The 60,948-nt window shown below is 43.4% G+C and overlaps 1 protein-coding gene across 1 annotated transcript; it reads left to right on the top strand.

Moving 5' to 3' along the window:
- Positions 1–4,760: 4,760 nt before the first annotated feature.
- IL23R (interleukin 23 receptor) lies at positions 4,761–58,165 on the top strand. The gene is made up of 15 exons (XM_075002870.1): positions 4,761–4,835; positions 7,038–7,135; positions 11,286–11,585; positions 14,062–14,185; positions 17,974–18,134; positions 19,320–19,465; positions 23,157–23,316; positions 35,326–35,408; positions 38,480–38,696; positions 39,582–39,779; positions 43,882–43,983; positions 51,200–51,274; positions 53,956–54,052; positions 56,166–56,256; positions 56,963–58,165. The coding sequence occupies exons 2-15, from the start codon at positions 7,078–7,080 to the stop codon at positions 57,596–57,598; spliced, it is 2,448 nt and encodes an 815-aa protein (XP_074858971.1). The 5' UTR covers positions 4,761–4,835; positions 7,038–7,077; the 3' UTR covers positions 57,599–58,165.
- The last annotated feature ends 2,783 nt before the right edge of the window (positions 58,166–60,948 follow it).

Genomic DNA, 60,948 nt, shown 5'->3' on the forward strand with positions numbered 1-60,948 from the left:
ATCAGCCAGATATTAACTCCCCAGAGACAACAGCAAGGAAAGTAACCAACACCTGTGTGGGTGTCAAACAACCATTAATAGCCATTGTCCAGCAAGGAAGCTAAAATTCAGTGACTCACCTGCATAAGGCCACACCAGGAGAGTTGCTCAGTTTTGCCTGGGGACTCAGCATTGCTCACCAGACATGTCTAGACTTGTGCTCTTCAAGCACATGGAGGAAGTGCATAAAACAGGCAAAGCGTAGACCTTCTGTGTTCTTTCTCCTGCTCCCACCTATGCTGCAAGCAGCAAGGACACTGAGAAGACTAAAAACTCCAGTAGAGGAAACAGACCAAAGTTAAAGGGACAAAACTGTATATTGAAAAGACTGCATTATCTAGTGATGTGAGAAAAAACTGCTTAATCTAGTTGTCCATAATAACAGCATTGAGAGTTGAGACTGTGTGCTTATCGCTAATTCTTTTGCCCATTACTTATAATCATTTAAAATCTATCTTTTCTAGTCATTAAATTCATTTCACTGTTCATCTTTACAAGTGAGTTTGCTCAGGTTTTACAAAGGTTTGGGTATATCCACTTACCAGTGGTTAATAAATTTGCACAGCTCAGCCTGATCAGTACAAGACTGCATATTCCTGAAGAACCAGGCTAGGAACCGGGAGAGATTTGGCTGGTGCCTTTTTCAGCGTGATTCATGAGCAGTTCCGGACCCTTCCTGCAATCTGACTGGGTGTGTGGCTCTGCATGAGGTTGTGCTGTGTGCTAACAGTACCAGACGGGGTTTGCTGCTCGTCACTAGCAACGCATTGTGAGAGAGAGTCCAGACTGGAGAATGAAGGAGGCACGGTGATCCCGCACTCCCGGTCTGTACACTGTGGATCCTGTCACACACCTGCTAGGGCTACAGGGGGCAAGAGAGCTCTCCTAAGGAACTTCTTAATTTCTTCTAGAGAACAACACCTACAAAACAGCCCTCAAGAAAAACACTTTTCCTCCATGTGAGTAACTCTGAAAGATGAAACTTCTCCAGAAAGAAATCCCTTACTGCACTCTTCCTTCAAAAGGATTGTTCTTGCCATATACTTTGTATGGAACATTCCCTATAAAACTCTGGGCCTTATAATGAATGTGGTGGTCTCTGCCTCTGTGGTGTCAATTGGCTGTAGTAGTTCATAGGCTAGAGAAGGTGTTGTCAATGGGCTTGGCTGCATCCTTCCACTTGGTACCTCTTCTCTCCCACACTGCACTTCACCAGGCTCAAGACCAATTAAAACTGGGCTCTCTAGAGTGCAGTGTACTTCTCTCTGTTGTAGAGGAACAAATGTGCTTGTCACAATATTGAGTTCATTGTTCCATACTGACCTAAATGACAGACGATACGGGCAGTACTATGAACTCACTTGGCAAATGGAATAGTTGGAATCTCATGTTTTAATGGTAAAAAAATGGCAAGTGTGTACCCAACTGTCCATATGAACACCTGAAAGCAGGTTTGGTGCACAACATTAGGGTTACAATTACACTACAGTGCTCCAGAAGGCACTGTCGCAAGAGATTACCTGACAAAACTTCTGTCTACAGAGTGCAGCCACATGAAAAGCCACTCCGAAGACCACTTTGCTCTGTTGACAGAGCAGCCAGACTGCTCCGGTGCTCTGTCAACAAAACAGACATCCAGAAATACAGCAGACAGGGCTGCCTGTTGTTCTGGATGCCCTGTCTGTCAAGAAAAGTGTCCCCACCCCGAGAATCCACACAGCATTTTTGTTGACAGACTCTGTTGACAGCAGTGTTATATCTCATGGTTGAGGGGCAGAACGCTGCCAGTGAAAGTGCTGAGTTTTGTCGACAAAACGCATTTTGTGTGTAGACGTTCCACCAGTTTTGTCAATAAAAAGGGGGTTTTGGCAGCAAAACTCACTAGTGTAACTGTAGCCTACATATCCATATTTTAAAGTTGACCTCAGCATTGGGATATGGTGCTGGTGGCAGCCATTTAGGATGGAGGGATAGGACTGATGTAATGGTAAGGTAAGTATTAGGAACATTTCTGTTCATTTTTCACACAAATTGCCTGGAAAGAGGAATAGAGATAAAAAATGATTAAAATTGATGCAGCAGGAAACGGGTGCATTTCATGCAAGGGGAAAGATTTTTGTGGAACACACTGATGTTTGTATGATCAGAAACAATTTTTTTCTTAACATCTGAATTAAGCCTAACTCACTGCTCTCAAGCAGGAAATATAAAATAGGCCAGCTAGATTTCTTTTATATTTAACTGATAAACACTAGGAAATTGAGAAAAGCTGTTTTTTTTAAAAAAATTGACTAATAACAGTTTAAAAATAAACTTTTCCAGAGAGCCAGGAGAAAGAAAAATGAGGCTGTTTCTTTAAGGTGTGCTGGGTTTTCCCATAGAATGACTCAGAATCAGAGATACATGTCAAACTGGAAACTATACGTTTTTCTTGAGTGATCAGTAATGTAGGTCAGGGCTTTGCTGACAGTTTCTGTTATAGCAGTGAACTCTGAATTAGTCCCAGCCTCTTAAGAATTCTGTGAGGTAGCAGAGAGTGGAGAAATCAAGGAGCTGACTACAGAAGTGGAACAATGTCCTGATAGATGGCAAGGTAAAAAAAAAAAAATAACCAAACTCCTCAACCTTTTATAAGATTTTTTTTTTGTTTATAACTGAAACTGTTAGCAGCAGGCTTATGTATTTTACTGCTTTCTTGCGCATGCTTTCTGGAAACATGTTGCACAGCATGTGTTTGTACAGAGTGTACAAATACTTTGTCAATGTTTATTTGCTGTTAGTTACAATGCAGTGTTAGTACACTAAAATATTTAGCCATCGGCGCACTCTGCAGTGCAGCACTTATCTGGTTTAGGAGTGTAAGTCTCCTTTTCAAAAGGGATCCAGACACTTAGGAGCCAAAATCCTATTTATAGCCAATGGGGCTTAGGGTCTTACGTACTTTTGAAAATTAGACTTTGGCACCTAAGTCAGATAGATGTTGCAATGTTGAGTACCACAACACCTAAGACCTTCAAAAATCTGAGCCTAAGAGATTTTTAATACTCAGAGTTCTTAATAGAGGTGGGATCAAATCTCTAGCACCAGATCCTGCGAAATTATCAGGATGTTCAAATTCCAAACCTGTAGCTGGTTCCAAAGTTTGCAAATGGTGCCTATGAGTTTGCGTAAAACCGTAAATTTGAATAACTCCTAGATCAGTTAGTCTTTGACATCCGGATCTAAATGTTTCAGCTGGAGGCCAGAAAGTTCTTCTTAAGAACTTTTTCAAAGCATATGGAATTTTTTAGTTTGCTTGTTTTAACTTGCAGGAGCATAGTAGGATGTTGATAGGGTGTTGAACATTCTTCTACCAGATCAGATAATGAGAAAGTGCAAGACAGCATGTTTGCCATTGCCAACACAGAGGAAAATTCCATTATACTGTGGGAAAGGCAATACAAGGAGAAATACCAGTATTTTTGTTGTATATTAGACAGTCTAGGTATGCAATTAGCAGAGACTTCCAAAATGTACTCTAGACGATCATGTACAGCAGCTGAAGAATTACCATTTGCAAAGAATTTTTTTTCCTCAGATCATTGAGGGTTTTTTTTTTTTGGAAAATATTTGGAAATATCTGGTTTTACTCATTTTTCTATAGACTTAATTACCCATTTAAACAGAAGGCTAGAGCTACCAGTGGTCTGCAGTTAGTGGCAATCCTAAATCTCCTAGAGCTCAGTTTCATACTGAAATCCACACGTTCAGAACCTCACAAGACAGAATCACTGATGATTCCCCCAGAGAGTCAGCTGCAGCAGCATACTTTTCCATGTACCTCTTGTGCATGTGCAGATAGCCTGCAAAATGGATATGGTGTCCGAGGAAGAGGTTTCATCCCTATATGTATACCCATAAAAAATGGCTACGCTAGGTTTCATCAGCTCCAGATATTTCATACTTCAGCCCCTTTAGAGGCATCGTTCATCAAGAATTCTTTAATTTTATCCATGTATGTTAAATGTAGGGCTCAGTGTAAAAGTTGAGCACTGAGAAGTATCAAGTAGATTTCTGGCGTTTTCTAGAGGGCTGGGGGTATAGAAACAAAATGGTTAAAATGGTGTGGAGGGATTGAAACTAGGCATAATAGGATTGATTTCAGCAAGGGAAAATTTAGGCTGAATCTTTGAGAAGCCTTCCTGAGAGTGATAGCTGAAAAGAAGAGAGTCTCATAATGAGAGAAGTAGAAAACCCATTACCCAGGACTTTTAAAACTAGACTGGATGATGCATGAGGGCGGGGTGGCAGGGGAAACAGATGGATTAATCCTGCACAAATCAGGGGAAGGTAAAACCAATCCAATAGCATTAGAGGTGGAAGAGACCTATGAAAACAATGATAGCTCCCACCTTGCAAAGATGTACCAATAAGAGGCAGTCAATAGGACATTTGGGGAGGGCCCAATTTAGACCACCAGATGCCACTGAACAGACCACAAAAGCTGATTTACAGATTATCATTATTGTTACTGCAATGTGAAAAATGTTCCACTAGAGTATGGACATTGACAATAGCTTGGGCAAGAAATTTGAAACTTGACAAATCTAATTGACTACCCCTTGCATAATCGTACGCATATGCATAATCCCACTGAAGTCTTTAGCGCTGCTTATAATAAGGAAGGTTATTCATCTATAACTGAAGCTTTCCAAGTATATTGCCTCTGCAGATCTATGGTGGGAAGATGCACCCTGATTCAATGAGCTTGCATCTAGATGGAATGTGGTGATATTCGGGGCCATTTGTATTCCATTGTAAGTATCCAAATGCTTGATACAAGGCTAAATCTCAGTAGGCCCTTTTCCTACTGTCATAAGTGGTGTGGTCTAAGAACCATGCCCCATCCACTGACCTTTCTGACCTTCTAATCTTCTCCTGTTACTCATCAGTTAATTTTAGCATAATTGTCATTGAGCTTAGTGTTTACTGGGTTTTTTAAAATGTTTTAAAATGGTAAGCCATAGTGGTGGCAGGGGCAGTGAATTGTACTGCACATGGTGCCCGAGATCCAGGAATATTCCAGGCCTGGGGGCCCAGCTAATGTTCAGGGCTGAGCCTGCCTGGCAACTCTACATGCTGCTGTAACTGGTCCTGCTGAAGAGATTACAATGTATGCTTGCCATCACCAGTACAGAGGTCCTGGTCTCTCCCCACAACCCTGCCTGCACCCCTTCAGGCGTCCTCTGAGTGTTGCGTCCCCTAGCCCCACCTGCTGCCCCCATACGTCTTCCTTGAGTGTCACTGCTTGCCTTGGGCAGGGAGAAGCTGCACCCTCCCTTGCTCGTCACTGCCAGGGCTAGCTGCAAGGGAACAGTGCAGTGGTCATGTGGCGGGGGGGTGGGAGGGGCTGCTGTGCCTGTGGAGGGAGGAAAGGAAGCAGCTGGTGGCAGTCATTTCCTGGAGTTGTGTGGGGAGTAGGGGTTATCCTGGCTAGATTTCTGAGGTGGGGGTACAGGTGAGTGTTGTGCTGGAAAGGGGGTGATGTGAGAGGAAGGAGGGGGGACCCCACCCCAAGAGCTTGTGCTATTGGCCAAGAGAGGCCTGAGCAGAGTCATCATCTCTAGCCTCCTGGCACAGCCCGAGAGCAATCTGCCTGCTGCACCCCAACCTCCTCATCTCCACCCCAGCCCCAAGTCTCGCTTAACTACCCCTTGTCCCAGCCCACAGCCGGCATGCAAAACTCCCTCCCAGAGCCTGCACCCCTCCCACTCCCAAACTCCCTCCCAGAGGCTTAGGCACGTGTATGTGGGCACATGGGACTGGGACCTGTTCTGGGCACCACCAAAAGTTGTAGAAACCTGCTACACCTGCCGCACGCCTCGAGGAAGGCACAGCTTCAATTTCTGTAGTAATCGCATTGCGGTGAGCTTAAAGCCGAAATTTTCAAAAGTGACTAGTGAATTTGGGGTCTCAGCTTTGAGACTACCTGGAAGAGGCCTGATTTGGAGAAAGTGATGACAATTGCTCCTTTGGCCACCTTAAAGGTGTTTCGAGTTGGACTTTGAGAGACACCCACAGACACTAGGCGCCTCTGAGACATAATCTAAAACTTCGGAGAGTCTGATGGCACCTGTGCAATAGGGTGACAGAAGAAAGACTAAAATTCACTCTGTCTCCCTGCCAAAGGGAATGTAGTGTCTGAAGATTGCTGAGAGTAAAAATCCCCTTCATCATCAGAAAGTGTCACAGGAAAGTACTAACTAGAAAGTACTCAAGTGAATTTGTGGTAGATATGACATTTTTCTTAAGAAATCAAAGTTTATCTGAAAAACGAAACAGAAGACAGAAAAGAAACAGAAATAATGAGAAACGAAGTCATAACCAGTAGGCAAATTAACCAAATGCAATTTAAGTGCTCCACCTTGCAGCAAGTAATTTGCCTTTTTCTCTGATGGACAAGAGCCAGCTGAACACAGGGCCTGTGGGTATCAGCCACTCTGAAAATCAAACCATGCCTACCTTAGGAACTCACCAGTAAGACCTAAGATCCTATTTTATAGCTCGTATATATTTTCTTCTGTAGCAAATTCTGGCCCTGGAACCCAAATCCAGAATCTTGGCCTAATCCTATCTCAAATCTCTGGATATTGCCTCCTCTGCCCAGCTCTCAACAAACACCATGCCAAATTCACGCTGGGTACAACTCTAATGACTTCAGTGGAACTGCACCCGTCATGAGCTTGGTCCATTGCGTTGAGCAGCACCACAATTCATCCTGCTGTTGTCAAAATTTTGAATTTTTGCTGCTGCTGATCTGGAACGGAGGCCCAGTAGTGAAGTAAGACCAGCTACACCAATAGGTACAGACCCAGGTGATAGCAGGACCAGTCACAATTTTGTGTTTGGGTTCTGATACTGACCTCTTATGTTATTAGTTTTGTTTTGTTCTTAGAACCGGGTCTCTGCATTGCATTGTTTGTTATAAGAAAGTTTTAATATTAATTTCATTTTTTCAGGGGCCATGCTTTTCCTCTGACGACAGCCTTGAATCAGGCCATGATTAGATTTAAAGTGGCAGTGGCATGTCATATCCTCTTTGGCTGGATTTATGCAGGTATAGTCTGTCTTCCAGCTCTCCACTTCCCAGTGCTGAATTCTAGAACAATTATTAACAATGCATCGTTTGTAAGGTTTTTGTAAGGATCCTGGCCGGGGATCCACAGCTGGGGCTGCTGAAGTGCCTGTACTCTATACCAGCATGTACTGGCACAAAAAAGCACGGATTATTAGTATAGATTTATCTCTAAAGAAATCAGTATATCTCAGCTCACATTATGGAATACAGAGCTGAAGAACAGGCAAATGAATGTAGTTGAAATACGATGAACATACAAACTCTTCTGGGGCTCCTTATTAGCTGTTTGACACCCACAGCTGTATAGATATGCCTTGTTTTATTGCACATCTTAGAAGTCAGAGGTGTCAACGCAGTCACGCCGTTCCAGGAAGAACAGACCACATCTGATACAGCTCAGAAGCTAAATTTGTCATCTCTGGTGCGAGCTGTAATCTGATCACAAGGGGCTCTGAAGTTGCTAGTTTTAGGCTATTGTGCAGCTGCCATAATCCACTCACATTTGCTTTAGCTCAGATCTGTTTATAAAAGGTCACCTCCCTATAGTCACTATTAAAGCAAAGTCTGAAATTTGTAAAGTGGGGTGATTTAATTTAATGAAATGATGAAATTTAATGTGGGTACGTGTAAGGTAATGCACATTGGGAAAAATAACCCCAATTATACATACAATATGATGGGGGCAAATTTAGCTACAACAGATCAGGAAAGGGATCTTGGAATTATAGTGGATAGTTCTCTGAAAACATCCACGCAGTGTTCAGCGGCAGTCAGTAAAGCAAATAGGATGTTAGGAATAATTAAAAAAGGGATAGAAAATAAGACGAAGAATATCTTACTTCCCCTATATAAAACTATGGTACGCCCACATCTTGAGTACTGCATGCAGATGTGGTCTCCTCACCTCAAAAAAGATATATTGGGGTTAGAAAAGGGTCAGAGAAGGGCAACTAAAATGTTTAAGAGTTTGGAATGGGTCCCATATGAGGAGAGGCTAGAAAGACTGGGACTTGTCAGTCTAGAAAAGAGGAGACTGAGGGGCGATATGACAGAGGTATATAAAATCATGAATGGTGTGGAGAAAGTGAATACAGAAAAGTTATTTATTTGTTCCCATAATATAAGAACTAGAGGACACCAAATGAAATTAATGGGTATCAGGTTCAAAACTAATAAAAGAAAGTTTTTCTTCACCCAGTGCACAGTCAACCTGTGGAACTCCTTGCCAGAGGACGCTGTGAAGGCCAGGACTCTAACAGAGTTTAAAAAAGAGCTTGATAAATATTTGGAGATTAGGTCCATAGATGGCTGTTAGCAAGGGGTAAGGTAAGGTGCCTAGCCTTTTGTCGAAGGTGGGAGATGGATGGCAGGAGACAAATCGCTTGATCACTGTCTTCGGTTCACCTCCTCTGGGGCACCAGGCATTGGCTACTGTCGGCAGACAGGATACTGGGCTAGATGGACCTTTGGTCTGACCCACTATGGCCGTTCTCATGTTATGATTCCTATCTGAGTTACTACTGCATACTGCTGACATGTCATAGGGCCAGGCTCTGCATGCCCTCGCAGGAGAACGTGGGGGGATGAGGCACCCCCTAAATCCCCTTCACTGTAACCTGTGCCAGCAGGAGCAGTGCAGAAGGGAGAAGACCATGTATGGAGCCACTACATTTCCCCACTCCTACACCAACAGAACCTTGGCTTCATGCCAGTAACAAACCAGTCAGTGTCCTTTGTCAGAGCAGGGTGAGACTGGGAGTCAAAGTGACTCAGACAATCAGCTTCCCAGTCCCATTTCTGGGTGGCTGCCTCATCTGGAGGCCAGGTGGCAAATGTGCTGCTGACCCAGGCCAGGCCTTAGGAGAAGGTGAGCAAGACGGTTCCCTTGGGCCCTGTGCCTGCAGGGCCCCCTGCTCTGATTTCAGCATCCGCTGCCTGCAAGCTGTGCCACCTTAGGCCCTGCCCGCTGTCTGAGCCCCATTGGGACAGCTCTGTGCTGACCCTACACAAATTGAGGCTGCTGCCAGTTACGTTAGTGGTCTTTGGTCAATATTGGCCATTGGGCCATGTTCTGACATCCTCACTAATGTTCACTAGTACTTTGCTTCCCAAGAAGCCCCATAACATTCAAAGCAAATGAACTCGGAGTAGATCACTACCATTATTCACATTCAGTATTCTTGTTTTACAAGGTCTGGAAGGCAGGAATTCTGTACTCCAGAGTTCCAGGGCCATAAGTTCGCCATAGAAATCCTCTTCTTACCATGACACTATGAACTAAACCCTAAGCTCTCACCAGCTATCAGTAGCTTTGGCTATGTCTACACTGCAGGATTTTTTTCAACATTGCTTATTTCAATGTTCTCATGTCTAAATAAGTAATGCTAGAAAATTGCATTCACACAACCACATTGCTGTGAAACAGAGCATTCTCATTTAGAGGCACAGTTTGCAGACACAGCTTTGCCAAAGGAGCTTGCTGTGCTTTGTTCACATGCATTCCTTTTCGACCTTGAAAGTGGCGGGGATTGGCGAAAGTCTCTCACAGAGTTGGAGTAATTATTTTGAGAGAAGAGCCCTCTTATCTCAAATTATCCTGCTTGGCTGTGTGAATGCTTTTAGGCAGGGACGTGGGGGTGGGGGAGCATTGGAAAAACAAGGGATTTTTCTGAAGAAAAAAAAAAAAACCAGTGTCAACAAGCCCTTTGTGTGCGTGCGTGCACTCCACTGACTTCAGCAGCAAAACTCCCACAGACTTCAAAGATGACATGATTCCAGACCTGCTCTGATAGTGGCATGGTAATCTATTACACATTCCACTAAACATGAATGGTGACTAAGATGATGCAGTGTTGTATTCATAAATCTACAGGCAGCTGAAAATAATATCCATTAATTCCCAATGACAAACCGTGATGAGATTGTAAATTTGCGCCATAAGCTATTTCACTGTTCATCCTTTTGATAGAAACAAACAAAAGGAAATGTTTCTTCACCCAATGCACTGTCAACCTGTCAAACACTTTCCCAGAGGAAACCCAAGACTATAACAGCGTTCAAAAAAGAACTAGAGAAATTCATAGAGAATAAGCCCATCAATGGCTCTCAGCCATGATGGGTAGGAATGGTGACTCTAGCCTCTGCCTGTCAGAAGCTGGGACTGGATGACAGGGGATGGATCATGTGATGACTACCTGTTCTGTTCATTCCCCCCGGGGTGTACCTGATAGTGACCACTGTCAGAAAACAAGTATCGGAGGGGTAGCCATGTTAGTCTGGATCTGTGACAACAATGAAGGGTCCTGTGGCACCTTACAGACTAACAGAAAAGTTTTGAGCATGAGCTTTCGTGAGCACAGACTCACTTCATCAGATGCTGGTCTTTGAAATCTGCAGGGCCAGGTATAAATAAGCCAGAGTAAGGGTGGGGATAACAAGGTTGCCTTGCTCTGGCTTATTTATACCTGGCCCTGCAGATTTCCAGGACCAGCATCTGATGAAGTGAGTCTGTGCTCACGAAAGCTCATGCTCAAAACTTTTCTGTTAGTCTGTAAGGTGCCACAGGACCCTTCATTGCTGTCAGAAAACAGGATACTGGGCTAGACAAACTTTTGGTCTGACCCAGTATGTCCATTCTTATGTTCTTAAGCATGCACTTCTCAGACAGTTTCAATATGAAATTCTGTGGCAAACTAGAAATAGAGATATAAAGTAAAACAGATTGTATGTACTATCAACATAAATAATTCAAGGTATATTCTATTGAATGCATTATCTATTTTAACAAAAGCAACATCTGGTTCCTATATAATACTTTTTGTCAGATGACCTCAAAGTGCTTTACAAGGAAGGTTCATAACTAAATCATTAGATGCCTCCATTGTTTAAACTATGCTTAAAGTAGGTACAGAAGTTCTAGGGTACTACTCTAGAGCACTGCAGAAACCAGGGACAATAGCTGAACTTTGCTATAACCTTGTTTGTTAAGGTTTGGTTTGAAGCAATACTCACTGGGATCATTTTATTAGTCAGAAAAGTGCAGCCATTTATGTGGCATGATTGAAACATTAGCTTCTTATTTTCAAAAGACCAACCTGAGTCTTATTTTAATCCATTTGTGCTTTCATAGGTGCCATAAACCTTCGCTGCTCTGGATACGTATGGATAGAACCAGCTCCAGTCATTCAGATGGGTTTGAATATTTCCATAAATTGCCACTCTACAGTAAACTGCCAAATGCCAAAATTATACATGATGTTAAACAATACTACTCAGATAGAAGACAAATTATTGACAACAATAAACAAAACCACAGTGCAACTTCAGCTCCATGATTTCAGAAAACCATCTTCCACTGTCATATGTTACGCCAAGTGTCCCAGCAAAACTGAAAAGATAATCGTATGTGGAACACAATTTTTTGCAGGCTGTAAGTAATTTGTTGGATGGATGATAGTTTTTCACTAGTTCTAGTTCATCCCAATTAGGCTGGTATACACTATTATTCTTTCTTAATATTCTGGGGGACTGCAGCATATTTTTAGATAATATTTTTAGCTGCCTCCCATCACACAAGAGCTATGTTGGTATATATTGTTTTTACAGTTGAAAAGTGAAACTTCCTTTTTTTTTATTGTTTTTAACAATTAGAGGTCTGGGGTCTTATTAGCAGAAGAGGAAAAAGTATCCAGAAAGTTACTTGAGTAAAAGCAAAGAGGCTTTCACTTCTGGATACTTGAATACAATCTAGATGTGACATGTGTTTGTACGTGTACTTTTTCTCAAGTAGGTTTCCAGGAGGACACTGGTGGCTTGTTCTTAGATACATTTCTCCCCTGCCCCAAAGCAGATGTTCTTTTACTCAAATAACTTTTTGAGTTCCTTTTCTATCTATGGAGCTATTGAACTCCCTGAGTTAAGTAGCAGAGGTAACTTTGTGCATATAATTCCAAGCTTGAACACCACCTAACTTTTATACAATGCTTTTTAATGGCAAATGGCAAAACACTTTACAAAGGTGTCACTACCATTCTCCCCACTTTACATATAGGGAAACTGAGGCACAGAGAGACAAACTCGTGTGCCATAGTTTACTTCTTTCCACACAGTTACTAGCATGGGTACTCTGACACACGGAGCTGGGAGGAGGAAAATGGGGCAGACAAAGTGCTGGAGTTGGGAATCAGATGGCTGCATTTCCAAATCTGTGCATTTGAGCCAGGCATTGCTGCAAAAGTTTTAATGCTGTGCTGAGTAACATTAAATCCCCACCCCCAGCTCCTTATTGCAGCAGCTGCATGATGCCTTCTCCAGGCAGGAGGCCTGCCACATGATATCAGTACAGGCTGAACCTCTCTAGTCCAGCACTCTGACTCAGCAAGATCCGTAATCTGGCATGAATTAGTTAGCCAGATGACCACTTATTAGGAGGCCAAGTTTCCTGTTGCCCCATGAAATTTGTTTCCAGCTACCAGTCCTGGCTCTCAGTGTTCCGTTCGGTTATTTAGCTCTAATTTAATCCCTAAATTTCTTCTAAGAGCCCAGCAAACAGTGGAAGTGTTGGTAATGCTGCTAGACAGTACTGACTTCCCATGGTTTGGCAAACTCTCAAGTTTGGCATTGGTCTGCCCAAGGGTGCTGTTCTAGAAAGGTCCAACCTGCGCAGCCAGATTTGCTACCAGTGTGCTTGAGGGTGCTGGAAGTCACACATCTAGCCTGCAATTAAACACAGTTTGGGCAGTCTTTGCTTCCAAAACCTTGGTTGGTGCCTATGAGCCTTTAATAGGCTGTCCCCACCCCATCATGCTATCTTCCTTACTATACCCAGCTGTAAAATAATACTGATCTATCCCCAGAGATGACAAATTTTTGTAACAAACAAATGCCAAGGTGTCCATCCATGTAGTACCTGGCCACACACAGACATGGCTTAAATTGGCTCATTAACATACTAAACTAGAGAAGCACATATACTACATTTCCCTGGAGCCTGGTGCTTTAAGACTGAGCAAAGGGAATCTCAGCTATCAGCTAAGACCCTGGATTTCATAGTTCAGCTGGACAGTTCTCATAAGATTGGGCAAAGTGAGGTATCTAAGGCTGTTGCTACACTATCATGGTCCCATCGTAGGGGCCATGGTAATGAGGCAATTCACAGCAAGCTAATGAGGCACTGACATGCATATTCAGTGCCTCGTTAGCATAATAGCAGATGTGCAAATAATCATCAATTTTCAGATTGACAGTGAAGATGGGGGCAGCTTTGAAATAAGCGCCCTGATTTGACATTCCCTTACTCCCGCAGAACTAGAACAAAGTAAGGGAACATCACAGCGGGGCCCTTATTTCAAAGCTGCCCCCATCTTCACTGTGAATCTGTAAATTGATGTTTGTTTGTGCAGCCACCATTATGCTAATGAGGTGCTGAATATGCATGTCAGCACCTCATTAGCTTGCTTCAAGTTGCTTCATTGCCATGGCCCCTCTGACAGGACCATTGTACTGTAGCAGCAGCTTAGGAAGCTTTTCTAATGAAGCCGCACTCAAGATTTGTGTGTTTCTGACAGAGTGAGTTGCAGAGGTGCCAGAAATACCATGCCTACAGCCTGCAAGCTTGGGACAACGAGTTCCAGCATCCCAGCCCAGTGAATGATTCATTTAATTAACACTGGTGGAATACTTTAAAATCTCAGCTAAGGCCCACTGTGGAAAGGCACAGAACACCACAATCAGCTGGTTCTGATATCACACTACTATGGGTAAAAGGCAGCACATCTCCAGAACATCTGTTCAAAAACATAGACACGTGTAGGCTCTATAGGACATTACGGTTTCAAATGTGTAAATGTCCCGTCATTAACGACTGCATGGACATATATTTGCACGTAATCTCTCTGTCTTTATAGATCCACCGGACAGGCCAACCAATTTAACTTGTGTTATTTATGAACAGTCAGACCACCTGACTTGTGGTTGGGACCCAGGGAAGTACACCTACATAAGAACCAATTATCTTCTCTATCTGAAGAGGTAAGTCCTGCCACTGACTGCTTCGTGACACGTTTAGTCTTAAACCAAGAACAAATGAAATGGAGAGCTCTTTGCACAGCTTAGAATATGGCTCTGAGCATTTGGAAGGAATAGGTCTGCTGCTGGGGTGGGCATAATGGAGGCAGGTGCAATGGGGCCCTTTGAAATGCCACAGCAGTGCTGCTTTGCATGGCTTTGAATCGGGGGGGCAGTGCCATGGTCTGAGCAGTTCTAAGGGCTGAGTGCCCTAGACCCTGCCCTTTCTGCTCTTAGCCCTGCCCCTTCTGGGGGCACAGAGCTAGATCCCCCTCATGTCTGGCCCCAGGGACCAAAGGTGGCTGTCGGCCCCACTGGAAAGGATTAAGAGCAAGAAGCTCTGTCTGCTTCTCTCACTCACAAGTGTTCTTTGTGGTAAAGGTGCGAATGGCACGGAAAGAAAACCGAAAAACAAACTAGGTTAATGGGGGCAGTGGTTAAGACGGAGAAGCTGTAACCTGTAGCACCAGTATGACTATGTGGTCTAAACGTACGTGGTCAGAGTAAGAGCAGCCACAAACCAAGCACAATTATACAAATGTTCTAATTTTGATGACTGCAAAGACAGAATGTCCTACTTACACTTTCTAGAACACTGCCTTACAGATCTCAACTACTCACGTGCACCACCAAGTGCATCTGGGTAGTTCTCCCTGAATGCCAAATATGAGGTTAGGGTTTAAATCTTTTCACACCTAGGTTTTCACTCAGTGTTGTTGTCTAATCTGTGCTATTTAGCAGAGAGTTGAAGACGTGTTTCTTGTAGCCAAACCTAAATTAAGAATGAAAAACAAAAGCCTCCTTTCTAGCCAATGGTCCTGGCCTATCTCTGTGTTAATTTAGTTGTATGCTGATGTAGCTGATCCTTGTAGAACTCCGTGGCCTTATTCCTCCTTAAAGCTGGAGCAATGGAATGGGAAGCCAGGGCCACATGCTCCAGCGTATTAATAGTATTAATTATTTGTAAGCATTTGGGGGTGTGTCTACACTACCAAGTTTTGTTGACAAAATTTATGTCAACACCCAAAAGTTGACAAAACAAAAATCACCAGAGAGCATTCACATTTGCACCCTCTGTCAACAGATCATGTCCACATCAGGGGCACCATCATTGAGAGCGTGAGCAATGCATTGTGGGTATGTATCCCACAATGTAGCATCGTAGGAAGGCCGAGCTGGTCCCTGAGCATCTTGGAATTCCCTCTGAGTTCTCCCACAGCCTCCTCATGGGAGCAGCATTGTGAGTAGCTCTGTGAGCTCTCAATGCTGAGGAATGCCAAAGCAGCACAGCAATCAGTCTCCTTCCCTCAGCAGCAGCAGCAGCAATCTGCCTGGGCTGAGAAGCACTGCAATGATTTGCTCTTTGTTTGTTTCACAAATGGAGCCGCTCGCTGAGCTGCCAGATACCTGTCAGAGCTTTGAAAGGGGAGGTGGCACATGCCTGCAGGGCAGCAGAGATCAAACTCTGAGCACAGCGATCAGGGCATTGTGGGATACTGGGGGAGTCCAGCTCTATTGACAAAACAAACAGCAGTAGCTACACTGGCTCTCTGGCAACAGTACAGGGAGGGGAAAAGAAAAAGTCTCTTGGAGGGGTGGAAGTTTTTTGCTGCCAAAAAGGGGTACTTCTCCAGACAAAAGTCACAAGGAAGCAAGAACGCTCTTACTGTGTTCTCACCAAAGACATTCTGGTGACAAAACCTGGTAGTGCAGACATAGGTTTAGCCTTCCCAACAGGATCAGGGCCCCATTGTGCTAGGGACTGCACAGAGTATAGCTGTGCTGCAGTCAGAGAGGTGTTGAAGTTTGGTGCACCAATTATCTTTAACCTAGCGAGCCTCCATAATAAGAGCAGTGAAGACATGGTGGGACAGTGAGTGTTGCAGGCTAGCAACACTAGTATGTACCCTGAGTTCCAGCAAGGCTTGTACAGCTGCCTCCGGAGTCTGTGCTGCCGTGACTTCACAGCTCTTTTTAGCTGTGCTAGCTAGATTCAGCTAGCATGGGTCTGCCTACCCAAGCTGTAATCACAACTGCAACTGTAGACTAGACATGGACATAGAAAGAGGTGGCTTTCTGCTCCAAAGATGGTACAATCTAAACAGACGAGCCAGATAAAAAGATGAGGTGGAAAATAATACCCCCATTTTACAGATGAAGCACAGAAAAGTTAAGTAATGTGCTTGCAGTCACACCGGGAATTTGTGGCAGAGACAAAAATTGAACCCTTCCTCTCCCAGTAGCATATACATCGGGGTCAGCAACCTTTCAGAGGCAGAGTACCGAAATTTGACCTTTAGACCTCTATGTACAGCCTGAGTGTTGGTGATACTTTTTAAAGTCACTAATTATCCTACTTACAACAGCTTCATTAACAAATAAATTAAGATTCAGAGTTTTACTGTTTAAGTGGTGGTTGGTAGCATTAGCTGATCTTTCACTCATCTACAAACAGCATGGCTTTGAGAAAGCTCCTGGCTGCATGGGGGAGGAATGGTGAGGCTGAGCTCCTGTCTCATGTGCCATTTACTCCTACTGGGGTTGCTGACCCCTTATATTCATACTCATGAAACTTAACAGCAGATAGAAAACTGACTTGCTGCAGAGTAATACCAAACAAACCCAACAGCAGTGGTTTGGGGCATGAAAATAGGCAAGGCTGAAATAGAAGAGAGGGTAGAGAGGGAGGGAAATATAAAGTAAACCCCTTACCCTCAACCATATTACATGTAAATATTTCTTTTTGTCATTAAGGTCCAAAGATAGTCTCAGGTAGTTTATCCTGCCCTTGAAAAGGTCTTGAGATACTGTAATTATCACAAGGTCTTGAGAGATTTAAACTGTTGCTTTACCAACTATTCAAATACTGTCATGTTTACTGCAGAATTCTTCCTCATTGCTTAGCTCCCACATGTAAGTTTGGACCTTTTTATGTAGATCCACAAATACACCAGACTCCACTCAGAAAACCACAACACTCCACACAATGATTCACAAAAACATATCCAGTGAACAATTATGAACTTTCTTTTTGTTTAGTGCACAGGAGTGGCAAAATGAAAAATAATGGGGGTAAGAGGCAACAGAGTAGTAGGAAAGGCTCTTACTACATCAGCATCACTTTGACAATAGCCTATATTACTTGTGACAGCTGTGATACACTAGTCATCCTCCTCGGCCCAGTTGTCCCAGGATGTAGGATGCTGCCACAGTGCCGGAGAATGAATTTATCATTATACCACTACTCATAAATGAGTCACTGGGCTTCAGGAGCTAAGACTGACAAAACAGTTTTTGCAATGGTTCTATCACCTCAGGGATTTTTGTTTTAAATTGCTGTAGGAGGTTTATTATCTGGCATCCCTGGCAAAACAGGGCCAGTCCCATTCTGCCCCCAATCTCCCGGCCGTGGGCAACAGGCAGACAACCCTGCTCTATCCCTCTGCTCCCAGGTAGCTGGCTCCTTGGCAGAAGGACACAATCTCCACAGCAACCAGATCTATGGCAGCCCGTCCCAGCTGGGACACCAGCCCCACCGCAGCCACCCTGACCAGACTACCGGCCCTGACTGTGCCTGCTGGTTAACCAAACGTACCAGTTGTCTGAATGCCAGATAACTGGACTTTTACTGTATATTGGTTTAAACTGGCTTTCATGCTGTCGCTTTCCTCACTTCCTTGAAATCAATGACGATATTCCCATTGGTTTTAAGGGGGACAGGAATTCACGCTGGGTGCTTTTTTGCTTATTAGTTTACAGACAGATGAGGAGAAAGCATTTCCTTCGAAGGAAACTCTCAACGTCCCATTGAGCAAACTACAAGGAAGCAAACTGTATTCTATTTGGGTCCAAGCCAAAAACGACTTAGGCACAGCACATTCAGATCATCTGCAAGTTAACCTGGAGGATTTAGGTAACGTGGCAATTCAGTGATGGCTTTGCAAGCAGGTTGCTCCATGCATGAACTAAAAAAAAAAACCTCACCAAGGTGATAAAATCTACATCTCGATGGATGTGAGATACTGAAGTTTTCTGAGAACATTGGTGATAAATTACACACCGCTGCAGACAGAATACTGTTTAACCTTCAGGAAACAGCTGCTGATGTACATTTTGATACACTGGCGCCTGGTTTAGATGGTGCATGGTCCTGCCATGATGTCAGGGTACTGGACTTGATGACCTCTCAAGATTTCTTTCAGTTCTGTGATTCTATGGGCCTCTCTCATTTCTTCTTGAGTGTTGGTCTGCTGGTCAATATTCTTTCACTGGTCACTGTGTTTGCTCCGTAATTGTGTGTGATGTGCTGGAGTAGAGTAAAGGACTTTGGCATTTAGCCTGTGATTTGCTAGAACATTTCAATTACAGCATGTATCATACTTCCTATTATTTCCAACATTAAATTCACTGTGAAAGTATAAAACTGATTAATGGGAAGTTAAATCTGTCTAGGATGGTGATAGGTCCTGCTGTGAGTGCTGAGAACTGGACTCAATGACATCCTGAGATCCCTTCCAGTTCTATGAGATATATACATGTCTCCATGTTTCAGACAGTGAAACTATGCAGCAATTGTTATGTGACAGAGCTTTTTAATAGGTTAAACTAAAAACCCCCAAGATATATTTTTCTCTGACAAGAACAGCTGTCCTTTGAAGCAAAGTACAGTAAACACTTTCATACTCAGCATTCTATTATCTGGAACTCTCAAATAACTGGCATTTTAACCATAAGTAAATTTTAGTTATGTTTTCCATAAGTACAGCATAGTGAAGGTTAATACGAGGAATACAGCAAATACAGTATCAGTTTACAGTGTATAGTACTAATGTTGTTGGCAGGTAAAGAACTCTTCATACATTTTTGTTTGTTTCTTAATATCTAATCTCGTTTTTCTTTCCTGTTATGCATTGCTAGGTATACCTCTCTATTATCCAGAATATTTAAATATCCAGCAACCTCCCAGCCCCATGACTGCCGCATATGATTGAGTTTACTGTGAATTAAAATTCATTATAGCAGAGTTGAACAGTGGTATACTGACAGCAGTTCCTCATGGGCTCTGAACAGATCCACCTTTCTTTTGTCTCTCTCCTAGTGATTCCAGCTACACCTGTTATTGACAAGATTGAAACTACAGACAGTTCTGCACCGAGAACCATAATCCACTGGAAGAAGCAAACCTCATTTGAGAACGTTTCTTGTGAAGAGAGATACAAAGTGCAGGCAGACCAAACTTGGCAGGTGAGGCAACCCTTTCTTAGCTACATAACCTGCTGCTGCTCCCAATGACATCAGTGGCAAAAGACCCACTGCCATCAGTGGGAGCAGGACTGGGCCCCACGTGAAAGATTGCTAGCCTACGTTATTGATACCAGTTCTCTGCCTTTTTTAAGACAGTCATTTGCTGTATTCAAGTAAGGCGAGGATAATGTCTATGAAACAAGGATTTGCATGTGATGGCATATCCTACCTATAGACATAATAGCATTATAACAACAAAGGTATTTGAGGGCTTGTTTTTAGAAGATTTTACAATGAACAAAATTCTTGTGACAGGTGCAAGGTGACTAATCTTGTAGTTGGAAGTCTTCTGTGTATTGAGATAGGTACAGTGCTGAGTGGATAGTGTGAGTTTCTTTGCACTATCCTGTCTATGTGAATCAAACCTCACCTGAAGACACCACCTCTGAAGTCACGTCTACACTAGGAGCTAAAATTGATTTTAGGTACACAAATCTAGCTATGAGTATTGTGTAGCTGGAGCTGGTGCATCTAAAAATTGATTGTGAGCACTGTCTACACAGCAGGAGGTTGACGGGAGAAACTCTCCCATCACTTTTTCTTACTCCTTATGACTACCAGGAGAACCAGGGTCAACGGTGGCTCCATTACAGTTCAATTTAGTGCGTCTTGACTAAGCGTGCCAAGTCAAACCCTGGAAGATTGACTGACAGTGAGTCCCTTTTCCCCTAAGGGTAGATGTGCCCTGAGGGTGATGGTAAAATTTGCTACTGAATCTCCTAGCAAGAGTCAATGAGAGAGGCTGGTTTTGTGTGGGGGACTTATCCATTCATAACTGGATTGAAACCACTTGCTCATTTCACATGGTAATTGAACGGCTGTTTGAGAGCCTAGCTACATAAGGACATTAGTGACTTAGACTAAATTCAAACAGGTGATTTGAAAGAGAGAGAGCACCAACTGAGATATCAAGTAATACCATACACTGCCACATACAGACTTCCATTGTTTTGTAACTCAGAATAATTTACCTCTCTACTTGCAGACTTCTTTAGATGAGCCCTGAACAAAGCAAAAGGAAAATTAACACAATATTCAAGATATTTCTCAGTGTTTTTCTGTGTAAGAGTTTAGTTTAAATCACTCCCAGTGATTTAGTGATTCCAGTGAAGAGTAGAAAAAGCTATTCATACCAAAATAAGTGTGTACACCAGGAGAGTGTGAGGATTAAATTCACACCTTACCGCTTACTGGTATAATGCCCTACACTGAAAGTCCCTAAAAGAGGAGGCTGGTTTTGGAGGTCTGTGTAACATCAGCTGCTTAGGGTTCGATTGTTCCATGCCTCTGACTGATTGTGAAAAAAAGCTTTGGTGTATGTGAACAATAAGAATTTCTGTGGCACCTTATAGACTAACAGATATTTTGGAGCACAAGTTTTCGTGGGCAAAGACCCGCTTCGTCAGATGCATGAGTTATGGGTGTATGTGCAGAACTTTCTCCAACCACCAACACTTTGCCAGAGAGACAGGGCACAGTTCCAATCCCTCCATTTGGGGGGAACACTACTTACTCCTGACAACAGTAGAGGCACAAACCTAACCAGGACAGATAAGGAGGAGGTAGGGCTATAGTCAAGCCCCCCTCCACATTGGCATGAGGATCTGGCCATGCATTCAGTTCTAGACTAAGGAAAAATGAAGTGCTCATGCTGATTCTGCACTCTTGGGAACTTTGGGAAGGCTGGTGCCTACTCCCTGAGGGCTCGACCACCTGGGCAGTGCTTGCTAGGGCATCATTACAAGGTTCATAAGAACATAACAATGGCCATACTGTAACAGAACAAAGGTCCATCCAGCCCAGTATCCTGTGTGCCGACAGTGGCCAATACCAGGTGGCCCAGAGGGAGCGGATTGAACATGTAATAATAAAGCACTCTCTCTCCTGCCGTCCATCTTCAGCTTGTGACAAACAGAGGCTAGGGACATCTTTCCTTACCCATCCTGGCTAATAACCATGAATGGATCTAATCTCCATGAATTTATCTAGCTCTTTTTAAAACCCTGTTACAGTCCTAGCCTTCACAGACTCCTCTGGCAAGGAGTTCCACAGGTTGACTGTGCATTGTGTGAAGAAGTTCCTTTTATTTGTTTTAAACCTGCTGCCCATTAATTTCATTTGGGGTCCTCTAGTTCTGATATTATGGGAATAAGTAAATAATTTTTCCTCTTTCACTCTCTCCACACCACTCATGATTTTATATACCTCTATCATATCCCCCCTTAGTCTCCTATATTCTAAACTGAAAAATCCTAATCTCTTTAATCTCTCTTTATATGGGACTCATTCCAAACCCCTAATCATTTTAGTTGCCCTTTTCTGAACCTTTTCTAATGCCAATATAGTTTTTTTGAGATGAGGAGACCACATCTGTATGCAGTATGCAAAATGTGGGCATATCATGGTATTACATAAGGGCAATAAGATGTTCTCTGTCTTATTATCTCCCTTTTTTATGATTCCTAACATCCTGTTTGCTTTTTCAACTGCTGCTGCACACTGCATGGATGTTTTCAGAGAACTATCCACGATGACTCCAAGATCTCTTTCCTAATTCATTGTAGTTAAGTTATCCCCCATCATGCTGTATGTATAGTTGGGGTCATTTTTTCCAACATGCATTACTTTACATTTAACCACATTAAATTTCATTTTCCATTTTATTGCCCAATCACTCAGTTTTGTGAGATCTTTCTGAAGTTCTTCACGGTCTGCTTTGGTCCAAACTATCTTGAGCAATTTAGTATCATCTGCAAACTTTGCCATCTCACAGTTTACCCCTTTCTCCAAACCACTTACAAATAAGTTGAATAGGATTGGTCCTACGACTGACCCTTGGTGAAAGACAGTAGTTACCCCCTCCATTCTGAAAATGTATTATTTATTCCTATTGGAAGTCCAGTCATTGGGTGCAGAAGCTGATGTAAATGATCAGTTACAAGCCACAATTAATAGTTCCTCAATTTCAAATCTGAGTTCTTTCAGAACTCTTTGGTGAATTCCATCTGGTCCTGGTGACTTGTTACTGTAAAGTTTATCAATCAGTTCCAAAACCTCCTCTAATGACACCTTAAACTTGGACAGTTCCTCAGATTTGTTACCTATAAAGGACAGCTCAGGTTTGGGAATCTCCCTAACATTCTCAGTCGTGAAGACCTAAAGCAAAGAGTTTCACCTCAATGACTGTGTCGTCTTTAAATGCGCCTTTTGTATCTCGTTTGTCTAGGGGCCCCACAGGTTGTTTAGCAGGCTTCCTGCTTCTGATGTACTTAAACATTTTGCTATTGCTTTTTGAGTTTTTGGCTAGCTGTTCTTCAAGCCCTTTTTTGGCTTTTCTTATGGCATTTTTACATTTAATTTGGCAATGTTTATGCACCTTTTTATTTTCCTCCCTAGGATTTGACTTCCACTTTTTAAAAGATGCCTTTTTAGCTCTCAGTTCTTCTTTTACATGGTTGTTAAGCCATGGTGGCACTTTATTGCATCTTGTACTATGTTTTTTAATTTGGGATATACATTTAAAACGGGCCTCTTATTACGACCCAATTCCAGTCCATGTTGTGGAAAGAATGTCTAATTTCATGAGGCTGGTTTTTACCACTTGGAAAGTTACATTGTTTGTCAATTGCAGATGAAAGGGTGGGACATCAATGTGACAAACGGACCACACACAGAGTACAGCTTGGAGTCAAACACAGAGTATGAATTTCAAGTGAGGTGCCGGTTAATTTGTGCCAAAAGCTACTGGAGTGCCTGGAGTGTGCCCTTTATTTACACAACCCCAGAAGCAGGTGAGTTCATACCCAAGCTTCCAATGGGATTTCTCCATCTCCTGCTGTCATGTCTCACTTTTTCTCATTTTTGAAACTCTGAATGGGATTGCTCCCTTGTCTTGGGGAGTTGTCCGAGGGAGTGGAATGTAGACACCCTCCTATTCAAGATGTGGGATCAGTGCACTGGCAGGTGTCCCTTACTGGAGCAGCAGATTGCCTGGTCAGCTGTGCTAGCTGGAAGTGTCATGATGCCTGATTTCTGCCACCCAGGAAGTCCCTTAGGGCCAGGATGCAAGATATGGGAGTGTTATCTGGGCCCACCTCCTGGTGCTCTTAAATTGCTGAGTAAGAATGCTGGTTCTTGTGCTACGGTGTTGATTGAGGAGCATTCTTGCATCTACTTCCACCTTAAGCCAACAGAGACCAGGATTCATCCCTCAGAATGCAAAAACATGAATGTCGCATTTGATTTTCTAATTAGACTCACTGTAAAAAAATAGTCACTTAAGCCATGTCCTATGGGACAATCTCTCTTGCTGCAAACACTTCCCCATAAGTAAATAAATAGCCCCAGTAGGCCACCTGCATTAACGCAAGTCGAAATCCTGGGGTTCCAGCTTTTCTGCCAACTCCCCACTTCAGCCCCCAGCTCCCGCAGCTGGGGAAAGCCTGGGAGAAGCCACTCTGCCAGGGCTGCCTGCCCACCCAGCTTCCCCTACCTGGGGGAGCCGGGTGACAGACAGATGTGCCGCTGCAACTCCTCCCTGGCTTCCCCCAACTGGGGAAAGCCACGTGGGCAGACAACCCTGCCACCGCAGGTTCTCCCCGGCTCTTCCCCATTGTGAGAGACAGGAAGTTGACCAGCATGCAAGCCCAGGCTGTCACCTGGTTCTCAGGTCCCTGCCACTCTGGGAGTCAGAAAACTGACCAGCACTGGTGTGTTGGTCAGTTTCCTGGCTCCCGCAAGCCCCAGGGAGCCAGGAGCCAGATTGTCACCTGGTTCCAGCTCCCCCATCTTGTGCAAAATTTGAGTTACATGAGGTTGCCCAGGAACGCAACTCTCATATAAACTATGGTAGAACTCACACACGTGTCATAAAACATCATGCCACGTATCTATTTGCAAAGTACCTCATCTTTGAAAGCAGAAGGCTATTTCTTAGTATATCAAGAGCATCTGGTTCTTTACTCATAATTAATTTGACCAGATTCTTATGTACAGTTGGATTATTCGGTCATTCTATGCACTCGGCTGTCATACAGAATACCGCTCAATTCTGACCAAAATTATAAGCTAACCCCCTCCCCCCCCAATCTTACAAACACTTAAACTCTAGTCATTTACCACATGTGAGCAGCCTTAATTATTGATTTCAAAGAGCTGCTCATCTGGAAGGCACGAGGTCTTATTGTGCAAGCGGTGCTTTCTGGGCAGGTGTGTGGTTGTATGGCCACTGTGGCAATTATGAGGCCAGCCAAATTAATTTTGTGCACAGCCTGATTGAATCATGGAGACTACATTCTCAGGACTCTGTTCTCCTATTGAGACAGAAAAAGACAATAAGCATTAATTACCCACATAAGCAAACACCCCATGAATGGATGGAGCAATAGAATTAACAGTACAACTGGTAACAGTGCACAGTGGGAACAGTGCACCAGTGCTTTGTTGATGTCCTCTGCTGGCTAATTCCAGTATAACATTGTCAGTAGCCTGAAAGCTTGAGGGTTGATTTCTGCTTCCACCTGGAGGTGACGTATCTCACCCTGTTTTAAGAGCAGACTTCTCAACTCTTGAACAGTCCTAATGAAAAGGCCAGATACTGGTGTGATGGCTACTCAGCCTCTATCACTGTTGATTAGGGCATTAGAGGCTCCTTTTGAATAACACAGTCACAGGGTTTGTTTTTCCACACAAGAACTTCAGAGGATACTTGATGGGGCCAAAATGGTGTGGGATGTCAGGAGAAAGCAGAGGCTCTTAGAACATTTAAGCCTCACAATCTTCTCTTTCCAAGGGGAGCTGGGATACTTCGTAAGGTTGCAAGAAAGCCATTTCTCAATGAGAACAGTCCCTATGTGAAGGGGAGTTGAAAGAGATTAATACAAAACTCACCACAAAGGAGCCACATAGAACCAGGGCAGGCAGGGGGCCTCCCTCAGCCCCTTTTGCACCACCGACCTGGAGCCACCTGAGATAAGAGCTGCCTCTTTGGAGCTGGAATCCTCTCCCACGCCTGATTTCCCACCAAATGCCTGCATCCCAACCTGCACCCCAAAAGCTGAAAAATATATTTTCCCTCCTCACCAGCATCCCCCACCTCATATCCACACATATTTCATTGAACAACATTTTTCAGCTGCTTATGAACCAATGTTAGGGCGAGGATAACAAGCAAGAGGAACTGGGAATTCTCATTGATGAGAATGGAGAAGTTGCATGACTGGAATATTAGGAAAAAAAGGAAAACTAATCAACCAAAGAAACAAAAACGTCACAAAACCCCACACCAACAATGGTTATAACCTGGTCTGGGTAGTGCCATTCCTTAAAGGTACCATTCCCTTTTTTAAAAGGGTTATCAGTAACTTAGAACAGGTTCTTGACTGTACAGAGATCATGTCGTAGACAGAGGTGGCCAGAAACTGAATTTCTGGACTGCAGAAAATTTAAAAGTTTCAGAATAAATTTTATCCCCATTTCAGATAAAAAGTAGAAACTCTGTCCCATGAAAAACTTCAGAAGTTCCAAATCTTTGTATTTTAGGGAAAGCAAAGCAGATTTTTATTGATTTGTTTGCCGTCACCACGGCTCACCTGGAGGAGTTATAGTTTGCGTTGTCTCTCATCCAGGCAGGCAGATGGAGTGCCACCATTTTGATTTTCTGGGTGGCAAAGTAGAACCCTTTTTTTGTAAAAAATGAAGCATTACCACAGAAACATTTGATTTTGCAAAGAAGGCGTTTTCTGTTGGAAAATCATTCAGGCAGAAATGTCCCAACCACCTCTAATGTCAACTAATAAATCCCAGGAAGAGGATCTGTTACAGAGCACTGTACTGACCCAGAGAACAGGAATTACTAGCTACACACCTTTCTGTAATGTGTGCAAAGACACTCTTGTTAAGGACTTCAGACAGGGAGATAGATAACGGAGCTTTGCGACCGGGTGCTTGCGAACAGGGTGAGTGCTAACAGGAGGGAGTTTTGAGAGGGGAGTTTAGAGGCGGAGCTTGGAGGGAGCCAGTGACTTCTATTGCCCTTAAACTTAAATCCTTTATAACAACCTCTATCTGAAACATTTAATTAAACCCTCATATATAATTAGAGTAGGAAATGGAGGCAGAAGCCCAGCAGCAGAGTGGGGGCTATCCTGTTTATTGTGTCGAGTGCAGTATGTATGACTACCTACCCTGTGGGCGGGTGGCGTATGTGTGCGCTCGATGCAAGGAGCTCCTGGCCCTCAGAGACCGAGTGCGTGCTTTGGAGGCCAGGGTGGCTGAACTGGAGGACCTAAGGAAGGCAGAGGTGTTTGTTCATGAGACTTTCCGGGACATAGTAGGGCTGTCCCACCTCCAATCTGACAATCCTGATGCTGTTACGGAGGATGAAAGGCTCAGGGAAGGAGAGCAGGCAATGGGAGCAGAGGGAAACCATCCCATAGTTGGGACCCTCCTTCCAGAGGGTGCTATGGTATCCTCTCTCACTGAGGATACTTCTCCGGGGGAGGGAGCGCCAGCTGTTAGGAAGAAGCAGGTTTTAGTAGTGGGGGATTCGATCATTAGAAATATAGATAGTTGGGTTTGTGATGACCGGGAAAACCGTATGGTGACTTGCCTGCCTGGTGCGAAGGTTGCGGATCTCTCGAGGCATCTAGACAGACTTATGGGCAGTGCTGGGGAGGAGCCGGTGGTCATGGTACATGTCGGTACCAATGACATAGGGAAGGGTAGAAGAGATGTTCTGGAGGCCAAATTTAGCTTACTAGGAAAGGGACTGAAATCCAGAACATCTATGGTGGCATTCTCTGAAATGCTTCCAGTTCCACGCTCAGGGCCAGAGAGACAGGCAGAACTTCAGAGTCTTAATGCGTGGATGAGACGATGGTGTAGGGAAGAGGGGTTTAGATTTATTAGGAACTGGGGACACTTTTGGGGTAGGGGGAGCCTATACAGGAATGATGGGCTCCACCTAAATCAAGGTGGATCCAGACTGCTGGCATTAAACATTCAAAAGGTCACAGAGCAGTTTTTAAACTAAGAGGTGGGGGAAAGCCGATTTGTGCAGGGGAGCACCTGGATCAGATGGAGACTTCTCTTACACGAGGCTCCATAGATAGGGATTCCCTAGAAGTTAGTCAGATAGGGAACGTGGGAAATAATATATGGGCAAGATCAGATGTGAAACAATCGCATATAAAAAAATCCAACGCATCTGTGAAAGGCGGACATATAAATAGTGGTAGTTTTTTTAAAGTGCTTTTACACAAATGCTAGGAGTCTGTCTAATAAGATGGGTGGACTGGAGTACCTCATATCAAAGGAGGAAGTTGACATAATAGGCATCACAGAAACATGGTGGAATGAGGACAATCAGTGGGACGCTATCATACCGGGATATAAATTATATCGGAAAGACAGAACAGGTCGTGCGGGTGGCGGAGTGGTACTATATGTGACGGATAATATAGAATCAAATGAAGCAAAAATCCTAAAGGAATCAAAATGTTCCATAGAATCATTATGGATAACAATTCATTCCTCTAATATGAATATGGCATTAGGAATATATTACCAACCACCTAACCAGGACAGTGATAGTGATGCTGAAATGTTAAGGGAGATTAGAGAGGCTATCAAAATAAAAAACACAGTAATAATAGGAGATTTTAATTATCCCCATATTGATTGGGTACATGTCACCTCAGGACGGGATTCAGAGATTAAATTTCTTGATGCCTTAAATGACTGCTTCTTGGAGCAGCTAGTACAGGAACCCACAAGGGGAGAGTCAATTCTCGATCTGGTCCTGAATGGAACCCAGGATCTGGTCCAAGAGGTAACTGTTACTGGACAGCTTGGAAATAGTGACCACAATATAATAACTTTTAATAATCCTGTGTTGGGAAGAACACCGCAGCGGTCAAACACTCTGGCATTTAATTTCAAAAAGGGGAATTACACTAAAATGAGGAAGCTAGTTAAACAGAAACTAAAAGGTAGAGTAATTAAACTAAAATCCCTGGAAGCTGCATGGAAACTGTTTAAAGACACCATACTAGAGGCCCAACTTAAATGTATACCCCAAATAAAAAAACACAGTAAGAGACCTAACAAAGAACCACCATGGCTAAACAGCCATGTTAAAAAGGCAGTGAGAGAGAAAAGGGCAGCTTTTAAAAACTGGAAGTCAAATCCTAGTGAGGAAAATAGAAAGGAACATAAAAGCTGCGTCTACACGTGCACGCTACTTCGAAGTAGCGGCAGTAACTTCGAAATAGCGCCCGTCACGTCTACACGTGTTGGGCACTATTTCGAAGTTGAAATCGACGTTAGGCGGCGAGACATCGAAGTCGCTAACCCCATGAGGGGATGGGAATAGCGCCCTACTTCGACGTTCAACATCGAAGTAGGGACGTGTAGACGATCCGCGTCCTGCAACATCGAAATAGCGGGGTCCTCCATGGCGGCCATCAGCTGGGGGGTTGAGAGATACTCTCTCTCCAGCCCTTGCGGGGCTCTGTGGTCACCGTGGGCAGCAGCCCTTAGCCCAGGGCTTCTGGCTGCTGCTGCTGCAGCTGGGGGTCCGTGCTGCATATACAGGGTCTGCAACTAGTTGTTGGCTCTGTGTATCTTGCACTGTTTAATGAAAGTGTGTCTGGGAGGGGCCCTTTAAGGGAGCGACTTGCTGTTGAGTCCGCCCCGTGACCCTGTCTGCAGCTGTGCCTGGCTCCCTTATTTCGATGTGTGCTACTTTGGCGTGTAGACGTTCCCTCGCTGTGCCTATTTCGATGTTGGGCTGAGCAATGTCGAAGTTGAACATCGACGTTGCCAGCCCTGGAGGACGTGTAGACGTTATTCATCGAAATAGCCTATTTCGATGTCGCAACATCGAAATAAGCTATTTCGAAGTTGGGTGCACGTGTAGACGTAGCCAAACACTCCCAAATTAAGTGTCATAATGTAGTAAGAAAAGCCAAAAAAGATTTTGAGGAACAGCTAGCCAAAAATTCAAAAAATGATAGTAAAATGTTTTTTAAATACATTAGTAGCAGGAAGCCTGCTAAAAAAGCAGTGGGGCCCTTGGACGATAAAGATATAAAAGGAGCGATCAAGGAAGACAGTGCCATTGCGGAGCGATTAAATGATTTCTTTGCTTCAGTCTTCACAGCTGAGGATGTTACAGAGGTTCCTAAATCTGAGCCAGCCTTTTTAGGTGACAAATCTGAGGAACTCTCCCAGATTGAAGTGACATTAGAGGAGGTTTTGGAGTTAATTGATAAGCTGAATAGTAACAAGTCTCCAGGACCAGACGGTATTCACCCAAGGGTTCTGAAAGAACTCAAATGTGAAATTGCGGAGTTATTAACAGTGGTTTGTAACCTATCCTTTAAATCCGCTTCGGTACTCAATGACTGGAAGACGGCCAATATAACGCCAATATTTAAAAAAGGCTCCAGAGGAGACCCTGGCAATTATAGACCGATAAGTCTAACATCAGTACCAGGCAAATTAGTAGAAACAATAGTAAAGAATAAAAGTGCAAGGCACGTAGAAGAGCACGAATTGTTGGGCAAAAGTCAGCATGGTTTCTGCAGAGGGAAGTCGTGTCTAACTAATCTATTAGAATTCTTTGAAGGGGTTAATAAACATGCGGACAAGGGGCACCCAGTGGACATAATATACCTAAATTTCCAGAAAGCCTTTGACACGGTCCCACACCAAAGGCTTTTATGTAAATTAGGCGGTCATGGGATAGGAGGAAAGATCCTTTCATGGATCGGGAATTGGTTAAAAGACAGAAAACAAAGGGTTGGAATAAATGGTAAATTTTCACAATGGAGGGAGGTTACTAGTGGTGTTCCCCAGGGGTCAGTCCTGGGACCGATCCTGTTCAATTTGTTCATCAATGATCTAGAAAATGAGGTAAGCAGTGAGGTGGCAAAGTTTGCAGATGACACCAAGTTGTTCAGGACAGTCAAAACCAAAAGGGATTGTGAAGAACTACAAAAAGATCTCAGCAAACTGAGTGATTGGGCAGCAAAATGGCAAATGAAATTTAATGTGGTAAGTGAAAGGTAATGCATGTTGGAAAAAATAACCCAAATTACACGTACTACATGATGGGGTCAAATTTAGCTACGACAGATCAGGAAAGGGATCTTGGAGTTATAGTGGATAGTTCTCTGAAGACATCCACGCAGTGTGCAGCAGCAGTTAGTAAAGCCAATAGGATGTTAGGAATTATTAAAAAAGGGATCGATAATAAGACAAAAGATATCATACTTCCCCTATATAAAACTATGGTACGCCCACATCTTGAGTACTGCATGCAGATGTGGTCTCCTCACCTCAAAAAAGATATATTGGCATTAGAAAAGGTTCAGAAAAGGGCGACTAAGATGATTAGGGGTTTGGAATGGTCCCATATGGGGAGAGGCTAGAGAGACTGGGACTTTTCAGTCTGGAAAAGAGGCGATTGAGGGGCGATATGATAGAAGTATATAAAATCATGACTGGTGTGGAGAAAGTGAATATAGAAAAACTATTTACCTTTTCCCATAATACAAGAACTAGGGGACACCAAATGAAATTGATGGGTCGTAGGTTCAAAACTAATAAAAGGAAATTTTTCTTCACACAGCGCACAGTCAGCCTGTGGAACTCCTTGCCGGAGGAGGCTGTGAAGGCCAGGACTCTATTAGGGTTTAAAAAAGAGCTCGATAAATTTTTGCAGGTTAGGTCCATAAATGGCTATTAGCCAGGGGTAAAGTATGGTGCCCTAGCCTTCAGTACAAGGGCAGGAGATAAATCACTTGATCATTGTCTTCTGTTCTCCTTCTCTGGGGCACCTGGCATTGGCCACTGTCAGCAGACGGGATACAGGGCTGGATGGACCTTTGGTCTGACCCAGTATGGCCATTCTTATGTTCTTATGTTCTTATGGAGGTCTCATGCAGCCAGTAGCCAGTCATTAGAGGTTTTTAAACTGATAGGTGACAGTTTTCTAACACAAAAGATGTTGCACCCACCACAGTTCAGGAAGTGCTGTGGGCTGTATTATGCAGAAAGTCAGACCAGCTTGTCACAAAGTTTCCTTCTGGATGTAGAATATGTGAGGTAATTATTTTGGAGCTCCTTATGGTGGATAAAGATGAATTAATCACTGGAAAGTTAATCACTGGAAAGGAAGGTGGTGGTTGTGAGGGACCAGAAACCATGACCTGATTACATTTGACATGAGCAAACAGAGGACAATCCTAACCAGTGACACATATCCTTCAACAGAACAAAACTTCCATAGTGGAGGGCGGCGGGAGCAAGAGGCAGGAATACTGAGCAACATGGATGGGAGAAAATGTGACTAGAGATTAGGAATTCTTCAAGGAGAATTTGAGGCTGTGGCCAGGTGACAGGGTCGCCAACTTTGTGATTGCATAAAACTGAAAACCTTCACCCACCCCTGCCTTGCCCATTCTCCACCCTTCTCTGAGACCCTGCCCTCACTCACACCATCCCCCTTCCCTCCCTTACTCACTCTCTCACGGTCTCACTCAGTTGTACTGGGCTGGGGAGTGGACGGGGGGTGAGGGCTCTAGCTGGAGTGTGAGTTCTGGGGTGAGGCCAGGGATGAGGGATTTGGAGCGCCAGAAGGGCTCCAGGCTGTGGTCAAGGGGTTTGGAGTGCAGGAGTGGGCTCAGGGCTGGGGCAAGGCACTCAGGTGCAGGGGGTGGTGTGAGCTCCAGCTGGGAGTGTGGGCTAAGGCCTGGGGCAGAGGTCTGGAGTGCAGGCTCTGGGATGAAGTTAGGATGTGGGAGGGGATTCCAGCTTCAGATGAGCAGCGCTTATCTCATGTGGCTCTAGGCTGGTGATGCAAAGGGGATGAGGGAGGCTCCCTGCCTGCCCTAGTTCTACACAGCTCCTGGAAGCAGCCAGGTGGTGTGTAGATGCAGAGGGAGGGAAGTGGAAGCAGCTAGAAATAAAAGTGCAACACATAATAAATGGGAAAAGAGATGGCAACTGATATAAATTAGAGGTTACTAAATGTAGAAAACAGATAAGGGAAGCCCAACATATCAGGGAAAAATCCATGACTGGCAGGGCTAAGAACAATAGAAGAGGAATATTCTAAGTTGATTGTGAATAAAAAAGGATCCTAGCAGGCCTATTAGTAGATGGAGATGGTAAAATTATTAATAATCACTTAAAAATGCAGAAGTGATTAAATATTTCTATTGTGTATATGGAAAGGAGGAGGAGGAGGAGGAGGAGAGGGGGGTGTTATTATCTTACATGAGAATGATGACGTACCAGCCAATTAATTAATAAACAAGAAGGATTTTAGATAACATCTATTAAGGATCAACATTTTAAAATCAGCAGTCCTGAGTAACTTGTGCAAGAGTCCCAAAAGAGCAGGCTTAGGAGATATCTAGCCCACTGATGTTCATTTTTAAAATATTATTATTAACCAATCTTGTAATCTCATTAAATAATGAAATCAGGTCTGTTCAACAAGTCTATTTTATATCAAACAATGCTGACTAGAGTTATCCTATCCTTTAGTTCTGTTGACTGACATTTGCATTTGTTTCTCCTTTATTTGTCCTGGAATTGATATTAGGTTAACCGGCTCATCCTGCTTTCCCTTTTTGAATATTGACACATTAGCACACTTTCAGTCTTCTTCGATTTCTCTGTTTTTTAAAAACTAATGAACTAATGGCTAAATGGACTGTAAGGTGGATAGAAAGCTGGCTAGATTGTTGGGTTCAACAGGTGGCAATCAGCTCTATGTCTGGTTGGCGTCAGGTATAAAACAGAGTACCCCAAGGGTTGGTTCTGGGTCCAGTTTTGTTCAACATCTTTATTAATTACTTGGATGAGGAGATGGATTGCACCCTGAGAAAGTCTGCAGATGACACTAAACTAGAGGGAGAGACTGATGTGCTGGAAGGTAGGGATAGAGTCCAGGAGACCTAGACAAATTAGAGGATTTGGCCAAAAGAAATCTGATGAGCTTCAACAAGCATAAATTCAGAGTCCCACATTTAGGATGGATGAATGTCAAGCACAGCTACAGGCTGGGAATTGACTGTCTGAGCAGCAGTTCTGCAGAGAAGGACCTGGGGTTTACGGTGGATGAGAACCTGGATGGGAACCAACAGTGTGTCCTGATAGCCAAGAAAGCTCACAGCATACTGGAGTGCATTAATAGGAGCATTGCCTGCAGGTCTAGGAACGTGATCATTGCCCCTTATTCAGCACTCAGGAGGCTGCATCTGGAGTATGGTGTCCAGTTTTGGGCCCGCCATTACAGAAACTATGTAGAGGCACTATTGAGAGTCCAGCAGAGGTCAATAAAAATGATTAGGGGCTGGAGCACATGACTTATGAGGCAAAGCTGAAGGATTTCGGCTTGCTTAGTCTACAGAAGTGTGAGGGGGGATTTGAAAGAAGCTTTCAACTACCTGCAGGGGCTCCAAAGAGGATGGAGAGAGGCTGTTCTCAGTGGTGAGAGATGACAGGATAAGGAGTTGAAGATGGGGGAGTCTAGGTTGGATAGTAAGAAAAATTATTTCAATAGCAGAGTGGTGAAGCTCTGGAGTGGGTAAACTAGGGAGGTGGTAGAATCTCCTTTCCTAGAGGTCTTTAAATCCCAGCTTAATAAAGCCCTTGGAATGATTTAGTTGAGACTGGTCCTGCTTTCAGCAGAGGATTGGACTGTATGACCTCCTGAGAGCTCTTCCAATTCTATGATACTAAACATAATTTATCCAGAACAGCCACAACATGAGATTTCAGACAGTCAGTTTGGTGTGTTTGTTCAAATCTGGCAGGGGATTCATGCTAATGGCTTTTGTTGTTTTTTTACGGGGGAGGAATAGCTCAGTGGTTTAACCATTGGCCTGATAAACCCAGGGCTGTGAGCTCAATCCTTGAGGAGACCATTTACAGATTGGGGCAAATAGATTTCAGGAACCGTGGTTGGACCTGCCAGGAGGGCAGGGGACCAGACTAGATGACTTCCTAAGGTCCCTTCCAGTTCTAGGAGATATGTATCTCCAATTATTTCTAGATGAAAACCCTGGGATTCTCAAGGCAACTACCAACCAATAGAAAAGGACAATTTCCAACTCACACAGAGGAGGTAGGGAAGTCAGATACAAGGTACACAAACAAGGCAGTGCACCCCAGCAGGTCACAGTTACAAACAGGGCTTGCACAGTGCTTGAAAGACATGCTGGCATGCATTGGCTCTGTGAAGGAGCCCTTGACAGCTGCAGGCCTGCTGAAAAAGCCCAGACCCACAGCCTGGTCAGGACAGAACTGAGGCAAACCCAAGATGGCTGAATGCAACTGCCAGCCAGTGGCAAAAGAAGGGAGCAGTAATTCCTCAAATATTCATCTTATGAAGGGATTAGGAAACTAACAGCAATGTACTCAGAATTCTACACAAGAGTAATTCTAAGTAAATAACTCTGCTGAGTTGGGTTGTTACCTCCGATGTAATGGCAGAGCTATGTACCAGCAGATCTCTGAGATCAGGCATCATCAGCTCTCTTTCTGCTGTTTTATGGAGCTAAACCAAAGGCAGCCCTGCTCTTAATTAGTATTAGAAATGTAGCTGGCAGGGCCTGTGTCTCAGAATCCCCCCAAAGGGGTGGTTTGAAAACAGTTGCTTTCCTCATTTCATTAGGTTTTGATACTGAATTAAGTCACATACCAAAATACGGCCATCGCCTCATTAATTTAAATGTTAATCCCAGAAATCAGCTCTTCAGTTACTGTACCTCCTTTGAATGCAGCACCATCTAAAATCCTTGACGTGTGGAGAGTGATGGGTCCAGCACACACAGATGGTGGCCGAGAAGTGACAGTCTTGATAAAGGTAAAGCCGTTTTCTTTTCCAAGCCACGTGGGATTCTAAAATGACATTTATTATTGTCTATATCAGGCATGTGCAAACTGGGGTGTTGTGAAATTTCAAAAGAGGGGTTCAGCACAGTCAGCTTCCTCCCCTGCTGCAGGGGCCCTCTGCTGCCTCCCCGCAGCTGCCTCCCTGCTGGCACAGGGCCGGCTACATTTCCAGCCTGCGTCCCTACCCTGCCGGGCCCCTCCATTAAAAAATAAAATAGATGGAGATATACCTATCTTATAGAACTGGAAGGGACCTCCAGAAGTCATTGAGTCCAGTCTCCTGCACTCACAGCAGGACCTGTCACCATCCCTGACAGATATTTTTTTAATGTATTTGCTCCAGATCCCTAAATGGTCTCTGCCTCCCTGCAGCCTCTCTTAGCTCAGCTGCCTGCCTCCCCGTCCCCTGCAGTCTCTGCCATCATTTCTGGTCTCACCACCCCCACCCCGAACCCATCATGTTTTGCAGCTGAGTGGGAGTAAGAGTAAGAGTAAGAGATGTGTGCTTTTACTGGCACAGTCCCTTGTTTCAGCTTCCCAGGAGAGTCCAGGGGTTTTTTTTTTTGTTTGTTTGTTTGTTTTGTTTAAGTGCAATTACAGTATGTTGATCTTTTGTTTAGTTCTTCTGTTTACTTTAAAAGGCGGCCTGGGAGGGCTGGAAAAGTTGTGGGGGGGCACTCTTTAAACAACAGGGAGCTGCTGTTACTGTTGATAACTACCTGGGATGGTTGGAGTTGGGAGGGCTCTTTAAACAGACTCATTTTTTTGTTTTAATAGCTGCCTGGGAGAACTGGGAAAAGTGGCTCTTCAAACATGCTTCACTTCCATCTGTATAGTGAGCATTTTCTCTCCCATTGCACCATTGCCGTTTATGTTGTTGCCTCACATAGATTGGCACGTGCCAAAACGGTTTGTTTTTTTTCATATCAATGTAACAAAAATTTCCATTGGTTTGGATTTTATTAGACAGGTTGGGGGCCCCAGCTAATTGCAGGGACTAAAAGGGGGGCCTGATGTAAAAAGATTGCTCACCCCAGTCTATATTACTGTACATCGAGGAGCCTCGATAATGGGGCAGGACCCTGGTGCACTAGGTGCTCTAAGAACACAGAACAATCCTGGTCCTGAAAGCTTATAATAAACAGACAAAAGCCATAGAGTGAGGAAGAGGCAGAATCCATCAGCAATGGGAACAAAGTGATGGCAGCAAACAGCATGTTAGTGGCAATGGCACTACTTTTCAGGGGTGCTATTTGGGTGGGATATCAACTAAGTAGAAGCAGGAGAGGACAGTTACCTTCTCCCTGCCTCCTTCCTGTAAGATGAAAACTAAAGCTGCTTCTGCACTCTCACTCTCCTGTTGGAGGTGGCACGGTAACGAGGCAATTCAAAGCAGGCTAGCTTGGAGTAAGGGAATGGCAAAGTGGGGCATTTATTTCAAAGCTGTCCCCATCTTCACTGTCAATCTGCAATTTGAAGTCTGCACTTGGAAATTCGCGCAGCTGCCATTGTGCCAATGAGGTGCTAAATATGCACGAGTGCCTCAATAGCCTGCTTTGAATTGCCTCATTACCATGCCACCTCCGATGGGAGACAGTGTGTAGAAGCAGACTAATGGTATGTATGTCTGGACTGCCAGCTAGCTCAGGGCTGTTTCAATACAGTGCAAACCTGCAGGGTTCTACAGCATAGACCCCATCCCCTAACCCAAGAAGTCAACACTGCAGCCTGAGGCCTGTGAATACATCTGCTAGCATTGGCCAGCGCTGGGTGTCTAATTGCAGTATAGACCTATTAGTGCCTTCTAATTTTTTCCATTCATATGCAGAATAATTTTTTGTGCCCTGAGGCTTGTGTGAATGTGCACCACCAGGCAAAACTCAAATCTACCTGTGAGGACTCTGCTAATCTGCTGAGCAGCACTGGAATCTCCCCTTAGTGGCTGCACAAGCACAGTTTACAGGGAACACTGGTGTAGACGTACTCGATGAGGGAGGGAGAGTGGGATGGCTGGAGCAAGCTGCTAATCACCACAGAGCAGAGAAAGTCCTGTCAAAGCTGTCAAAAGTTCTCCAAAAGAACAAAGATCTCTGCTTTGGCTGCTTCTGCCCCTCTGGCTGGCTGGCCTTTGCATCTTTCTCCCAAGCACACATGACAATGGAGGAGGGAGAAGAGACACCGCTGAATCGTGATGCCCCATAAGGGGTGAGGGTGGCTCCCCTGCACATTTATGGGCCCAGGGAGAATGGGAGGGAAGAGATGTTAGTGTTTTGACTTTTGTGCAGGGCAGAATTAGGCCTCATTGGGAGTGTTCTGCATCCTGGTTATATGGGAACTCAAAGATACGTGAAAAGTGATGTTTTCCTTGTGTAAGCCATAACCAGCCAGTTTGCTCAAGGGAAGGAAGAGGATAAAGATGATCACATGCTTGTATAAAGATAAGGCAAAGTTTATTTGTGACTATGCCTGTATGGCTACGTCTACATGTGCCCCAAACTTCGTCTACATGTGCCCCAAATTGACGCGCCTCGCCGCCGCGCGTCTCGTCCAGACGGGGCTCCTTTTCGAAAGGACCCCGCCTACTTCGAAGTCCCCTTATTCCCATCAGCTCATAGGAATAAGGGGACTTCGAAGTAGGCGGGGTCCTTTCGAAAAGGAACCCCGTCTGGACAAGCTGCGTGGCGGCGAGGCGCGTCAATTTCGGAGTGCTGCGGCCGCCTGCATGCTAATGAAGTGTTGAATATGCATTTCAGCGCTTCATTAGTAAACTTCGAAATGGCCATTTGCGTGGCCATTTCGAAGTTTGGGGAACGTGTAGACACGGCCTATGAGAAATCATCCCAGAGTATTCTGCATGCAAGTTGATGACACTCACTCCAGTCCTGTTAGATCCTCTGTCAATTAACAAATACTCTTGGATCACAGTTACAGTTTGATGCAGAGCAATGTCCGTGGGACAGTGTGAACCAAGAGAGATAACCTCCAGTGGCAGCAAAATAACATACTGTTCTAAAAGTGCATTTACTTTCCGATTATTTTCAGCCTCTCGCTCCAAAAGATGCCAGAGGAAGAATTCTGGGTTACACTGTGTTCCATGAAAGCCAGGGAGAGGTGGTTACCTTATGTAACACATCTGAAACCCAGTGCAAAGTTCTGGTTTCCCCAGCCATGTGGACCATCCATGTGTCTGCATATAATTCAAAGGGGAGTTCCACGCCAGCCAGTATAACTGTGACCCAAGAGCACAGTAATTTTAACGGTAAGATTAAGCATCATCATTAGCTTTAACTAAAATTGTTTAAAATAGAAAAGGCCTCTGGAAATTCTGTACCTACTCGCTTTTTAGGGTTCTCCAGAAGACACCGGACTGTATGCCCTGGAGACAATATATTTCAAATGTTCTGTTCTGGTAATTTTCAATAATAGCTTTACAAATAAGTTTTGGCCCATCTGCATTGGCTGGCACTGGCTGGCACCAGCTGACACAACTGTGCTGCGTAATCAGGTCTTGAAAACAGCCTCAGAACGCAGACATTTTCCCAAAGGGCTCTTAGTGGAAATAACCCCTTTCATTTCCAATAAAGGGATCGTTTTACCTTTACAGCTCATCATTTAAAAACACACACTACCACTGCCGCCCCCTGGGAATTAGAAATAGTTTCAGGGTCTACAACAGCCTCAGATTCCCCAGGCCAATGACTGTGGTTTTCCACAACCACATTTTCCTGTTTTCTAAAATGTGTCTTGCACTCAGCAAAGGGGAAAGTCCCACAGAAACTGTAAGTGAAAGGGATTATAATGAAAATGACTGAATAGGAAGTGTATTAGGTAAATAAAGTGGAAAAAAAACCCCCAGACTGTTCCTGAGTCTACCTGTTAGAAGAATTAAGGGTGTTTCTTGTAAAAAACAACAGATACAGATTTTCAAGAGCGAACTGATGTGATAAACTTGACAATGGGCCTTTAATATATAGCTTGCTCCATGGTGTGTAAAATCTCTCTCCCTCTCTCACATTTCAAGATCAGTTTTTAAACTATTTCAGAGCATAGGCTGTTTCACTGTACAGAATGGACTATTTAAAGTCTTCCCATGACTGGAAGATCCATCCCACCTTACTCATATCACTCCTACATCTGTTCTCAGATTTCATGTCCCCCACCAACTTGCAGATTAGGCATGATGACCAGAGAGGAATCTCTGTCCAATGGGAGCTGCCTAAATACGCTGGCAAATCAGTTCTGTGGTTCATAGTAGAATGGATTCTGGCAGCGCAGAATAATCAACAACGTGATTTTCTATGGAAGAAAGTCCCCAACAAGGAAACACTTACGTATATACAGGGTAAGATATGATAACAGTCTCTATACTGCCTACTTTCTGCTCAGTGATATTGATATACACAAGCTTGCATCCCAAAATACAATAAAAGAAAACAGTGTGAATTTAAATTGAGCCCCAGCCATTTGGTACTTTTAATGGTACCAAGAGGACAAAGGAAAACAGGTAGACGTTGGTAGCAGACAGGCAGGAAGGAAGAGTTACATATCTAAAAGAGATTCAGACAGGAAACATTGTGGAAATTACTTGGAAGGCTATTCTACATGTAGGATGCACTGTGAAAGACGGGATGAAGTCACAAAGAGGGAGAAGACAAAGACTTGAAACTTGATTAGACTGTGGGGAGTAACGAAATGTTACATGGACAGGGAAGGCAGGTACACGTAGAAATATGCCTATGAAGGGCAAAAAGGATAGAAGAGGAGACAGTAATGTACAGAGCAGCAACAGTCTTCTCTTTTAATTGTAGTGGAGTTTTCTCCCACCCCACAATTGTAGGGAACAAAACCTTCAGGCTTTACTCAGGCAAAACTCCCACTGAGGTCAAGCATCCAGTGAAATAAGAACTGTGACATGTCAGGCTCATGTGCAGGAATTTCTGGGGTTGTGTGTGTGCTTTTTGTAAATGTTTTTAAATATAAAGGAGTTCAAAATGTTTGTGCAGTAAGTGCGCATAAGAGAGGTTAATGAAAATTTTGAGTGGAAAGAGTAATTGGTAAAATGATTTGGTAACAACATATCAGTGCATTTTTTTGTTAAAGGGAAAAAAAAAGAGCTGGTACACCACCAGCTCCCCTGCTGAAGTACCTGCACAAAAAAAGCACTGTACCATACTACAATTTATACAGTAATAAAGGTTTTATAGAAATTACTTTCTTGGATCTTGCTGTAAGATCGTAAGTGAAAAACAATATACCCTCATCCCCCTCCCTTTCCTAGTGCTAGTGGCTAAGGGCATGCTGGGAAATGTAGTCCCTTCCTTGCTCCAGGGCCAGTTCTCTAGGCAGGGAGATGACCAAGAAACTACAGATCCCAGGGCATTTGGGTTCCTCCCATCACACAGCACCACAGGGAGGAAGGGAGAGGACCCGGACATTGGGGGAGCAGATGGGGGCAGTGCACTCGCATCCTTCCCACATGCATCGTGTGTATGGGCCTGCATGTATCGCTTTATATTGAATGCAATGTTTTGGAAGCCATCTGAATCCTAGGTTATGAGAAACAGACAAGGTAAATGAAGTAATCTCATCAATGGGACCAGCTGCTATTGGTGAAAGAGACAAGCTTCAGAAGGAGGGTTCTGTGTAGCTGAGTAGCTTGCCTCTTTCACCATTCTCAACTTCTGTTTGTCCAATAAAAGATATTACCTCACCCACCTTGTCTCTCCATTATGTTGAATGTAAATCTCATCAGCAAAGTGATCCTAGTCACCAAATTTCCACTTGATCTCATGGGCATTTGTACTCCCCTAAAATCACTGGGTGAACTGCATATGTTGGGATATGTGTAGTGCAGTGAGCAGGGTAGCAGTTTAACCTAATGTGAAACTCTGGTTAACCATATTGGTTGGAAAAATGTGAGAAGCCATATATTCAGAGGAAAAAGTGAGGAACCAAATTCAAATAGAATCTGGTAGCTGCATTTGTCACAATAAATACAACTGTACATATGAACATATAAATTAACATATTCTTTGTAGTCACCTTCTCACTGGATGTCATGTTACAACACAAATATATATACACATGAATATTAAACTAAAATCTCATTCATAAACTACAAATGAAAGGAGTTTTTACAGTGCAATGTACAGTGCAAAAAACATGGCCTCCCTGTAACTGACACACAATTAATTCTTCCATCTGATAAAATATATGCAACCACAGAGATTCTAAATTTTGCTAAGGTACATACGCACAGATGCATTGATTTTGCTAAATTTCCAGCAGTGCAAATCCAGAAGTTTTGGGTCTATAATTTTTATTACTAGTGAAAAGTTTTATACAATTGAAGATTACACTGTGAGAGAATTTGCGTTAAGTATCAGTTAATTTTAGTCAGTCTGTATTAAACTGCAATTTCCTTCTGGAATTTTTAATACACTTCTTTCCAGGTATTTTTTAAAACTACCAGTCATCATGGTGCCAAGGTATCCACAGAGCTTTTCACCTTCAAGGCACTTTACAGACATCAATTAATCATCACCACAATATTAAGAAAATTTGATTTTTTGTAATATATATATTTATTTAAAAATCTCCCAAAATTGAAATATTTCGGCCAAAACCCCAAAATATTAGGCTTGTCCATGTTTAGTTGCCTTATATCCCCATAGTCCTCTATGGGCTAGGCTTCCAAACCAGACTACATCTTTCTAGAATGCATCTTGAATTCCCATGATGCACTGCTTCCCTCTCCAAAAGCAGAGCTCAGAGTCTATCACTCAGTAGTTGAATTTTCACTGCAAAAATATTAAAGTTTTCCACACCAAAAGAAAAAAAGAAAATAAAAAACCAAAACCCTGACCCATTCTAGTTCAGCCACTTGCCTCAAACTATACATTTGGGCTACATCTACACGTGAAGCCTACATCGAAATAGCTTATTTCGATGAATAACGTCTACCTGTCCTCCCGGGCTGGCAACGTCGATGTTCAACTTCGACGTTGCGCGGCACCACATCGAAATAGGCGCTGCGAGGGAACGTCTACATGCCAAAGTAGCACACATCGAAATAAGGGTGCCAGGCACAGCTGCAGACAGGGTCACAGGGTGGACTCAACAGCAAGCCGCTCCCTTAAAGGGCCCCTCCCAGGCACAGTTGCACTAAACACCACAAGATACACAGAGCTGACAACTGGTTGCAGACCCTGTGCCTGCAGCATGGATCCCCAGCTGCATCAGCAGCAGCCAGAAGCCCTGGGCTAAGGGCTGCTGCCCATGGTGACCATAGAGCCCCGCAGGGGCTCGAGAGAGAGCGTCTCTCAACCCCTCAGCTGATGGTCACCATGGCGGACCCCGCTATTTCGAAGTTGCGGGACGCGCAACGACTACACGGTCCCTACTGTAGGGCGCTATTCCTATCCCCTCATGGGGTTAGCGACTTCGACGTCTCACCGCCTAACGTCGAAGTTAACTTCGAAATAGCGCCCGGCGCGTGTAGCCGTGATGGGCGCTATTTCGAAGTTAGTGCCGCTACTTCGAAGTAGCGTGCACGTGTAGGCTACGTCTACACGTGCACCCAACTTCGAAATAGCTTATTTCGATGTTGCGACATCGAAATAGGCTATTTCGATGAATAACGTCTACACGTCCTCCAGGGCTGGCAACGTCGATGTTCAACTTCGACGTTGCTCAGCCCAACATCGAAATAGGCACAGCGAGGGAACGTCTACACGCCAAAGTAGCACACATCAAAATAAGGGAGCCAGGCACAGCTGCAGACAGGGTCACGGGGCGGACTCAACAGCAAGTCGCTCCCTTAAAGGGCCCCTCCCAGACACACTTTCATTAAACAGTGCAAGATACACAGAGCCAACAACTAGTTGCAGACCCTGTATATGCAGCACGGACCCCCAGCTGCAGCAGCAGCAGCCAGAAGCCCTGGGCTAAGGGCTGCTGCCCACGGTGACCACAGAGCCCCGCAAGGGCTGGAGAGAGAGTATCTCTTAACCCCCCAGCTGATGGCCGCCGTGGAGGACCCCGCTATTTCGATGTTGCGGGACGCGGATCGTCTACACGTCCCTACTTCGATGTTGAACGTCGAAGTAGGGCGCTATTCCCATCCGCTCATGGGGTTAGCGACTTCGACGTCTCGCCGCCTAACGTCGATTTCAACTTCGAAATAGCGCCCAACACGTGTAGACGTGACGGGCGCTATTTCGAAGTTACTGCCGCTACTTCGAAGTAGCGTGCACGTGTAGACGCAGCCGTAGACACGGCTTTGGTGTGATTAATGGGAATAGCATTCCTAGCTCCCTCCTGCTCTGATCTAGTTAAGCCAAGCCACTTTTCTCCTTTTTGTTAAATAGCCCATTAATGTTTTCTGCAATGTCAACTTTAATTTGAATAGAAAATTTTAATGAAAACATTAATATTCTTTTCAGGAGACATCAAAGCAGAAATTCACATTAACATTTCAGTATATGCAGTGTATGAAGATGGAGTAAGCAAGCCATGTTCTGGCCAGTTCTCTCTGATGGATTTAGGTGAGTGTACTCTTGTGATAAAGTGACTGCAGGCTGGGTTGGAAGTAACATTTCAATATCTGGTTTTAGGGAAAGCTTTCTTTCCCCCAAACTCTCTGTGATTTGGCAATTTTGTAGAATTACTTGATTTTATAAACTATGGCTAAAACCCATCAATTTTCTCCAACCTTCTTGAACTATAGAGAACAGCAGAACTTTAGAAGGAATTTAAAAGAGGTCATTTTTTCTTTGGACACTAGAATACAACTATCAGGGACTGTACCAAAACAGTTGCACTTCACCTTTGTCTGGGTATAATGTAGTTTGCAGCTCAGGGGACCAATATAATTAAAGCTGGTGTTCAAGGGAATCGATGTTCACTTTGCAAAATGGAGCAAATGCTGATGTGTCTGTGAATTTGAATGAGAATCTGCAGTTTTGTTCATGGGGGCAAGGAGGGGGATTTGCACTCTTTGTAAGGGAAGAAGACACAATTTGCTTCTTTTGGGGGTCGGGGGGGGGGACACACGTGTCAATTAAAGCCCATGCATTGCAGGGGAAACTCCATCCTTTTCATAGGGAGAAAATGGTAAAGCTATGACACTTCCTCACCTCCTGTGGCAAAACAGTGCAGTTCCCAAGCTAAGCCCTATGTGGTCTAAATATAGGAAAAATATAGGAAAATAAGAGCAAGCTTTGCCTACCCTCCAATGTTCTGAATGACCCTGCCTCCCTTGTAAGATAATTGAGGAACATGTGTTGTTTTGGTCACTGTTCTGCTGTGGAATCACATGCACAACATTAATTGAGATGTTCTGTGTAGCTAATCCTTGGCCATACCACCAACTGGAAGACACAATGGGATAGTCAAATAGCTGGTCAGGGATCATCAGAACAATATGGCAAGCCCTGGGGAGAATACAGTATTTCTCTCCTCCACAGCTACTAACTTTTATACATACTTCATACCCACATTAAAGGGAAAGGGTGCTGTTTTCTCCTGGCCTGGACGTACAAAATCTGTAATGTCCACAAAGAACAAACCTAGTCTATTTTTTGGATCAATAGAGATATGCTCTTGGAGGCCATCAGGATTCTATGGACTGTTTTCGTCAGGGAAAAAAAAAAACTACTGTGCCCCTGACTAGTGACAAGGACCACCTATGTGGGTTTTTTTCATAGAGCCAAAAAAGTGATTTTTCATGCTGTTCTCTGAATATATTTCCAAAGGAGCTACCTGCAGTTCTACGTACATTGCCCTTAAGATAAACTGGCTGTTTGTGGCCAGGGTTTTTCTCAGGGGAAGTCCTGCAAATGTGCTCCATCAAGGGGTTGTGACATCCAGTAAGTACTCAAAGCTATTTCATCAGGGTCTCTTCCTCATAGAGAAAATTGTGCCCAATGTGGTGATCTAGTTACTAGGGCTGTCAAGCAACTAAAAAAAAAAATCAAATCATGTTTAACTGTGATTAAAATTAATTGTGCAATTAATTGCACTGATCAACGATAATAGAATACTATTTATTTAAATATTTTGGATGCTTTCTACATTTTCAAATATATTGATTGCAATTACAACACAGAATAAAAAGTGTACAATGCTTACTTTTATATTTCTTTTTGATTACAAGTATTTGCACTGTAACGAAAAAAATTTCAGTTCACCTAATAAAAGTACTGCAGTGGAATCTGTTTATCATGACAGTTGAACTTATGAATACAGTATTATGTGCAAAAAACTGCATTCAAAAAGTAAAATAATGTAAACTTTCAGAGCCTGTGAATGTTCTCAGTCCTACTTCTTGTTCAGTGACTCATTCAGACAAACATGTTTGTTTATATTTGCAGGAGATAATTCTGCTGGCTTCTTGTTTACAAAGTCACCAGAAAGTGAGAACAGGTGTTCTCATGGCATTGTGGGAGCCATCATCATTAAATAGTTACATGTCAGGTGTGCTAAAAAAATCATATGTTCGTTTATGCTTCAGCCACCATTGCAGGGAACATGCCGGCATGTTAATGACAGGTTCTGTGCAATAATTCAAATCAGTGTGGACTGACACATGTTCATTTTCAACATCTGAGTCACATGCCAACAGCAGAAGGTGGGCTTTCTTTTTTGGTGGTTTGAATTCTGTAGTTTCCATGTCAGATTTTGGAAAGCACATCAGATTCTTAAACTTTGGGTGGAGTGATGTAGCTATTTTCAGAAATCTCACACTGGTACCTTCTTAGTATTCTATGAAATCTGCAGTGGAAGTGTTCTTAAAATGAACAGCATGTGCTGGATCATCATCTGAGACTTCTATAACATGAAATACATGGCAGAATGTGAGTAAAACAGAGCAGGGGCCTTACAATTGTCCTGCAAGGAATCAAATTTAATTAACATGATTTTTTAAACATGTCATCAGCACGGCAGCATGGCCTCTGGAGTGGTGGCCGAAGCACGAAAGGATATACAAATGTTAAAAATATCTAGTAAATAAGTAACTTGCAATGTTAAATACAAAAGAGCCATGCAAACACGCTCTCACTTTCTCATGACATTGTAAATAAAAAGAGGCAGCGTTACCTCCTGTAGTTGTAAACTTGCTTGTCTTAGAGAATGGATGAACAAGTGGACTTGTAGGCTCTGAGTTTGACATTGTTTGTGTGTTTGTTTTTGAGTGCAGTTATGCAACAACAACAAAAATCTACATTTGTAAGTTTCACTGTCAGAACAAAGAAATTGTGCCACCATACTTGTATAAGGCGATTCAAATTTTTCTTTATCATTGTTACAGTGAGAACATTTGTAATAAAAATAAATAAGTTCAATTACAACACAATACAATACATATAAAATCTTTAGAATGTTTTTCTACATTTAATAAATTTCAATCGGTATTTTATTGTTTAACAGTGCAATAAAAGTGCCATTAATTGTGATATTTATGTGAGTTCACTGCAATTATGAACAGCGCTATTTGTTACTATTTGTCATGAGAAAAGGTCCCCATAGAAACTAACCAAGTTACAAATAAATCATTGATTCCATCTATTACTTCTGGGGAAAAAATGGATGGTGTAGCAAGACACTAAATCTTGAACTGTCAACAAGAAACAACATTTGCTGCATTGCCAAAGACACCACAGGATCTGAGTATAGAGTAATCAGCATAGCTGAGTTAATAAATTCATAGGATTTAAGGCCAGAAATGTCCATCAAATATATAAAATGACCTGAACTACACAGGCCATAGAATATCACATGATAATTCCTGCATCAAGCCATATCTTCTGACTTAGCTAGAACATGCCAATATTTATATTAAATAAGCAGTTTACCTAAAAAATCCCTGACCCACAAAGCTCATTACTTAAAAAATAAAATTGTTAGTCTTTAACGTTCAACACAACTGCTTGTTTTTGTGAAGCTACAGACTAACACAGCTATCCCTCTGACAATATTTATATTGTCATTTTTAAGACACATAGCTGAAATCAAATATGTGCTAGCCAGGAGGAATACAACTTAATAATGGGGCAGCTGAATTCTCCCCAGCAGAGAAATCCAACTCTGAGGTGACAAAGCCATTGGTGAATATTATATATAGAATTGATTGAGGTAAATTATTTATGTTATATAGATACGTCATTTATCCCAGCTATCCAAAATCCAAGTTATCCAAGATTTTTTTTAATAATTACTATAAAGCACTTAGCTAAAAAAGTGTGTCTCTGTTAATAGATGATTTAAGAAGACCACAAATATTTAAATTATGAAAAACTATTTTTAGTCCATTGGGAAAATAGGTTATATAGCTGTGAATCACAGTGGGGCAAAAACAAGTGAACACTATTTCTTCTTTTGTGCATTAGTCACGTTCCCGCCTGGGATTATAAAACCATAGCGTCAGTCTGAATGCCAGGTCAGATCAAAGACTTCATTGAAACTAGTGACAGGACAATTATAGGAAATAGTTTGATGGAGCAGTGTTATTGTGACACATTTCCTATAAGAAAGAGAATAATCCAGGAAAGAAGAATAAATCAGCTATGGTCTCTAAGTTTGGCAGTCTTCCTTTTTCATCATTATTTGTTGTTTGAGAATAAATGGAACAGTGGTTTATTCACCAAAAAAAAAAAAAATTATGAATCCCAAATGTTTCATACATTTTTGTCTGAACTCATCAAGTTAATGAGCTTGATGTAGGAATTACTAGGTGAAATCTACCGTCTGTGTTATGCCAGAGGTCAAACTAGATCATCATGATGGTCCCTTCTGACCTAAAAATGTATCAATATATGAAAATTCATTCTAGAACTCATTATTTGTTATTCTTATCATTCATTATTCTCCATTTTACAAGTATTTATTCATTCATTCAGGGGACAAAAACAAGGCCAGGTGCCTTTGGTGACCAACCACACACACTATTAATCGCAAGTAGTCAAAAACTTAGTTGAAAGAAGTATTTGGTGTAAATCAATTTGGTGTAAACTTTTTGATGAAGCCTTGCAAAAATCAAATATATTCTTAGAAATAAGGACTGGGCCCTGGACAGAACAAAGGGCCAATGTGACCACATAACTATTTGTAAGAAAAGATGCAACTGACTAGTTAATATCTGTGGTGCAGGTAAAACATTCTAATACACAACTTCCACTTGAGCCACATGATGGCAGCATTACATACAGAACACTGTAATTCTATCTCAACCTACTAATACTGGCCACATATATTTTACTGTATAGAACAATGCGTTTCTCATTTCATAATCACAGCTTCTCCAATATTAAAGAAACTGTGAAAATAATTCAATAGTAGGTCATGCTGACAAAATGTAATGTCCTGTAATGGTCTTTTCACATAGGCCAACAAATTACATCAGGTGAAGTTCATGTCCTTAACTCAAAGAGTGCACAGATCTAAATATAACAATCATTCTTTTAAGTGGTGTTCAGTAATATTGCAAAAGTGATTTTGTACTATACATGACCATTATTATGACTAATTGTATTGCAATATGCCTGGACAACAGAGGAACCAAAGAACAGTGTAAATTATACAGCACATGGACTGAAATTGTCCACAGTAATGATTCATTTGTATTCAATCAGTATTTTAAACGGCAGTGCATAATCTCAGAATCAAACATATTTTCAGAATTTAATACAGCTTGTAACGATATTTTCCATTAGCAGGATTTGCTGTTTTTGAAATCCAGTATACTCCCATGTGTAAAACTATACTGTTTTTTTCCTTTCTAAATGCCATTACATTACTCTACTGCAGTGGCTCAAAACTCAGTGCCATTCAGATTTACTTCTTACAACATTTTATTATTACCTTTAACATTGAGACATTAGCCTGTTATAAGATACAAGATGTAGAGTTTTGAACCTTTACTATGTTTTAAAAAATATAAGGGACATGTTGTATATGTAAATTCTTCTTTTTTTAGCTTTAAAAAGTCATTTGAAATTAAGAATTTGTGCTGGACTTACCTGCCTGGACTGCCAGGTCTAGAGGCACAGAAAACAACATGAGAAACAGGAGTGGAACTTCCAAAAAGAAAGGAAGAGTTTTCTGTGGAATCAAAGATACCTCCTATTGACTGAGGAAAATAGTATCAGAGGCGTAGCCCAGTTAGTCTGAGGAAAATAGAGATACCAAGGGAATTGCAACAATAAAACAAACCATGTTAGTGATTTTTTTTTTTTTTCAGTAAAAAGGTGCTTCCCACTATTGGAAGCAACTCACAAGCATTAGCCAGCTCTCCAAAGAAATTCACAGAAGGCTGCATCATCTTTGCAGCCATTTAGGCTGCAGGGAGAAATGATTGAGTGGATTGTTCTCTATCCCCGGAGAGTCTGGATTATAGAGGCCTGAAGTATTTTTATATAGGACTTCGTGCCGGCAGATAGCCCTTTTCAGAAATAATGGTCTGTGGTCTTAGCCATCAAAACTCACACTCTTAGGGGAACTACTAATAAAATATCTCAGACGGGATCCTCTCTCAGCAGAGCGCAAATTGGCACAAGGATTTATCAAAAGTTCAAAAGTATATAAAGGAGCCAATTTAAAAGCACCCAAGGATGGAAACTGATTTACTGGCTGTCAGACTGGGGCTACATCTACACTAGTGCAACCTGTCAACAGACGTTTTTTTGTTGGAAGATATCTTCTGCCAAAACTTCTATCAACAGAGAGTGGCTGGACTGCCTGGCTGCTCTCAACAAAACGGCCAACTAGAAGCACAGCAGACAGGGCTGACCCATGTCCCACAAACCCTGTCTGTTGACAGGGGGCCCCCCAGAAAGTCCAGACTGGCTTTCTGTTGACAGAGGCATTCTGCCTCATGGGGGAGTCAGCAGAATGCTGTTGACAGAAGTGCCCTGTTCTGTTAATTTACTGTCAACAGAATGCCTTGGGAATGTGGATGCTCTGCGGGGGGTGTTTTTTTGTCAACAAAGCTCTCTAATGTAGACATAGCCTTGGTAAGAGAATTCTCAAGGATCCATGCACTTAGGAGTGAAGGAGCTGAAAAAGATAACCACAAGCATTCTGCCTTTGAGTCTAAATTGCAGACAGGCCTACAAAATACACTATTGATTTTGCTGAGTGCGAAGACAAATAGGTGCAAACCGCTGCCTTGAGGCTTGAGTGAAACAGCCCTGGTCTTTTCCCTCAGTAGGGAAATGAGGGACAATTTTCAAAAAGCATCCAAGCATCTCAGGTGCCTAAATGCCATTTTGAACAAATGTAGGCACTTAGGACATGATTTTTAAAGCAAGCACCTTCTGCACCCCACTTCTAAGAAATGGAGGTGAACTGGAGCTGATTAAGCCACCTAGCCCTAACTGGGGAATCCAGAGCCATTGCCACCTCACTAGGCTAGGACTGGATAAAGGCCTCGGGGAAGAAAGCAGGAAGGGATAGGCTCTCTGTGCTGGGTGAGGGAGTGGGGGGCCAGCATGGCATGCTCTGGGTGGCACTGAGGATTAGTTGCCTGCAGCCTGCCCCAGAAAAGGCAGGGAGTGGAAGCAGAGCAAGGTAACTCTGCCGTGCCTGTAGGAGGGATTCCTTGTATGGCGAAAAGGTTGTGGGAGCACAGCTGGTAAATAAAGTACTAGGTGAGCCTGCGCTGAAAGGTCTCTGAGTGATGTTCTCAGCCCAACAGGGAGGCCTTGCAGCAGACTCCATCACACACCCCAACACTGTTTCCTCTTCCTCCTTTAATGATTTCAGAGAACCAGCTTTCGAGCACAGGAATTGTCACTGATCCTGAAATCATCGCCACAGCCTCAGGGGCGACTTCCTATGGTAAGAAGATAATATTTCAGACGTGGTAAGCGACAGTTTCTATTTGACCAGTAGTGGGTGGTTTTAGCAGCACTGTGTGTCACTGATGGTATTTCACAGACCATGAAAGGGGATGGCAGAGGAGTGACGTGATAACAGAGAAGTGAAAACTTAGTAACACTTTGGTTTGTTAGTGGGGGCATGGGCCTGCCAAACGCTCAAGCAGTCGTCCTGTAGCCAATTGCTTTGAAAGGGTCCAGGGCTCCCAGGCACTACTGCTGCTACCACAGCAGCAGTGGTATCTGAAACCCCAGGCCCTTTGAATTGTTACCAAAGTATTGTGCCCCAGGTGGCTCTCTGTGCTGGCTGAGGGGGTGGGGGACCAGTGCAGCATGCTCTGGGTGGCACTGAGGGTTAGTTGCCTCCAGCCCTGCCCATTATGCCCCAGCTCCTGCCCCTCTTCCGGGAGTGCGGAGCAAGCCCCCCATCTTACCCAGCAGCTGGCAAGTCTGTTGGCCCCCCTGTAAACACTAGTCTTTCCCCAGTGCACTAATGCTGCAATCCTTTGAAGCAAACGCACGCATGTTGGTCAGTCCAGGGCACAATACTGCTACAGGGATGGGCAACCAGGAATAGCGGGTGAGCCACATGAGTGGCTCTCCTTTGCCAAAGTGAACTGCAGCAGCCCACAGCCCACTGGGGTTATACCTGAGGCCCTGTGGCCCCCTGTGTGCCCCCCTTCCCCGATGCAGCATACTTATCGCTCCTCGGCCTCCCAGCAATTTTGGAATGTCTGTGCCCACTCCTCTCCCACCCCTTCTTCCCAGAGCTGTAACGCCATGAACAACCGATCTGTGGCATTCCAGCTCTGGGAGGCCGAGCGAGGAGCAGGGAGAAGTGTCAATCAGGTAGTTCGTGCTGCTTCAAAAATGCTAGGAGGGAAGTGGGGAGGCTTAGGAAGTGTGGGGCTCCTGTGCCCTAGCGGAGTGCTCAGCAACCTTTATCACCTCATGGCACTCTTCAGCACTCATTATAATTTCACAGCACACCCAGTTCATATAACCCAGTCTCCCACCCCTCCCCCTGGAGCCAGGCACCCCCAGTCCCTCCCTTCACTCTAACTCAATGCCCGCAACTCACCAGAGCTGCTGCCGCCACAGCTGCTGCCACATGCTTCTCCCACCAAGTGGCGGGGCGCCTGCGGAGTAGTGGATGGCACTCCCAGCATGCAGCTCTGAGGCACACGAAGCACCGCTTTGTGGGACATCCGTATGCCACAGCACAGCGGTTCCAGAGCATTGCCCTGGTGCGCAAAAGGCACATAGGGGAGAGGGAGAGCTGGGGGGCAGCAGTGGGGCCCCAGTGAGCCACAGGTTACTTCACTACTAAAGTTGTATATACTCTGTTATTGCAACAATTACACTTTAGGACTTCTTGTTTTGTTAAGACATCTACAATAAAATATATGGGACCACAGCTAGGGTAGGAGAAATTGAGACAAAAAGAAGATAGCATTTCCTGATCATACAGATAGGGATGCTGGCTCAGCTATCTTGACTCCACAATTTGAGCCAAAGCCTTGTTTATTTCTCATGTAACTCTAACCTCCTGTAATTTTCTGGTTTGCTGTAACCAATAAGGGGACTTCTGCATTGCTTTTTCAGAGTCAGGCAGCCAAAGCCAAGCCAAAGATCACAAAAGGAGGGCATGCACTTGTTCTTATGTGTGTAGGTAATGGTTAAGCACAAATGGCCATATTTCTCAGAAGTGCTTACCTGGAAACTCCCTTGCACAGCTAGAACCTCGCAGCTGAATCATAGCAGCAAATGTACAGAAATACTCTATAAAGTGTGTTGCTTCCCTAGCACCTGGTCCTGCATTCACTGAAGACAGGGAACATTTGGGCTACGCAGGAACATACTATTAAGACAGTAGGGTACATTGATCTCCCTGGCTTTGTCATGTTTAAACAAATAGGCTGAGTCAAGCATTAATACCATATTTTGTGGCTTTCACTTCAGATTTTCAACTGGTATAAGTCAATGTTGTTCCAGACCTGCCAATGGGGAGGGAAGAAAGGGACAACTGCCCCACGGCCTGGTGAATCCAAAGGGGCTGGAGCTCCTAGCTGCCACTGCTGCTAATGTAGCAGTGGGCAGAGTCTCGAGCTCCTTATATTGTTGCCAGAGCCCTGGGCTGTGTATTCCAGGCAACATCGAAGGGTTGGTAGGGGTCGGGGGGCAGGTTACATCCAGCCCCACCCCTTCTGCCTGAGGCCCCACCCCTTCCAGGAGTGCAGAGCCAGGTCCCTCCCACCTGAGCAAGGGGCCAGAGAAGTTTGTCAGCCCCACTCTGTCACGCCATTGATTTTGGTGGAGCTGTGCTGATATACATCAGCTGAGGAGCTGGCCCAACAACATTTCTTAAAGCAAGTAAGATTTCTTCAGCCTTTGTAAGCTTCAGTTTTGGAAAAAATGTCCCCTCAGCAGGCCACTGGGCTTATAAACTAAGGCCCCAGTTCTGCAAACATGGATGACATTAATAGCTTTATGCATGTTAATGGTTCCACTGAGTTCAATGGGACTACTCACATGCAAAGTCACTGACAAAGGTACATTCTTGCAGTGTTGGTGCCTAGAAAAATTCTTCCCCAAGATATAAGCTACTTGATTAATTCTCTTTTTTTCTCCTTCCTTTTTTAGATAATGATGAAGGAGTGTTTTTGGGAATAGGTGCTGGTGTGATCATACTATCAATTGTTTTCCTAACTTTGATATTTAAAAAATCATTTAGAAAAAGGTACTGCTTTCTTTTCAGTTTCCCCCCCCTTAGTTTCCTTCTCCATCATAAAACCCTAGAATTACAAAAATGGATTCAGTTTTCTACAGCCTCCTGTTACCCAGAGCAACTTTTCCCATTCATAGTCATGTTACAAAAGATGTCCTCCATTATTTTGACGCTAAGCAAGACAACCATTCCCCTGTAAAGCTCATACTTAGAGAGCAAGGAATACAAAAAAAAAAAAAAAGAGCAAGAGAAAAAAGTTTAATCCAAACACAAACTAAGTTGCTCATGTTGGTATATATTTGCTCTTATCAAAATCCCGCACTAGAAGATTTAGAAACCGGAAGAGACTGGAAAGAGGTGGAGCAGAAAGAATTATCAGTCAGAGCACTTAAAATGTTTTACAAAACTTTCTGACATCCAGTTCACCAGTGATGCAGGATCAAATGTATGATATCCCCTGCGCTTTCCCTCTGAGCCGTGGACTTCACAGAACAATGGACATGTTATTCATGAAGTATGTCAACATTTGAATCTTGTACTTCTTCAAGTAAGATATTGATATCTAGGAATCATCCTCTGCTGCATAAAACACACATGCATAGGAAATCCACTCCGTACAGCTAAACGCAGTGCCTTGCCTGGTGTCAAGTATCAGAAGGGGAGCCGTGTTAGTCTGGATCTGCAAAAGCAACGGGGTGGGTCCTGTGGCACCTTATAGACTAACAGAAATGTATGAGCATAAGTTTTGTGGGCAAAGACCCACTTCTTCAGATGCAGGTGACCTGCATCTGAAGAAGTGGGTCTTTGCCCATGAAAGCTTATGCTCATACATTTCTGTTAGTCTATAAGGTGCCACAGGACCCCCTGTTGCTTATGCATAGGAAATGTGAGTAAATTTTGCAGGGCAAGCAGACTCCTGAGGATCGTGCAGGTACCTGTCCCAAAGAAGGCTGGGGAGAAACATGTAGACAGCTGATGTTTAGGGCTTTTCTTTGCCAGCCACAGCAGCAGGTTATTCTATTCTGCTGTTGATGTACCCATTAAATAAAAGTATTTAATTGAAACGAGAAACTCCCTGATACGTCGGGAGCACTGTACCACACAGTGAAATCAATAAAAGTGTGCCTCAATTACAATTGAATAAGTAATTTTAATTTGTGCAGATTATAGAGCAGCTTTGATTGTAAGAAAATCAAGTTTCCATACGACCATTTTTCTGACCGTATTCCTGAGCCAATCTCATGAGATCAGGAAACATATGCATCCTCCTCCTCTTAACATACTTTTATTTTTTCCAGTTTGACAACTTGCAACACTGTTAAACCTACATATTTTGCACAAGGGCTTGTACCAGACTAAAATGGCTTCCATGGTTGCTAACTCATGGAAACGCCATAGACCTTGGAAGCTACAGAGTGCAAAAGGCTGATTCTGAGAGGATACTTCCTCCTCCATAGAAGTCAGTAGCTCAAGACCAGAGTAACCACTGTGTAATGTTCAGAGCCTGTCACCTTCCCAAGGGTGAAGCCAGACTCAAACTACCCCGTCCCTCAGGCTCGGTCTGTAAGCAACGGACAATTTACAGAGAGAGCTTGAATCCCACGTCTCCTGTCTACTTTGGTTCCAATACCACAAATAATATGCAAATGGAGCTCTCCATGGTTTCCTAAGGAATTCAACATATTTGGCTTTCAGGGCCTTGCCCTTGTGTGCCTCTGCCAAGCTATTTCCCTGTTCCAAAAAAAGCCCTGTTCAATGTTTCCCCTACTCTGATTTCTGTGGGGACTCTGCTTGAGAAAAAGGTGCTCACTGGGGCGCTTGTGAAATCCAGCAAAATTTACTAGGAGATTTCAGTGCTATTTTTACAATGAAAATGGGACTCAATTTTCAAAGAAATTCTGAAGATTCATGGCACATTGTTATTCTCATCACATTACTGTAAGAAAAGAGCAATGAATATTGCTGTGACAAGTGTTGTCCTGTGCAGAGAGCCACTGCAAGGCCTATGTGCCATTGAAGCAAGAATTTAGTTGTGCACAGGTCTCATATTGTCACCCTGTCCAGGGGAAAATTTCATCCTGCTAAGTGACTATTACCATATACTAACTTTTTATTTTATTTTAAGAGTTAGCACAGTACTTGTGTTACTGACCCCTCAGTGGATGATGGAAGAGTGTCCTAATGTGGAAAACAGCACTGTGGTAAAGTCACTCCAGGTAACTACTCAAAACAACAGCCCAGTGGTTTTCAGCTTTATATACAGACCAAATTTAACTCCATGTGCGAAGAGTCATGACAAATAAATAAAGCCCAACCTGAGAGAAACCTTGTCTCCGATAGCTATACTCTGGTTCAAATAGGAATTAATTCTGCAAAATACTATGGCCTATATATGTAGGTAGCCAGACTAGATTATAAGAATTGTTAATGATCCCTTGTAGCTTTGGAAATTATGATGCAAGCTAGTACAGAGTACGCTGTAGTTATGGGTCATGGCTTACTGTGATTCCAGAGCAAACACACACTGTGACCTTTTCGAGTGGCTATGGAAATCAGATTGCAAGCCCTTTGGGGCCAGGCTGTTGTCTGTGTGTGTTCATTGCCTAGCACCATGGGGTCCAACATGTTTGAGATGTGGAGATGCTACTGCAACCTAAATGTTAAATAATAGCACTACAATCAGGGCTGGTCCTGCAGTGTGTTGAAAAACATTCAGATGCACACAAATGCTCCTCTTACATTCTCCCCTCTAGGTCACTTTGACAAAGGTGGTTAAGTGAAGGTTAAATAAATGTCAATGAAGGAGACAGCCAGTGAGAGCAGTAAGGGTAGGATTTTGAATGTGCCCTCTTGTCTTGTACTTAGAAAAGAGCAGGCGTAACATTTCTACTCTCTTGTCTGTTTGTTTATTTTCTTTTTCAGGAAAAAACTGAGTTAATGAATAGTGATTTTACCCCGTTGTTCTTGAATGATGATAATCCAGTAGTTACGGAAGTACTAGAGACGTCACTGCAGGAGGAGTGCAAGGCCGTAGACAGCCAAATGGGAGAGAGAGAAATGGCCGCTGACCACATGGACCTCTCTCAAAACTCACAGCTTGTCAGCACCATTGTCACTGAACAGAACAACGGCTATAAACCACAGGTTTCTAACACAAACCCACAGGGAAATGTATTTACCAATAGTCAAGAAACACAGTCCCTCGATCCAAACACATATCTTTCCAGCCAAGATACAAATATTTTCTTAAAAGACTATACAATTCCTATAACTTCCTTGTGGAATGCTGACACAACTGGGAGCAATACCTTTTTACTTGAGAAGATTAACCTAATTTTAAACAACAGGAGAAGTGGACAGAGTAGCACTTTCAGCACAACAGATGAGGAACCTAATATACTTTGGGAAAACCAGAGGAAAAGTCTACCAACAACTGAAAGCAGTCAAGAGCAGACATTAATTCCAGATGAGCTGGTCTCTTGTTTACAAGCGGTGACTGAAGAGTCCATAGGTATAAAATCCTATTTCCCACAAACTGTTGGAAAACTATTTAAATAGAAATAACTGTAATTTTAAAAATACCATTTTTTGGCCAGGCTACAGCTATCTTTCTAAATTTTCAAGCATCAGAACTGCAAACCTAATTCAAAATCTGAAGTTTATTATCTGAAATTGAATCAAAAGGCTTTTGGATGAGAGAAAATGTTTTGGATCCTTTAATCACTAATCATTTGTAGTCATTAAATGTTCTGGGGGTTTTCAGAAAAGTAAGGATATAAATGTCCTAGCTCAAGGGTGGGGAACTTTTTTTGATTTGGAGGCCTCTGACCCTGTAGACAAATCAGTTGGGGGCCACACAAATGAGAAGCAAAAAAAAAACAAAAAACAAAAAAACCACCCACATTGATGCAGAAGTGGGCTGGCGTGGGTTATCTGGGTACATTTATGGCCATGTTCCATTTTGGCAAATTGTAAGTCAAGGGTCTTCATTCCACACCCTCTGTTTCTCATGGGAGGGGCAAGAAGTGAGGTTGTGCTCTGGCCAACACCAGGTTTTCCTTTGTCTTTTAATGTGTCTTATGCTCCTCCCCCCAACATCCTTGTGGGGCTGACAGCCATGGCAGGCCCAGGGTAAGATATGGAGGAGCCCAGCTCCATGCCCCCAGAAGGGGCAAAGCCTTGGCGGAGACTGAGGGCAATCAGCCATACGTGCTGCCTGGAGCACAGCAGTGGGTCCCCGCCCCACCCCTCAGAGGTGTGCAGTGGCGGATCCACAGTGTTCCAAAGGGGCCCAGGGCTCCAGCCGCTGCCACTGGATCCACCCCCCATAATCCACTTTTGTGGCGCCTAACTGGTTGCTTGATTTTGGCTTGAGAAAGTAGCCAGGCAGCCTTCCAGTGTGTGCTCACACATAACACTCTCACCATAACCTGTAACACTTCAACCGTTCTCATCTATTCCCATTACACTAACGGCCCCATCTGGCCAGGCGGAAGCAATATGCACATTGTCTTTGTTCACACATGATGCCAGCTGCTACTCTATTTTCTGTGCCTTTGTGACTCTCAAGAGTGAAATATTAGCAAAAAAGTCACCATTGCCTGCGGAAAATAGTACCTCAAATGTTCAGTGCCATTGCTCTCTACTGCTTGCCATGGAAATGGGTGCTGAGTTGTTCCATGCAACCAAAAATGTGAATGGCTTAAGTCTGTCCTCTCAACCCTGGGCCCCTTGCGGGCAATACACACCAGGACTGGTGATGGAGAGCACTGCTGTGCAGTGGTGCCCCATGGCTGAAGTGTTAGTTAATAAGTCTTATTAAAAAAAATTACAGGAATGAGGGAAGGGGGTTTGAAATGTAGCTCTCTTTGCATTGAGACTCACTCAGTTTTCTCTATAGCTACTGCTGTTGCAGGCTTGAAGAGTGCCCCCTCCTCGCCCATGGAACAACTGATGCTTTTGAGGAGAAACAAAAAAAAAGATGGTGAAGGAGGATATGTTCAGTGAGATCCTGCAAGCTAGCAATGTGTCAGACTGTGAACAAAGGGTCTGGTGAGCCAGGAGGACAGATGGTTTGGACAAGTTTAGAGAGAATGAGAAAAAATGGTGAAAGAAAAAGGAGAGGTAGATGCACAAGACAGAATGAGGCTTCTCCGGCAGCAAACACAAATGCTGCAGACTCTGGAAGAACTACAGGTCCAACAATAACAGACTTCTCCCGTTTGCAGTCCCTAGAGCAGGGATGAGCAAACGTCGGGGCAGGCCTGCTTGGTGGGAGGGGTTTGTGAAATTTCATAAGGTGGGTGCTGCACAATTGGCTGCTATGTGTCAGGCTCATCCATCTCATTAAAATGTGTGTATATTCACATTCATATAATGATTAATACAGTTTTTACATTCTACAGACTTATTTTCTTACACCTCCTGAAAAGTTTTTTGGGTTTTTTTATATACATATTATATGAAAATAACCGAAATTTCCATTGGTTTGGATTACATTAGACAGGTTGGCAGGGCCCTGCTAATTGCAGGGAGGAAAAGTAGGGCCGGATGTAAAAAGTTTGCTCACACCTGCCCTAGAGAACTGCACGGGAACATCTACATAGATGTATCCTCAGTATGGCATCCTGGACCACTTGTAGTGTTCCTTATAAGCTCTCCACATGGGCTGCTACCCACAAGAGTCAAATGCTGTTCATCTGATTAGCAGAGCACTCATAGCCAGCAACATGTTTTCTTCTGGTGGTGCACACCAACACATGCCTTGGTGCACATAACAAAATTTATTTTGCACATGGATGGTAAAAAATAGGGGGAACACTGCTCAGATTCCTGTCCCTAACACTCCATGCCAGAGGACAGTAGAATCACCGCAGCTTAACATACACTGACTAGGGGAGAGAGAGGGAGAGAGAGAGAGAGAGTGTGTGTGTGTGTGTGTGTGGCCAAAATGGACTGTATTTCTGCTCTCTAATAGAGAGAGCTGTTTGCTGCCATTCTAAATTTAAAGCTCTGTTCTGTTAATTGATGTTGGAAGCTTCTTGTGTAATGTCCTGTTTGAATTTCCATGTTGCTTTTTTCCTGCAACTGCTTTTGTTAATCAGATTGGAGTTTTGAAACCAAATTAACCTTTACTCATTCTCTATACATATAGCAGAATGTAGAGCACTACACCCCGCTCTCAGTATTTGTAAGCGTACAGCATCACAGAACTCAATAGTTTAAGAAAACATGCAATTATGTGTGTAAATGTATGGCAAATGCTATATAATTCAGACATTCAGTGAAAGGCATTCTAATCGTTATAACTGTACAGCAAACCTGCGCCTTATAATACAGACTCATTTGTGGGTTCATTATATCTATAAATGTACACCAAGCATTATGTAATTCCTAACAGGACCAAAAGCTTCAGGACCAGATGGAGCACAATCCACCATACCTCATTCTATGGCTGACTGTTAAAGCACTCTTTCCAGGCTTCCCTGAAGCACAGAGCTCCTGTGACACCATATGGCATATGGATGACCATTTATAATATCATTAATACCAACATTACAGAACTGCAGTGAAGCTTATATAAGATATGTCATGTCAGGTATCAGTGGAAAAAGTTGTGATTTGCGAAATACGATGATCTTGTTTATAGGCATGTATCATCTCTGTATCACGAGTTATAGATGTGCGTGATATATTTGTATTTCAAGCTTGTGCTGTTTCTGGGTGACACCCCTAGACAGATTTGCATCAGCCATTGATGGCGTATCAAGGGCAATCAACTGTACAATCAACCCACTGAGAGAAGCCAGAGGCTATGCCTATGAGTCAGCAGGGCATGTCAGGATATGTAGGCAAGACTTCAAGTACTCTTCCATGCCCGCATGCTGTAAACTTTGGGACAAAGAGCA

The sequence above is a fragment of the Carettochelys insculpta genome, chromosome 9 (assembly GCF_033958435.1).
Source record: "Carettochelys insculpta isolate YL-2023 chromosome 9, ASM3395843v1, whole genome shotgun sequence".
Classification (NCBI taxonomy): domain Eukaryota; kingdom Metazoa; phylum Chordata; order Testudines; family Carettochelyidae; genus Carettochelys; species Carettochelys insculpta.

What these genes read in the sequence shown, in the direction of transcription:
- IL23R (XM_075002870.1), top strand. Translation starts at nt 7,078, where the DNA reads ATGATTAGATTTAAAGTGGCAGTGGCATGTCATATCCTCTTTGGCTGG. An exon ending in AGTTAACCTGGAGGATTTAG is followed by an intron (nt 18,135 to 19,319) that starts GTAACGTGGCAA and finishes TCTCTCTCCTAG; the next exon opens with TGATTCCAGCTACACCTGTT. An exon ending in AACACTTACGTATATACAGG is followed by an intron (nt 39,780 to 43,881) that starts GTAAGATATGAT and finishes TATTCTTTTCAG; the next exon opens with GAGACATCAAAGCAGAAATT.